The sequence below is a fragment of the Petaurus breviceps genome, unplaced genomic scaffold (genome assembly GCF_028583685.1).
Source record: "Petaurus breviceps papuanus isolate PSGF00001 unplaced genomic scaffold, PetGlider_PUasm1.0 186, whole genome shotgun sequence".
NCBI lineage: Eukaryota > Metazoa > Chordata > Mammalia > Diprotodontia > Petauridae > Petaurus > Petaurus breviceps.
The window spans coordinates 8664523-8736611 of NW_027185798.1; the positions used below are offsets into that span (position 1 = coordinate 8664523).

The window sequence follows — 72089 nt, forward strand, 5'->3', positions numbered from 1 at the left end:
GAAGCCCCCAAAGTCGGGGCCCTCCTAGAGCCTCCTTCCCATCCCAGCACAACCTGAGGGGGCAGCCAAGTTGGGGTTACCCGAGGACAGGCGCACTGGAGCTCACTCTCCTCCTAAAACTTCAAGGTCCACGGCCTCACCATCCTTCCGGGTCCCCAGGCTCACAGTTGTCAGGTCCCCCTTGACTTCTCACTCTCATTCGCCCCCAGATTGGGCTGATTTTTTCTCCCCCGCATCTATTGACTGGGTCTCCTCTATGTACAAACCCACCCCTTGAGCTCAGTCCTGGTCTTGGACTGGTGTCCTCTCCCCGATTCCCTCTCTTCTCCAATTCACCCACCGCTCAGCTGCCAGTAACTTTCCTAAATAGCATGTTTGATCCATCAAACCCTTATCCTTTCCCTCAAAAACCTTGAATGCCTCCCTCTTGTCTCTGGAATCAACCACAAATTCTGCTGTCATTGAAAGCTTGTCACAACCTGTCCCTTTCCTATCTTTCCAGCCTTCACTCAAATTACTCCTCTCCCCTCCATATAGGTATGCTGTGTCTTAAACATAGCACCCCATCTCCCACCGCCGGGCCTTTGCACTGTCTCCCGTGAGCAGAATGCTCTGTCTCAGAATCCCTGGATTCCTGCACATCCGACTCAAGGCCTGGAAGTTTCCTTGGCTCCCTAGCTGCTAGTGGCTCCCCCTTTCAGATTGCTATCCATCCTCTCTATTTATCTTGCTTTCAATGTATATTTTCTGTCTCCTATTAAAATAGAAGTTCTTCAAAGGTAGATATTATTTTCACTTTTTTGCTCCCTTAGCGCCAAGCACAGTGCCTTCTATAGAGCATTAATGAATGATTGTTGATTGAACAATTGACTTATTGTGGGTCGCAGCTCTCTGGAATCTCTGAATTGTCCTCGAGGGGTGGGAGGCAGGGTTGCTGGTCCTGTGGGCTCGTATCCCACAAAACTGAGGCTGAAAAAATGAGTGGGGCCAGATGAGTAGGCCAGCTTTGATAGGGGGGTGGGGGGTCCATGCCCAGAGCTCAGCAGAGATAAAAGTGGACAGCTGACCCCTATCCACCCAATCTTCTTGTTTCTCTGGAGCTGGCCCCCTCCAGCTGAGATAGAAAGGGGTGAGGGGAAGACAGGACAGGCCTCACCCTGGTATGGACTTTCCGGCCTCTTCTCCCTCTGTTCTCATTGTGTGGGCTGGGCTATCTTGTACAGACGACATCAATGCACTGAGCAGGTAATGGCTTTTCCGCATCCAAGCCTGCACAGGCTATGATATAAAGAGCCCTGGTTCTGGAGCCAGAGGTGCTGGGTTCCAATTCTGCCTCTGGTAACTTTGGATGAGTCACTTAACCTCCGAGGGCACGAGGGTCCTCATCTCTGTGAGGGCTCACCGGACTCATTCTCCCAATTCATTTTCTGACTAGCAGGATCCTCCCTCCCTCCTCAGAGGTCTAGGGGTAACCTTGAGGAGATGAGGTGATTGCTTCTCTAGTATTCTAGAATTAGTATTTAAATCATGAGCCCCCATCGGGTGTGTCCCCTCCCCAATGTAAACACCAGTCAACTTTCCCCAATATTTAAAATGAGGCCACTGTACTCTGAGGTCCCTCTCCATCTCCAGAGCTATATACTTGTCTGTTGAATGAGTTATTGAAATGCGGATGAGAACTGAGAGCCAGGGATGGGAAATAGAGCAGAAAGATAATAGCTGTGATAACTGACATTTAGATAGCAATTTAAGGTTTGCAAAACACTTTACACATATGTATTATCTCCATTGATTCTTACAACAGATGGGGGTGGGGGCAGGTTCTGTTATCATTCCCATTTTACAGATAAGAAAACTGAGGCTGAAAGCAGTTGTGTCTTGCCCAAAGTCACACAACTATTAAGTGTCTGAAGCAGCAACCTCAATTCTTTCTGACTCCAGACAGTAGGAGGAAAGTGAATGCTTGGGGAAGAGAGGAATCCCCAAGAAAAAATACCCTTCCTGGAGGGTGGGTGGGGTGGAAGCCCCCAGGCTTCGGTGGTTCAGAGCTCCTCGCCCTGGGCTGGGAGGGGCCCAGGCTGAAGGCTCCAACAGCCTGGGGTGAAGGGCTCAGCCCTGAGTCAGAGGGCCTGCTTCCAGAGGTCCAGGGGGCACAGGATTCTAGGCTTTACCCAAAAGCTCCTATGTGACCTTAAGTAGGTCACTTCCCTCTCTGGCATTTCAGTTTCCTCATGTGGAAAATGGCCGAAAGGCATGACCTCAGGTTCAGATTGCAACATGTTTTTGGCCACAGTGAATGAAGGAATTTGTTTTGTTGAGTATACATGTTTGTAACAGGGCTTTTATTTTTCTTTCTGTTTCAATGGGAGTGGAAGGGGGGAAGGAGAGAAAAAGGACTTTTGTTCATTGAAAAAAAAAAACTTAAAAAATAACAGGATCAGACTAGATGGTCTGATTTTTTTTTTATTTTTATTGTGAAATCTGTTTATTTCCATGGTATACGGAGCTTCCCTTGCTGATACAGGTCTGCAATGCTCTGCAACTTAAATTCTTAGAGAGATACTTGGGGATGAGGTGGGGAGGGGGTTAAGTGACTTGCCCAGGGTCACAAAGACAGGACGTGGCAGGAGCCTCTGGTCTTCCTAAGCCCAAGGTCAGCACTGTGTCCACCCTACCACACTGCCTCTCTGCTAGATGGATTTTAATGGTCTTCACAATTCTGTGATCCTATGATCTATAAAATGGGATTCATGGACCCCTGGCCACAATGAGGGGGAAAAGTGGTAGAAAGCCTGTCTAGAATCAGAAAGACTTGCCTCTTACCAGACTGAGAGACCCTAGGCTACTCTTAAATCTCAGTGCCCCAGGAAGTCAATTAACATCTGTTAAGAACCTACCTCACCCCAGGCTATGAGCTAAAGGCTGGGGGACAAAAAGAAAACAAAAGACAGTGCCTGCCCTCCAGGAGCTTTTAATCTACGGTAATGGGGTAGAAGACACAAACAATCACAACAAACAAGACCTATTCAGGATAAATCAACAAAGAAGGCTCTAAAATTAAGAGGGGTAGAGAAAGGGTGCCGGGAGAAGGTGAACTTTAGCGCAGGCTTAAAGGAAGCTGGGGAAGCCTGGAGGCCGAGGTGAGGAGTGAGAGCATTCCAGGCAGGAGAACAGACAGAGCCAGTTTGTAATCGGATGTGGAACAGCCAGGAAGTCAGTGTCACTGGTTCAAACAGTACGGGGTGAAAAGGAGGGTGCATAGTGTAAGGTAACTGGAGGAGAGTGTGTGCTAAGGGGCTTTGAACACCCAGTGGGGGGGCAGGGGGGGGAGGTTATGTTTGATCCTGAAGGGAAAGGGAACGACTGGAGTCTGTTGAGTTGATGGTTTGAGAGCTGAGTGGAGGGTGATGGGAGTAGGGAGAGGTTTGTGCCAAGACCAACCTTCTGACTATTTCAATAGCCCAGGAGTGAGGTGATGAGAGCTTGTATCAACGAAGTGACAGGGTCAGAGAGAAGGGGGTGTATGAGAAAAATTTCATGAAGGTAAAATTGACAGGCCTTGGCAACAGGCTGGGTCTGAGTGGTGAGGAAGACTGGAGGATGCCACCTAGGGTGGGAGCCTGGGAGTCTGAGAGAGCCATGGAACTCTCACCTGTAATAGGAAAGTTAGCAAGGCAGAGAGGGAGGCAAGGGGCCAATGAATCCAGGTTTGGAAATGCTGAGTTTCAAATGAGATATTCAGTAAGTCATTGGAGATGTAAGATTGGAGGACAGCAAAAAAGTTAGGGCTGTTGGGAATTATCAGCATAGAAGGGATCGTTGAATCCATGAGGGCTGATGGAATCAAGACAAATAGTAAAGAAGGAGAAGAGAAGAGGGTCCGAGACAGAATCCCAGGGGACACCTCTGGGCTCGACCTGTGTGAGAATTCAGTGCAGGAGACTGAGAAGGAGCAGTCCCAGGAGAGAGCAGTGTCCTAGAGAGAAGAGGAGGGGGACAGGCAAAGTCAAAGGCTGCAGACACATCAAGAAGCAAGAGGATTGGGAAAGGGCCTTCGGATTTGGGGATTAAGGGATTATTAAAATGTAACTCTGAACAGAGCCCTTTGGGTTGAATGATGTGATTAGGAAACCAGACCACTGAGAGTGAAGAGAGCAAGAGAAAAGAAAGCGGGAGCATCTGTTGTGACTTCTCAAGGAGGGTGGTCCCAAGAGAGGCGAGAGGTGAGACAATAGCTAGGAAGGATGGATGGACTGGCTGAGGGTTAGTTGAGGAGGAAGGAGCCAGTGTAGGCAGTAGTCAGAGAGTATTCAAAGATGAGAACAGAAGGTGGAGAGAGCCGAAGGGGGAAATCTATTGGCCGAGACAGGGTGGAAGGGGATCTTTTGTGCGTGTAACAGGGGCTGCCTAGCCAAGGGGAAGAGCTTCCTTGTCCTGTGATGCAATGGGGAAGGAAGAGATGGACACAGGGAGTATCCGATTGACCGGAGATGAGGAAGGGGGAGAAGAGAGAGCTCACTGAGGTGAATGGACTCAATTTTTCAGTGAAATAAGAAGCAAGGTTCCCAGCCTAGAGCGGGGACAAGGGGAGCCATGGGAAGTTTGGGAAGGGATGAAAAGTTTCAGAAGAGCTGGTGAGGCCAGTGAGTTAATCAGGGAGGTGTAAGGGGATTGCCTTGACATGGTGAGGGCCCAGTGGAGGTAATGCAACATTCATTTGTCATGGGTTCTGTTCACCCACCTTTGTTCATTAGCAGGTGGGTGAGGGTGAAGGCTGAATGTGGTGGGAATGATCCAAGGCTGAGACTTGGCAGGCCATGATCAGTTCAATTAAGGGGTAAGACAAAGGGAAGAGGGTGTAACCTAATATTTGTCTAGGTCGATTCAGAGCCAGGACCCACATTCATTACTGGAAGAAATGTCTTCATGGGGAGTTCCCTGCCCTGGTGAAATCTCTGATCTAAAATAAATGCCGGCCCCCCCATCCAGACCTGCTGAAAGGATCAATTCTTCTAACATCTGGGGATGCTCCGAAGCTAGGAAGGGCCCTTTGTGTGGAAGGGATCCTTCTGACTCCATCTCCACCAGACATCCGCCTGCCCATCCCCTGGCTCCCTCTCTCCCGCAGCCTCCTCTAATTCTTCCTGCTCTTTGGGGGCTCCCTCCCTTTCAGCACATTCATGCTTTGGATGCCTTTCTCTCCCCAGATGTTCTCTTGGCAGTCTTCCAAGTTGAAGGTCAAGTTATTTTTTTATTGCATTAAAGCCCTTCAGATTTCTCACCTGGGCCTGGTTCCTTAATGGGCTTCCAGAGACAGCCCTGCTTGGGCTTGGGGCAGAAAGACTGCCTGAGTGCAGGTCGGGGGACCGGAGGAGCTCGCCCAGGGACCATCGAGCTCCCAGTAAGCTTTCCGTCTCCTAACACACACACACACACACACACACACACACACACACACTCACATTTGCCATTTGTCTTTCCCAGTTGTTTATTATGTCTTGGACAATTCGCTCTCCCAAATCCTCACTCAGCCAAATTTGAACTCAGCTCACAAGGCAAACTCAGGGAGACAGGCAATCCCAGCCAAATTCCAATGATCCCCTCCATTCCCAGTACTTTCTTAGTGAGGAACCGAGTCCAAAGAAGCCATCAAGTTTGGTCTGGAAGGGTTGTTTTTGTTTTTGGAAATCAGCCCCCAGGGTCCCTTTCCCTCTGTTTCTGTCTCCTTGTCCCGCCCCACTCTGTTATTCTCTCCATCTTTTGGTCTCTCTTCCATCCATCTCTGCTTTTCTTTCTGACTCTTTCTCTGGCTTTCTTTCTTTTTGTCTTTCTTCCTCTTTCCTGTTCTTTCTCCCTTTTTCTCAGTTTTTGTTGTGCAGTAATTTTCAATAATGTCTCACTCTTTGTGATCCCATTTGGGGATTTCTTGGCAAAGATACGGGAGAGGTCTGCCATTTCCTTCTACTTTACAGATGGGGAAACTGAGGCAAACAGGGTGAAGTGACTTGCCCAGGGTCACACAGCCAATCAGTGTCTCCGGTCAGATTTGAACGCAGCTCTTCCTGACCCCAGGCCCAGTACTTCTTCCACTGAGCCACCCAGCTGCCTCTAAGGCAAAGAAGGGGAATGGGAGAAACCACACAGACTGAGCTGCTAGACTGGCCCTGGGACCCCATCTCCTCTATCATATTGCCTATGTAGGTTGGCATCAATCTCCCACTGGACTTAGCAAGGTGCAAACGAACGTGTCCTAGATCCAAAGTCAAAGGATCTGTCGGCCACTGACTTCCTGTATGACCTTGGGTAAGTCTCTTCACCCTATCTATCTCAGTTTCCTCATCTGTAAAATAAGGGCTCGTTGGCCTCTGGGGTCCCTTCCAGGTCCACACTAATGATCCTAGACCCCTCTAACAGGGTGAGGGGGTGTGAAATGGAAAGTCACCCCTCCCCTTTCCTCCTGGATGGCTGTGTGACCTTGAACACAGTGCCCCTGGCAGAAACCAGAAGTGGGTCAGGGGAGCTCCCAGGCCTGTTGGGTAGGAATGCCCGTGGGAGGGAGAACAGCTCAAGCCTCCAGTGAGTAACAGGCCTTGTGAGAGGCCAGCAGGAGGCCAGGGCTACAGCTCGGGGGATCTTACTCATGCTTTATGGAGTGTTGACAGCCTGACCAGGCCTGTGTAACTTCCCAAACAAAGTCTCTGCCCCTCAGACTTGGAGTTTAAACTCTAGAGACAGAGGCCAGCAGACAGTGCCCCTTGGGACTTCTCAAAGGAGAAGCTGAAAGGCTTTCTGAGGTCTTTGGAGAGAGTAACCCAGAGACCCAGGCCTGGAGAATACAGAGCTGGGGCAGGCCTGTTATCACAGATCCAGAAGGGGCCTCAGAGGCCAGCTAGCCCATTTTACGTGGGAAGAGACTGAGGCCTAGGAAAGTTAAGCATCTCACCTCAAGCCACACAGGTAATAAGCATCAGAGGCGGGATTTGAGCCCAGGTCCACTGACCGCACAGATTCAGCACTCTTTCCCTTATATATTGCTGTAATCCAACCCTTTCATTTTACAGCTGGGAAAACTGAGACCCAGAAGATTTAGTGACTTGCCCTAGTCAAATGAATAATAAGTATCAGAGACAGAATTTGAACCCAGGACAGTTGTGTCAGGTAGGAAAGGAGCCAGTCCCAGCTGACCCCCAGCCTGCCCTCCTGGAAGGTTTGTTTCTCTTAAGCCAGAACCCAGAACCAAAGGAAGATCCTCTCAGCAGCTGTTCCCCTCAGTGCTGGAGGCCTTCAGAACACCCGGATTCCCCAAGTGTCCTTATCTTGGGCCTGGGTGGACGCCCTTAGCTGGCCTAAAACAGAGGTTGAGGCTGAGCTGCCCAACAAAGATGCTTTTAGTGACTTGGGGGAAAAGCAAAGCACAGTCACCTCCTGAGCTCAGACTTGGGGGATTGGCAGAGAAGGGCCGAGCAGGGCCACATCACCCAGAGCAGCCCAACTGGCCTGCCGCTGCTCCTCCCTCCCAGCATTCCCTCTCCTGCATCAGTGACTGTCCATGGTCCCCCCTGACTGGAACGCCCTCGCACCTCCCTTTGCATCTTACATCCTCAGGCATCCTCAGAGCTCAGCTCAAAAGTAGCCTCTTCCAGACAACCCGGCCTTCGTGAGTCTGAGTCGGGGGAGCCTCACGAGCCCCACTTACTTTGAATGGAATTTTGTGTCTGTTCTGCACCAACTTACCTGAACACTCACTGCTTCCCTCAGAAGAATCCACGAGGGAGTCCACATTCCCTCCAATGAGCCCCCTCTCCCGCACTTTGCCCTTAATCATCTGTTCCCTGCACTATTCCAAATGGCCTTTTAAATGGCCTCCTTGCCTCCCATCTCTCCCCACTCCAATCCAGTCCCCAGACAACTCTCACACTGATCTTCCCAAAGCTAAGTCACCTCTTGATATTCCATAAACTCCAGGGCTCCCTACTACCTCCAAGATCAGATAAAACACTTGTCTGTGTGGCTGCCCTTGGATTCTTCCTGGACCTTTCTTCCCTTCCCAGTCTCCTTACACTCGATTCCCTTCCACCCAATCTGTGATCCAGCATCACTGACCTGTCGAATACCCAGGCCTTAGCACTGTGCCCAACACAAAGTCAGTAGGTTGTATGCTCAATCACTTGAGTCAGGTCTGATTCTTTATGACCCCACTTAGGGTTTGGTTCTTTTTTTGGCAAAGATGCTACAGTGGTTTGCCATTTCCTCCTCCAGCTCATTTTGCAGATGAGGAAACTGAGGCAAATAGGGCCAAGTGACTTGCCCAGGGTCACACAGCTAGTATGTGAGGCCAGATTTGACCTCAGCTTTTCCTGACTCCGGGTCCAGAGCTCTACAGATAAATTCACTGGGGCAGCCAATGACATCTACACCACAGAAACAGATGGTTTTGAGAGCTGTAAGAACGCTCATCCATGCACAATACACATGGCTCCACAGGCCAAGATGCCAAGGTGTGCACATCTGCATGCACAGACTTACAGGATAGAGCCCAGAGTGACACTGCCTTGCTTGACCTTGCACATTTGCTATAAGAAATCCGTTGTGCCCTTTTCTTCCCATCGGGATGAGGGATGGGAGGGAGGGAGAGTCGGTTTTGTTCACTTAAAGCAAAGAGAGAGGCCTGAGTGTCAAGGATATGGAATGTTGCGTTTGCTTTGAGATGATGTAGTTAGTTTTATGAAATTATTTTACCTCATTTCCAGAGACTTCTCATAAAGGAGGGAATGATCTGTGAATGTTTATAATATGAAAACGAAACACTTCGATCAAACTGAAAGTGACCAGAAAAGAAACCAAGGTACTGAGTGTTTAAGGGACTTTCCCACTTTCCCTTGCAGGCAGCGGTGCTGGGGGAGGTGGGGGGGGGGGAATCCTGGCCCTGTGTGAATTTTGTGATCTTGGGCATGTCTCTTGCATGGAAAGAACAGGGATTCTAGAGTGAGGACCTGGGTTCAAATCCTGCCTCTGCCGCTTACTACCGTAGTTGTTCAACCCTGGGAAAATCACTGCATCTCTCTGGGGGTCCATCTAGGAGATGAAGGGTTTGGCCTAGGAGGCAGAAGGGTCCTTTCCAGTTCTAAACTTGGCTCTTCCCTCTACCTTCCAACAGACCCCTCTGCTCCCCATCTCAGATCAGGGGGAATGGGCCTTCCCGGGGCCAGCTGAGTCGATCCCCCAGAGGCAAGAGCCCAGCTCTGAGCACACAACGTTCAGAAACCTGCTGCGTTCTCCTTGTGCTCCTGAACCCCAGGGGGCAGAGAGGAATGCAGGCCCCTCCCCTCCCCTCCGGGGCTCCCTGCTTCTGGCTTGGGCTAATGGCTGGGGAAGGTCTTGTCATTGGGCCAAAGACAGACAGACAGACAGACACCTAGACTTTCCTGAGTGGCCTACACTGGCTGGCAGGAACCGACTTCTCTGAAGAGGGTGGAGACAGGGTGTTTGAGGGGACAGGGGGTGGGGGAGCTCTCGAGGGAGCTCTTGCCAAGCCTTAGGAGGGAGCAGAGAGCCTTGGGGCAGCCTCTGGTTGTACAGAACACTGTGTGTTTGGGGGGAATTTTTTTGTAAAGCACCAGTCTAAATAATAGACTGAAACATTCCCCCACCTCACTGACCAGCCAGCGTCCTTGCCAAAGAACGCGCCTTGGCTGTGATTCCCACCCCCCTCATCCCAGAGAGCCTCTGAGTGGGCAGGGCAGGGCCATGCTCACTGGGCTTGAGGCTCGGCAGCCCCCTCCAGACCCAGGCTGTGTGGCTGACATGGGGAGCTTCCCGGCCCAGTCTACAGGGAGGAGAAAGGAAGCCAACACCTGGAGTATCCACCAAGTGTGGCTGCCTGGGCAGTGGCTGCGGCAGTGACACTGGGGAAGGTTCTGGGTGTGGGGAGGAGGACAGAGCCCTGCTCTCGTGGGGCTGGCAGACCCCTGGCCTCAGGACCCCCGGCCAACCCTCAGGGCCCCCGGGCTCTGCAGAGCGGCACCATCTTCTTTCAGATAACTCCCCACCGCACACCTGAAACAGCCAGGTGGGCACGCCCTACATGGTGCCATCGTTCAGTCATTTCAGATATGTCTGACTCTCCATGACCTTGTCCGGGGCCTCCTTGGCAGAGATACTGGAGAGCTTTGCCTTTTTCTTCTCCAACTCATTTTATATATGAGGGAACTGAGGCAACCAGGGTAAAGTGACTTGCCCAGAGTCACACAGCTAGTAAGTGTCTGAGGCCAGGTTTGAACTCATGAAAATCAGTCTTCCTGATTCCAAGCCCAGGGCTCCGTGCATTATGGTTCCATCTATCTGCCCCTATTCCTTCCATAGAGATTCCATCTCCAACCTCCAGACCTTTGTAGAGATGGTCCCCCCATGCCTGGAATGCACTCACTCTTTACCATGCCTGGTAGAATTCGTAACTTCCTTCAATGCACAGCTCAGGTCCCACCAATTCCACGAGGTCTTTCCTCTCCTGAGACATGACCTCACTTTGTATTACTTGATGTATAGTTTATATAGGCATATTTATCTATACCTTTTATCACTTAGTAGAAGACAAGACTCTTAAGGATTCTTCTGTTCATTCCTGCCTTTGTATCACCAAGATGAATCACCGGAAAGATTTAAACTTAGGTCTTTCCTGACTTAGAATCACAATGCTAGTGCCATGTCTGGCCTCCATAGAACCTTAACATTTGGAGAGTTGGAGTGAAATTGAGACACAGATTTACTGTGACCTCAAGGAACTCCTAGTCTGTTGGGGGCCCCATAACCCCTGCTCTAAGGGAGCTCCTGGCATAAGGGGGGACCCAGGGCCCCTATTCTCAGGGAGCCCCTAGTATGATGGGGGAGTCAGAACCCCTGCCCTCATGGAGCCCCTGGCATAAGGGGGGACTCACAGCCCCTGTCTTCATGGAGCCCTTGGTATGATGGAGGACCCACAGCCCCTGCCCTCAGGGAGTTCTCTTTGGATGAAAAGTCGAACTGACAGTCCTGAAAAAAGCAGGAACATTGCGAGCTTCCAGAATCACATAAACAAGGGGAAACAAGCCCAATGCAAACAGATCTGCTGGAGAAGTGTTCAGGGGACTAAAAGGAAAGGAGAGGCCTGACTGGGTGGGGCTGGTCCAGGACGGCTCTTTGGGGAAGAAGCAGTGGAGCCAGGCTCTGAGGGAGGGCAGGGAAGGACTGGCAGCAAGCAAGGGGGTGCTAATCCAAATTAGAGAATCATGCATAGAGACGGAAAGCTGGAAAAGCCCTCAGAGGCCATTGACTCCAACCCCCTAATTTTACAGAGGAGGAACCTAAGGGCCAGGGAAATGGCAGGATTTGCCCAGTTACACAGGTATTGATAATCAGGGGTAGGATTTGAACCCAGATCCCCTGACTCCAAACCAATGCTCTTTCCTTAAGCTACGCTGTTATGAAAGAGCCTAGAGGATGGTCAGGGGTCAAGGGGAGGTGAGAATAGGGTCCCACGGAAGTCTGAACCAGAGCTCTGGACCAGGAGTCCAGAGGATAGAGCCCCAAGGAAGTCGAGGTGAGCAGAGATGGGGAGGGGGGCAGGACAAAGGTCCAGGCTGGGGCTCACAGCCCCTCAGGGAATCCTATTTAATCCCTGGAGTCTACATCCCTGCATCTCAGCACAGCCCTCTGCCCCCTTCCTTCCTCAACAGCTTTGAACTGCACTGTCCAGGGGCTTGCTTCCTCTTCCTTATGGCCCTGTCTGTTTGCTGCTCTCTCCCACCTTGTTCCCATCAGTGTCTCTGCAAAAAGACCTGGGTTCTAATCCTACCTCTCCACAACTGCATAATGGGCACCTCCTTCCCCAACCCTAACTGGCAATGTGAGGAGAGTGAATTCTTCCTGCCCTGCCCCAATGTGCTGCCAGGAGACTAAATCTAGGCTTCTTCTTCCAAGGCATCAGGCATTAGAGACACCTTGTTGACCCCCAAATATAGTGACTGGAAGATGTGGGTAAGGGAAGGGAGCAAAGGAAACTGTCCTTGTCTACTTTGCGTGGAAGTTGCCTCCTGGGGCTGGACAGGACAAGTCTGGCCTCCCTCCCCAGGACAGCCCCTCAGATTCCTAGACATAACTCTTCTCTCTCCAGGCCAAACACTGAAAAACTGAGACCCAGAGCAGTTAAGTGATTTACCCAGGGTTACACAAGGGAGGGACCTTCATTCCATTCTGACTGCTTCTGCTCTAACACCTTCAATGACTACCCAGTGTTTACAGGATGTAACCTGAATTTGTCAGTTTAGCATTCAAAGCCTTTTATAATCTAGTTCCAAACTACCTTTTCAAACTTTGCTACCATGGTGGTTTTGCTGATTTGCTGACATCGTCCCTTTTCTTAGGGTGCCTCCCTTCTCCTCCGCAGCCCATCCTCCCAGCCCTCATCCAAGGCCTACCTCAAATGCCCCTTCTTGGGCAGGCCTCCCTGCTCTGTCTTCCTCAAGCCTCCACTCTGCTCCCAGTCCTCTGTTGTGGCCCATAGTATCAGCTGATCTTTCCATAAGACTTCAAAAATTACGATGTGTTTTACAACCTTAGTCTTCTTTGAGCCCTTACAACAACCAAATGAGAAGATGTTTATAAAATGCATTCATGCCTTCGTTCTTTCATTCCCTCATATGTAAGGTATGGTGGGGATTGTCCATCCCCAACTTCCACCTGCGGAAATGAAGATGCAAATGAATGAAAGAAAAAAGCATTTATTAAGTATCTCTTGTATACCAGGCATAGGGGCATAGGTAGATCAATCAATAGACTGATCCATAGATCAATACCTATTGATGATTTATCAGCCCATCGATCTATCTGCCAGGCACTGTTTCATTTGATCCTCCCCACAACCCTGGGAGATATGTGCCTTTATTTTTCAGTTGAGGAAACTGAGGCAGAGAGAGTTTAAGTGACTTGACCAAGGTTACACAATTAGCCAGTGTCCCAGGAAAGATTTACACTTAGGTCTCTTCTAACTTAGGATTATAGTGCCAAGACTGGACTGGACCTTCACACCACACCCCGTTTTATAGGTAAGGAAAATAAGCATCCACGGGAGAGCACTTGGCTCAAGGCCACACATAAAATGAGAGATTTTGAGCTGCAGAGGTCTTATTTCTGGTCCTCTGACCTCTGAGGTCTTGTGCAGCTCAGCATCTATGAGTCCATGGTCCTATGAGGGCAGATCCAATGAGTCACCGATAGGGTTTGGAAGCCAAGGAATTTAGCACGAGTTTAGACTGTACCAGTGTCCAAGATTCACTCGGGAGGTGATGGGGGGCCCTGGACTAGGGGTCCTGGTCAAATCAAAGCTGGAGTTCCATATTCAGTCCTGGGTGTCGACAGTTTGGGAAAGAAGTGGGGAGCCCCCAAAGGAGGGAGAGCAGGATTGGTGAAGGGCCTCAAGGTCATACCATGCCTGGAGAGAACTGGAGATGTTTTGTCTGCAGAAGACTCCAGGGGAGCATGATGACTGTCTCCAAGTATTTGCAGGGCTGTCCCCCAGAGGAAGGATTGGAGATGATCTGCTTGGACTCAAAAGGCAGAGAGAAAAGTAAGGCTAAAGTCATGGAAGCGAATTTAGGCTTGATCTGGGGGGAAGCTTCCCAACAATTCCTGAAAAGAGAAGGGGCTGCCTGGGGAGACAGGGACAAGTCCCTTCACCCTGTTTGCCTCAGTTTCCTCATATGACAAATGAGCCGGAGGAGGAAAATGGCAAACACTCCTGTATCTTTGCCAAGAAAACCCCAAATTTGGGGTCACGGAGAGTCGGACACAATTGAAAAAACGGACTGACCAACAACAGCCACAATGAAGGGCCAGAGTCTATGACTCCTCAGAACCCAGGCGCTTGGACACATAGGGTCAGTAGAGACTGGACCAGGGGTGGAGAGCCTGTGGCATCGAGGCCACATGGGCCCTCTAGGTCCTCGGGTGTGGCCTTTTGACTGAGCCCAGGTTTTACAGAACAAACACGAAGGTGATTTGTTCTGGGAAGTTTGGATTCGTGTGGCCTCGAGGCCACAGGTTCTCCACCCCTGCACTAGACCAAAGAGAAACGTCCTAAGACACAGTGCCGTTAGGTTAGTTTGAAATGAATGAATAAACAAATAACATTCATTGCACACTCACGGACTGTGCTAAGCCTGAGCCAGCAGTGATACAAATACAAATTGAAGACAGTGTCTGCCCTCTAGGAGCTTACATTCTAATAGAACAAGACTACACTTATAGGTGAGAGGTGGCTGGGCAAGAACGTTTTGTGGGAGAGATCTGGGACAAGATCAGTAGGATTTTCCATTTGGAAATAGCCAAACCATGCCCAAGCTGAAACTGGCTCTGCCTTAATCAGGTCTCAACTGTAAAGGCTGTGTCTTTGAGGAAGGACATCAGGAAGCCGGAGGAGGGCACCCTCCAGCCAGTACGGCTGGCCAACAGGGGAGGAGGGGTTGAAGGAACTGGAGAATAGATTCAGAAGGAACATGGTGGGTTTTGTTTTTAACCATCTTAATACTATTTACCATTTTTACTAGTTCACATCTTTATCAAACTTTGCTGGGTTTTACTACACCTTAGGAGGTTTTGACTATTTCCCATCAAACAGCTCTCTAACTATTTGAAGGGCTGTCCTGTGGAAAGGGGCTTCAGTTTGCCCCAGGGGGCAGAGCTGCCAGCACGTGATAGAGACACGTTCAGTTTCAAGGAAAACGAGCTCACAATTAGAGGTTTCCCTGACTGGCAGTCCTAAGCAAAGGTTATTAATACTAATGATGGCTAACATTTATACAGAGTTGTGAAGTCTACAAAGGGCTTTACATACTTTATCCTCCTGAGCACCCTGGGAGGGAGGGGCTGTTTTATCCCCATTTTACAAATGAGGAAACTGAGCATAAAAGACGATTTCTGTTCATGTGTGGGTTGGATGAGATGGCCTCAGAGGCCTCTTCCAACTTGGAGATGCGATGATTCTGGGAAGAGGAGGAATCCAGGGCCAGCGGAGGCCTCTGGGCCAGAGGAACCTGGAAAGCAGCAGAGACTGAGAGGCCTGAGGAGGTGGCGTCTGGATACATCACCCAAGATCCAAGCTTGGAAGGGTGAAGGGGGCTGGAGTGGGAGCCGGAGCAGCCCGGGGTTCAGATGGGGCCAGGGAACCAAAGTCGTCATGACCTGAGGGTGCAGGCTTTTGCTCACTGGGGCTCCTGTGCAACTGGGCAGGGACTGAAAAGGGGCAACCTGAGGGCACCCCTCATTGAGGCAAATGGGGTCCATCTGCTTCCTTCTGCTGTCCCCAAAGTCACCCTTTCTAGACGGATCTTCCCTCTCAATGATACCCTTGATCATAGGCTCGAAGGGAGCTCTCATGGACCTCAGTCATTTAAGTCCTCATTTAACAGAAAAGGAAACTGAGGCCCCCAAAAACTAAATGACCAAGAGGTCAAATCAGGGCTTGTGTCCAGGTCCCAGTACTCTCTTCTAGGTGTGCCATTTTAGCCTGGAGTGGGGTTTTTCTTTGGGGGGAGGGGTGGAAGAAGCAAGGGAGAGAAAGAACTTGATTAGTGGGAGGAGGGATATTTAATTAACTTGCACTTAGAATCATAGGTTCATGGAATCTTAGACCTGCAAGGGACCCTATTAGAGTCAGTTTTCAAAGCAAGAAGGACTGGTTTTAAGGTCCCTCTATGACACTTTCTGGCTGTGTGACCCTGAAAAGTAACTTAATTCAGTGCTCCATTCAACTCTCCTAGAGAGGAAGGAGAAGGAAAGATGGACACCTGCCTTGGTAGAGGGAGTTTCCCTACTTGGGAGTTCCCTGTGCAGATGAAATCATAGTTCCAGCCCTCTTCCCTAGGGGACCTCAGAGATAGGCTGAAAGTATCAGCTTGGACCATAGAGCATAGACATCATGAGAGCTGGAGAGGACCTCAGAGGCCAGCTAGCCCAAGCCCCTCATTTTACAGATGGGGAAACTGAGGCCTAAAGAGATTATGTCACTTGCTTAAGGTCATGCTAGTTGTACACAACAAAAACAGTTTAATCCAGCTCCCCTAACTTCAGATCCAGGGGTCTTTCCATTATACTGATAGCTTCATGAACCTTGGCTGTGAATTCAGAGGACCAGGGTTCAAATCCCCACACTGGCTGACTTTGGGTCAGCCCCTTAACCTCCCTGAGCCTCTGTGTCCTCATCTGTAAAACAAGGGAGTCAAGTTTACTGGGCTCTGTGCTCCCTTCCAGCTCAGACGTGATCCTCTGACTTCTCCAAACCCCAATTTTCTCATCTGTAAAATGGGTAGAGCGAGACCTCTACTGTCTACCTTGTCTGACTACATTCCACTCTGGTGTAAGCTCCTTGCTGGGTAGAGACTATTTTTTCCCCTGAATCTTCATTGCCCCAGATGCTGGGAACAATATTTTAAAATACTTGTTAATGGATCGGTTGGTCCGGCTTCACCGGAGTATTTGTGTAGTTTGGGGCACTGCATTTTTTAGGGAAGACTGGGGAACACCCAGAGAGGAGTGACTGGGATGTGTGGGGGGGTCCTCAGGCTCATCCCCTGTGGGATGGATTGAAGGAATGAGGCTGATTAGCCTGGGGGAGAGGAGAGACATGATGGTTTGCGCATAAGCATTTGAAGGGTTGTCACGAGGAAGGGCAGACAGTAAGGCGGGTGAAAGATTTTGGCTCAATGTAAGGAAAAATATCTAATAATTGGAGCCATCCAAGGCAATCCTGCCTGCTTCCCAAGAAGCCAGAGGCTGGGTGAATGTTTCTGTAGGGGTGATCCCTGCTCAGGGGGACTGGACCTGACAGCCTCGGGAACACCTGCCAGCTCTGGGCTTCCTTTGTCATTGTGACAAATTACTGGTCATTGTGAAGCGTCGGTTTTGACAGATGCTAACACGTCATGGGCCCTCATTTAACAGGATGGAAAACTGAGGCCAGCGATGGAAAGGGTCTGGTCAGAGGTCACACTGGGTCCTCAGCTTCCTTCAGAGCACAGCCCGATGTCACCACCTGCCTATTAGCTCACCCCCTTGAAATGACTTTAGTATGATTTCACATGTAAGGCATGTACAGCCCTTGGGTTCTCCACTCCCCACTTCCCAGGAAAGAATGAGTTCCTGGAGGGTAGAAACTATTGGATTTTTATTTTTGTGTCTTTAATCCAATCAACAAGCCTTTATTAAGACTTTGCCTTCAAGGAGGGTATGCATATATACATGTATGTATGTGTATGTCCAGAAGTACTTGAGGAGAAGCATATGCACACGTATATATGTCTATATACATAGATATACATATATGTGTGTATTGCAAGGAGTTATACATGTATACACAGACACATCTAGAGCTCTATATAAACACTAGTGTCTATATACATGTATCCAGGGTGTGTCCATATACATGCATGCATGGATGTAGATATTGCATATGTCCAAAACCCAGAGTAATCTGGGCAGCAGAGGGAGTGGGGGGGGTCCTAGTAGCTGGCACAGGGTGAGGGGGGACTGCAGGGAGTAAGAAACAATCTCATGCAGAAAGTGCTTGAGATGAGTTTTGAAGGAAACCAGGGATTCTTGGAGAAGTAGGAAGGAGAGAAAGCCTTCCCGGCGTGAGGGGCAGCTGGGCCAAAAGCCTAGTGATGGGAGATGGAGTCTCCTGTGTGAGGAACGCCCGGGGAACCCTTGGGCTGGATCACTGAGGCAGGAGGAATGCATCAGAAGCCTGCAGAGACGGGCAAAGGAGTTTTCAGTGACAAACAAGGGGTTTGCATTTGACCCTAGAGAGAACAGGGAGCCACGGCGTTAGAGGGGACGCACTTTGGCAGGAGAGAAGGAGACAACCTGAGGGCTGCTGCCGATGGCTCGCACACCGCAGGCTCTCCATCAATGATCGTCGGACTGACCGGAAGCAGAGTCACGTGACTGGCGAGTGGCGCAGACCAGACTTTCTCCGCTTCATCGGGCATGTGTTGTCTCGGTTGCATCTTCCTAGGTAAGGATCCAGCTGGACCAGAAGCTCCCTGAGGGCAGGCAGGGGCAGTCTTTTTTGCCCAGACCTGCACTAGAACCTGAAGAGGAGATTCTGGACAAACATTTCATCTTAGTCCATGTGTCCGGCTCGAGGAGGGAGCTGTCCCTTACCCTACCCACTCCCATCATGCCCTGGCACATGCTTGGTCCCAGGGTCATGGAGCCGTAGACTAGGGGGCTGAGGGGGCCCTTCAAGGTCATTTTACAGATAGAGACTGAGACCTTGTAGCTGATGTTCTTCAGTCGTGTCTGACCCTTTGAGACCCCGTGGACCACACTGTCCATGGAGTTTTCTTGGGAGAGACACTAAAGTGGTCTGCCACTTCCTTCTCTAGCTCATTTGTCAGATGAAGAAATTGAGGCAAGCAGGGTTAAATGACTTGCCCAAGGTCACATAGCTAGGAAGTGCTTGAGGTCAAATTTGAACTCAGGTCTACTTGACTCTATCCACCGACTCACCCAGCTGCCTCCAACCTAGAGGAGTTTAACAGCTTGCTCACAGTCCCACAGCCAACAGGTGTCTGAAAGAGTATTTGAACCCAAGTCTTCCTGATTCTAGGACCACACTCTACTACACTGCCTTTGAGGAGATGGGAAGTGACTTACCCAAGGTCTCTTAACAGGTCACTAACGGCTAAACAAAGTAGAAAGGACCATACAAGAACCAGGGCTTCCTTACTCCAAGCTCTTTACTCCTTGGATCCAGCCCAAGGACTCACAGCCTGACCCAAATCCCCTCCCACCCCCCACTACCACCGCAGTCAGCCCCTTCCCCAGCAGTCTGCAGGCCCCACTCCAGAGAAGGTAAGGAGCCCCTGGGGGCAGAGAGTGAGGGAATGGAGGAGATAGATTTCTGCACATCTGCAATTAATCACGAATGGCCTGTATATATTGTCTTTGGCCCAGCTCTCTGGAGTTTTTAGGTATGTATGACCCCAGACATGAGACTGACAGCGGACAGGGCAGCGGCCTCAGACTGGGAGGTCCCGAGAGTGGGAATGGGGTCTCCTTGTTCCCCTGTCAGACCTTTCACCCCAGTCCCTGCCCCCACTTTGGGCTGAGAGGCTGAGGAGTAGCTGGGGGCAGTGCTCTGTGAACTGCCTCCTCTACCGCACCCCCCCCCCATCCTCTCAGTCAGTCTGTCACGCATCTCATGTTGCCACAGGCCTCTCTGTGTTCCAGCCCATCAAGGGGCCCGTGCTGACAGATTGTATGTTTCCTGTAGGCCTGTCTGCCCTCGCTAAGAGGCTTTCTGGCAAGCACTCAGGGAGTCACCTCATCCCCAGCTCATTTTCAGAAACAATCTCGGCCCCTCCTGGTAATGGGGCTCCCACAGCAGCCTGCCTGCAGTCCCAGATGCTGAGCCAGGAAGGAGGCTAGGAAAAGGGGTCCCTTCACTTCCTGGTGCATACTGGGAGAATATCTACTGCATCTTGGGGCCAGGGGAAGCTGAACTCCAGATTTCTGACCCTAGGTTTTGAATGCTGGGCTCTGAGTTCTATGTCTGAACTGAGTTTAAAGATCTATGATTTAGGGTCCATGCTCTGGGTTAAGCAATTAATAAACATGCATTTATTAAACACCCACTATATACCACATGCTGCACTACTCTCTAAGGCTACAAAACCAAAAATTAAACAATCCTGCCCTTAAGGGGCTTACACTCTCCCAGAGAGAATACAAGTACATAAAAAGGGGTGTATAAAAGTGAACCCAGAGGAGGCACTTAGCAGGGAGAGGGAGCATAAGGAAAGGTTTCATGTAGAATGGAGATTCTTAACCTGGGGCCTATGAACTTGAAACTCTAATATATTGATCACCCTATTTCAGGAGACTTGGCTTCCTTTGTCATCTTATATTTGTTTGTTTGTTTATTTTTTCATTCATTCATTAATGCATTTAAAAACATGATCCTGAGAAAGAGTCCATAGGCTTCATTAGACTGACCAAGGAGCCTGGGACACAAAAGGAAGTTCAGAACCCCCGACATAGAAGGGGGCGCTCAAGCTGAATTCTGAAACAAACAAGGCATTTTAAGGGGCCAGAGTCTGAGGAGGGGGAGGCATTAGGAAGAACCAGTGCAAAGATATGGCGATGGGAGCTTGAATGATATGTATGAGGAACTTTGGAGAGACCAGGCTTGCTAGACTGTGACACATAATAAGGTCAGTAAGATGGGCTGGGCCAAGATGTGAACAGAGAAATTTCTATGGACCCATGCTGGAACCTTAATGTTCTGGGGCTCCACGATCTGAATTTAGAGACTTTGATTTAAATCAGGGGATCAATGACAGAGAGATAGAGAGACAGATAGATATAGATATAGATGGCCTGTTCAATTTATTTTTCTAAAATAAGGTTATTAAATATTTTATTTTCTCTTCTGTTAATCTGGGCAATTTATATTTTTGTAAACATTCATCCATTTTATTTAGAACGCCACATTTATTGGCATACAGTTGGGCAAAATTGTCCCTAATTATTGCTTTAATTTCCTCTTCGTTAGTGGTGAATTCATCTTTTTCATTTTTGATACGGTAATTTGGTTTTCTCTTTCTTTTTTCAAATCAAATTAACCAAAGGTTTATCTATTTTATTGGTTATTTCATAAAACCAGTTCTTAGTTTTATTTATTAGTTCAATAGTTTTGCTTTCAATTTTATTAATATCTCCTTTAATATTCAGAATTTTTAATTTAGCATTTAATTGGGGACTTTTGATTTGTGCTTTTTCTAAGTTTTTTTTTAATTACACACCTAGTTCATTGATCTGCTTTTTTCTATTTTATTCATGTAAGCATTTAGAGATATAAAATTTCCCCTGTTTTGGCAGCATCCTATACATTTTGGTATGTTGCCTCCTTATTGTCATTCTCTTTGATGAAATTATTGATTGTTTCTATAATTTGTTGTTTGACCCACTCATTCTTTAGAATTAGTTTATTTAGTTTCCAATTAATTTTAATCATCTTTCTATGACACTTCATTTCATGTAATTTTTATTTCATCATGATCTGAAAAGATTGCATTTAATATTTCTGCCTTTTCTGCATTTGATTGTAAGGTTTTTATGCTCTAATACACAGTCAATTTTTGTGTATGTGAGAAAAAGGTATATTCCTTTCTATTCCCATTCAATTTTCTCCAGAGATCATATATAACTTTTCTAAAATCTTATTCTCTTCCTTAACTTCTTTCTTGCTTATTTTGTGGTTAGATTTATCTAGTTCTGAGAAGGAGAGGTTGAGGTCCCCCAATAGCATAATTTTGTTGTATGTTTCTTCCTGTAACTCACTTAACTTCTCTAAGAATTTGAATTCTATAGCACTTGGTCATATATGTTTAGTATTGATATTACTTCATTGTCTATGGTGCCTTTTAGCAAGACGTAGTTTCCTTCCTTGTCTCTTTTAATTAGATCTATTTTTGTTTTCGCTTTGTCTGAGATCAGAATTGCTACCCGTGCTTTCTTTCTTTTTTTTTTCTTCAGCTGAAGTGTAATATATTCTGCTCAAGCCCTTTACCTTTACTCTATGTGTCTCTCCATTTCAAACACATTTCTTGTAAACAACTTATTGTAGGATTCTGGTTCTTAATCCACTTTGCTATTCCCTTTCATTTGATGGGAGATTTCATCCCATTCACATTCACAGTTATGATTCCTGTGTATTTCCCTCCATCCTACTTTTCTCTCTCCTTTCACACTGTCCCTCCTCACCCGTGTTTTACTTCTGACCACCACCTTCACCAACTGCCCTCCCTTCTATCAGCCCCTCCCTTTTTCCTTTTCTTTCCCCTTTCCCCTCCTACTTCCCTAAAAGGTAAGATAGATTTCTCTACCCAACTGAGTGTGTATGTTATTCCCTCTTTGAGCCAAATCCAATGACAGTAAAGTTCAAACAATGCTCACCCCTCTACTGTAATAGATCTTTTAAGCCTCTTAATGTAGTGTAATTTACACCATTCTGCCTCCTCCTGTTCCTCTTCTCCCAGTACAATCCTTTAGTTCACCTCTTAAGCCTTTTTTCCCCATCATTACATCAAAGTTTCTAAGTATAATTCTAATTGCCCTAATGAAGGTACAGTTCTTAAGAGTTATAAGTATCATCCTCCCATGGAGAGATTTAAACAGTTTAACCTTATACCATGGCTTGTTTGTTTTTTTTTTCTTTCCTGTTTACCTTTTTATGCTTCTCTTGAATCTTGTATTTGAAGATCAAATTTTCTGTCCAGTTCTGGTTTTTTCAGTAGAAAAGTTTGAAAGTCCCCTATATCATTTAATATCCATCTTTTCCCCTGACGGATTATGCTAAGGTTGCTGGGTAGTTGATTCTTGGTTGAAATCCCAACTCTTCTCCCTTCCAAAATACCACACTCCAAGTCCTCTCATACTTTAATATAGAAGATGCTAAATCTTCTGTAATCCTGACTGTGGCTCCTTCATTTTTGAATTGTTTCTTTCTGACTGCTTGCACTATTTTCTCCTTGGCCTGATAGTTCTGGAATGTGGTTACAATATAAGAGTTTTCATTTTGCTCTTTCAGGAGATGATCAGTGGATTCTTTCAATGACTATTTTGCCCTTTGGTTCTAGGATATCAGGTCAGTTTTACTTGACAATTTCTTGAAAGATGCTGTCCAGGCTCTTTTTTTCCCCCTTTGATAATGACTTTCAGGTAGTCCAATAATTCTTAAATTATCTCTCCTGGATCTATTTTCCAAGTCAGTTGTTTTTCCAATGACATATTTTATATTTTCTTCTATTTTTAAAATTCTTTTGATTTTCTTTGACTGATTCTTGATGTCTCATAGAGTCATTAGCTTACACTTCCCCAATTCTAATTTTTAAGGAATTATTTTCTTCAGTCAGCTTTTGTACCTCCTTTTCCATTTGGTCAATTCTACTTTTAAAGGAGTTGCTTCCTTCCATGGATTTTTTCTCTCCCTTTGGCCAATTCTATTTTTTAAGGAGTTGTTTTCTTCAGTCAATTTTTGTGTTTTGTTTTCCAAGCTATTGACTCTTTTTTTTTATAACCCTCTTGCATAGCTCTCATTTCTTTCCCCGATTTTTATACCACCAGATACTTTTTGAGCTCTTCCAAGAGGACTTTTTGGGCTTGTAACCAATTCATCTTTCCTCTTGAGGAATTTTGACATTTTGTCCTCTTCTTGGTTTATGTTTTGATCTTCCCTGTTGCCCTTGTAGCTTTCTATGGTCAGGGGTCTTTTTTGCTGTTCTTTGCTCATTTTTAAAAGTTGAGCTCTGATCCTGAGGTACAGGAGACATGTCCCAGGTTTTTTGCATTAGGGGCTAGGGGCCTGGTCACTAGCTTTCTGTGCTAGGGTGTCCCAGCCTAGTTGTGCCTATTGTGCCTTGGGTTCCTAGGCTGGCAGCTTGCCTGCTGTGCTGGGACTGGAGGCCTCACAGTTCTATACCACTGACCTACTGAGCCAGGACCTCAGGACCTTGGTTGCTGATCTGTGCTGTGGCTAAGAGTACCTTGCTGGTTTGCCCAGACATCACTTGTGCTGGGCTGTGCCCATCTTTTACCCACATGAGACAGACTTTTCCTCAAGTCCTTCTAAGTTGTCTTGGGCTGGAAAATTGTTTCACTACTTCTTTTTGTGAATTCTACTGCTCTAGAATTCTTTTAGAGCCTTGAATTAACATTGTTTCTGAGGGAGACTGGGGAGAGCTCAGGTAGCTGCCTGGCTTCTCTCTGCCATCTTGTCTCTACTCCCTAGAACTATACATTGAAGGATTTTGAATAGAGGAAAGATACAGTAGTTTTAACTTGATACGCTTCTGGGATGTTACTAAGTTTGGTTAGGGGCTCGTTGTGTCTTCCCATGGAAGTTGTGAACTTCCATAATAGATCTAGAGACGAAAGGACCCAAGAGGTTAGTGAGGACAACATTTTCATTTTTCCAGTGAGGATATTGATACCTAGAGAAGTTAAATGACTTGCTCATACTTTTTGAGGATCACACAGCTAATAAGTGTCTAAGGAGAGATTTGAACCCAGACCTCTGTGATTCCAGATTCCTTTCTTTATCCACTATTCCCCATGCCTCCACCTCGAAGGCCCATTGGCGATCTCTTCGAGAGCACTGGAGGACTGGAGGACCGCTCACTTACGTCTCTTTGAGGAGGAAGACAGGCCCAAACCATACCTAGCACTGAAGACAGATGAGTTGATTGGCTTTCTCCATGTGGGTCAGAATCATCCTAGAGTCGGTGGGTGGAAAGTGAGAGCCTTTCAGCTTTTCCCCTTTTCAGAAAGGACCTGCCTGAGGAATGGACTTTAACCCCCATGGAACACTGTCCTCCAGGGACTGGCTGACCTCTCCATCTTCCACTTCAGCAGCAGAGAATGAAGCAATTTGGAACAGTGGCCAAATAATCTGAGTTACTAGACCCTGAGTTCTTGTCTATTCTAAACAATCAGACCCAATCCCTGGTTGTTTGAGATATCACCAAAAATCCCTTTGCTCTAGGTTCTGAGTCCAGGGATGCCAATCCTATAATCCGGAGCTCCCGTTACAGGATTCAGGCTCTGACCTGCAGGCCCTAAGTGCTAGACTTTTCACCCCCTACCCCCAAGGGATGGCTGTCCTACTTTGGATCAGCCTCCATAGAGGTCAGATAGGGCAAAGGCAGGGAGGAAATGGGTCTGTCCAAAACCCAGGATGCCGCCAAGAATGGGTGGCCAGTCCCTCCCTTCCCCTTGTAACACCACCATAACTGAGTCACAGGCTTCACAATACCATCAAATTTCACTGGACACGGCCAATGGGAAAATCTGTTTTGTGCTCATCTATGCATGTTTGTTACATGGGTTTTATTTGTCTTTTTAATGGGGAATGGAAGGGAAGTAGGGAAAAAGAAATTAGATTTTTGTTCATTAAAAAAGAAACAAAATAAAATTTAAAAAAGAATGTAAGCTGTTTAAATTTGAAAAGGATGTAAGAAAGAAAGCCAGACTCTGGCATTTAACACTTTTCCCAACCTGGCCCCTTCCCATCTCTCCAGTCTTCTTCCACATCACAGCCCCTTACATCCCCTATCATCTTCCCCAACTTGGAATGCTCTCCATCCTACCATTGCCTTCTACAATCCCTGGCTTAGAATCAATTGCCACCTTCTTCTGGCTGCCATTCCTGGAAACTGCCTCACTAAAGCCACGTTCCATCAACTTTGTAGGAATCTTTTATCTAGAGATAATGTCTACCCCATTAAAATAGAAGCTCCTTGAGGACAGAGAAAAAAGGGTTTTCCCCCTTTACTTTGTCTCCCCTGACCTTAGCCAAGTGCCTAGTACATAATCATCACATAAATGATTAAGGTGAGACAGAAAACTAATAACTGATATTTTTATCCATTATTCCATATGATTAATTATTATTATATTAAGTTAGAGTTGTATTCTAAAGACTGGAAAGTGCTTTGTAATACATAACTTCAGTCAAAGCTCATTGCAACCCTCAGAATTGGGACTATTATTTTCTCACTTTACAAACATTATTAGTATTACTATTATTTCCATTTTGTAGATGAGGAAAATTAGAGGTTAATTGATTTTGACTCAAGTCAACAAACATTTACTAAGTACCAAGTATATCTGCAGCCCTCTATTAGACTCAGTTTTTGTCTATGGAAAAAATAATTCTTGTCTTCAAGAGGCTTACTTTCAGGGAGTTCGAAGGGGAACACCCTAAGTAAAGAAGGAAATATATATAATAAGTGATAAGTAAATTATAGACAAAGTAATTTCAAGAGGGAGTGAGGACTAATGAGCATGTCCAGGGAGAGGTGGCACCTGAACTAGGCTTTGAACAAAGGAAGTCCAAGATGATGAAGGAGGGAGTGCATTCCAGGTCTGGGGTCAGGGGAGACTCACAGCTGTGGAAGGCTGGATGTTATGCAGAAAGACTTGCCCATTGTCCACCAGCTAGGAAGCACCAAGGGCAGGCTCTGAACCCAGGTCATCCTGACACCATGGGTTACCCTCCATTCACTGTGACTCGAAGCCCTACCAGAGACACAAGTTCAGATGAAGGGGGAGGTGTCAGGGAGGGAGAGAGGGGGCAGGGTCAATGCCCACTGAGCTTAGGGAGACACAGGAAAGCAGATAGCTGGTTGTACAATGTTGCATGCATCTGCATGGCTTCCATTCAACCTTTAGCCAACGGATCTCACCCCGCCCACTCTGGCTTTTCCAAAAGGCTGGTTTGCCAAAAGCAGACACTGAACAGGCTGTCTCAGTGAGCACCGGCTGCCAAGCAGACCCAGGCATTGCCAGGTGGAGCAGTGAGGGCAGAGGGACCTGGCACTGCAGTTGAACATACTTCAAAAGAAACAGGAGGCAGAGGCAGGCCCCACAAAACCCAGGCACGCGCCCCTAGCCAGATAAGGGGCCATTCTATCTAGAGACCAGACCCATCTTCTTGTGGCTTCAGCCATGGAATGTGCCTCTTCTTCCTCCGACCTCCAAACCTGTGAGGATCTGACCAGACTCACCCTTTCAGGGACCAGGCCCCACCTCCAGCACTTTCAATTTCACAATTGGGCCTTAGGCTGGTCTTGTTCACCCTGTAAATACACTTTTCCCTCTGACCCCAAATACACACACACACACACCCTGTTCAGACACTTCTCAGATGCCCAACCCCATTTTCCCCAAAATGGAAAGGATTTAATCAGAGCCACAAACCCCCAGCAGTGCAGGCCTTTGGAGTGGTCACCCTGGGGCTGCCACAGGGAAACAAGTGTGAGAAGGGGAAGAGGGAGAAACAGAGGCCAGAGGAACTAGAAGCTTCCTTCCTGAAGGTCTCCACCACCGCGGCAGTTACTGAGGTCTGATTTGCCCTTCCTTTACCCCTATGTCATTAGCAGCCATTATGAAAGCCAGCGTAAGAGTCAACTGTCTTGCAGGTGACTTGTTTGATGATAGAATCATAGGCTCAGAATCTGGCCTTCAAGTTCAGACTTTACTGAAACAAGAAGTCCCTCCTAGACAAGTGGTCATCAACCCTTTACTTGAAGACCTCCATTGAAAGGTTAACTACTACCACCTAAGACAGCCCATTGGGCAGCTAAGTGATGCAGCAGATACAGCGCCCAACCTAGAGTCACAAAGACCTGAGTTCAAGTCTGGCCTCAGATTCTTACTGGCTGTGTGACCCTGGGCAAGTCACTTCATCCCATTTGTCTCAGTTTCTTCATCTGTAAAATGAGCTGGAGAAGGAAATGGTAAATCCCTCCAGTAATCTTTGCTGAGAAAACCCCACATGAAGTCACACAGAATCCGACAGGACTAAAAATGACTGAACAACAGCAAGGCAGTCCATTACACTTTGGGGTAAGGTCTAATCATGAGGAAGCTTCTCCTTACATCAAGTCCCAACCTCATTTCATAGTTCTGCCTTCTGGGGCCCAGCAGGACAAGCCTACATGTCTGCACAACAGTCCTTCAAGTACTTGGAGACAGCCACCACAACTCCCCTTCTCCACTTTTCTCCAGGCTAAACAACCCCCAGTCCTTTAACTGGTTCCCAGAAAGCATGACCCAAAGGTCCTTGCTCATCCTACTTTCCCTCCTTGGGATGCTCTCCAGCTTCCTAAAACTGGGCACCCAGAACTGAGACTAATACTCCAGCTGTCGACTGACCAGGACAGTGGACAGCAGGAAGGTCACCTCCTTGTTCATGGACTCTTTGCCTCCCTTAATGCAGTCTGAGGTTGCTTTAGCTTTACAAGGTGCCATATAACCCTGTTGACCCATATGGAATTTGCAGGCCACCAAATCTCCAAATCTGTTTTCCCCCTGCCCCGGAAAACTGCTATATAGTCCTCCTTCCCCCACTGGATGCTGGTGAAGCACACTTTTTACAACCTGTGCAAGAATTTATCTTTTTTTCTGTACCAGTTATTGTAGCATTGTAAGGAAATTTCCTTTGCTGATGAGGATCACAGCCATCCTTGAAGCAATTTAGAGAATCACCTGTGGTACTGAAAAGTTAAGTGACTTGTCCAAGGTCACTTGGCCAGTGAGTACTATAGGCAAGAGTTAATCAAAGATCTTCCTGACTCCAAAGCAAGCCCTTTAGTCCCAGCTCCATGTTGCCCCCCTACATTTATCTTGGCTATCTTAGTATCTCCCTCTCTCTCTTGGGAATCATTCCATATCTGCCATTTTTGTTCTGTCCTTTCCAGTTGTAATATTTCTCTCCATGGCAGAGAAAGTAATAGCAAGGAATAAAGATCTCCATCTTCCCTCTGTGGTCCATGAACATCAACCCATCTCCCTGAAAGTTCCACCCTTTGGCCCTTTCCCTCCCCCACCATTACTCACTCTCTTTGTTGGTGTTTTTATGCATTCAAATTCCCACTCTGTTAGCTGCCCTTGTTTCCAGCTTCTAGATATATCTTTTTTTTGTCAATCAGTTAGTATTTATTAAGGGTCTGTTATGTGCTAACCAACTGCTAATTTGTACTAGTGATTTCATTGGCATAGGGAGTTCCTGTGGAACAGCTCTCTATACTACTAGAGGTTAGCAACCTCTCCGAAACTTAGTTTTACAGAGATGTGTTTGTTACCAAGAAGTTAAGTGACATGTACAGGGGTCACCTAGCCTACTGTGTGTGTGTGTGTGTTTTTAAAAAGTCAAATCTACTATCAGAGCCATTGTCCAAGGGTGTGGGACACTGCACCCATTCTCTCTCCACTAATGGGCCTTTCTCTTATCTGGACCCACCCTGGATTCAGTACTTTCAGGTCTACTGGATTTCATGTTGTCCATAAGCATGTGTACATTCCATGTGTAAATGTTGAGTGGAATCATATTCACAAAATTTTTTGTATATTGTTTGTGTTTTGACCTGAGGGTGGGATCCCTACCTGTTGTTGTAATCAGGCCAGGGTTGGGTGAAGCAAACACATTTTCAGGCTCCTTTTCTAGCCCCTTCCTCACAGCTGAGTTGTTTTAATTTGCATTTCTCTAATAAATAGTGATTTAGAGCATTTTATATGACTATAGATAACCTTGATTTCTTCTTCTGAAATCTGCCTATTCATATCCTTTGACCACTTATCAACTGGGAAATGGCTCTTATTTTCATAAATTTGGCTCAGTTCCCTATATATTTGAGAGAGGAAGCCTTTATCAGAGAAACTTGCTCTAAATTTTTTTCAGTTTCCTGTTTTCCTTCTAATTTTGGCTGCAGTAGTTTTGTTTGTGCAAAAGCTTTTTAATTGCATGTGATCAAAATGATACATTTTACTTATTATCCTCTCTATCTTTTGTTTGGTCATAAACTCTTCTGTTATCTATAGATACAACAAGTTTTTCCCCATGCTCCTCTAATTTACTTATACTATCATCTTTTATGTCTAAATCATTTATCCACCTTGACCTTATCTTGGTATAGAGCAGGAGATGTTAATCTATGCCTAGTTTCTGCCAAGCTGCTTTCCAAAATTTCCAGTAATTTTTTTTCAAATGGTAAATTCTACTCCAAAAGCTTGGATCTTTGGACTAATCAAATTCTAGATTACTATGGTCATTTATACTATGTATTGTGTACCTATTTTTTTTCCACTTATCCACCACTCAATTTCTTATTTTGATAATTATTGTTTTGTAATATAGTTTGAAATCTGGCACTGCTAGGTTGGCTTCCTTTGCTTTTTTTTCATTGATTCCCTCATTATTCTTGACCTTTTGTTCTTCCAGATGAATTTTTAGATTATTTTTTCTAGCTGTGCAAAATAATCCTCTGGTAGTTTGACTGGTATGGCATTGAATAAGTAAATTAACCTAGATAGAATTGTGATTTTTATTATACTGGTTCTGTCTACCCATGAGCAATTAATATTTCTCCAGTTGTTTAGATCTGTCTTTATTTGTGTGAAAAGTGTTTTGTAATTATGTTCCCTAGGTTTGTCTTGGCAGGTAGATCCACAAATATTTTATATTGATTGCAGTTATTTTAAATGGAATCTCTCTTTTTATCTCTTCCAGCTGGGTCTTGTTGGTAGCATATGGAAATGTTGATAATTTGTGGGAGTTTATTTAATATCCTGCAACTTTGCTAACATTGTTAATTGTTTCAACTGCTTTTTTTTGTTGATTCTCTAGGGTCCTCTAAGTATACTATCATATCATCTGTAAAGAGTAATAGTTTTGTTTTATCCCTGACTGTTTTTATGCCATTAATTTCTTTTTCTTGTCTTATTGCTATAGCTAGCATTTCTAGTACAATATCTGATAACAGTGGTGGATGACGAATATCCTTGCTTCATCCCTGATTTTATTTGGAAAGTTTGAAGTTTATTCCCATTATAGATCATGCTTGCTCTTAGTATTAGATAGATACTACTCATCATTTTAAGAAAGATTCCATCTTCCCTATGCTTTCTAATGTTTTTAATAGGAATGAATGTTGTATTTTGTCAAAGACTTTTTCTGCATCTGTTGATATAATCATATGATTTTTGTGGTTTTGTTATTGATATAATCAATTATGCCGATAGTTTTCCTAATATTGAACCATCTGTGCATTCCTAATATAAATCTCCCTTGGTCATAGTGTATGATCTTTGTAATATATTACTGTAATTTCCCTGCTAATATTTTATTTAAATTTTGTGCATCAATATTTGTTAAGGAAATTGGTCTATAGTTTTCTTTCTCTGTTTTTGTTCTCCTTGGCTTAAGTATCAAAGTCATATGTGTGTCATAAAAGGAATTTGGTAGGACTCCTTTACCTATTTTTTCAAGTGATTTATGGAGTATTGGGATTCATCATTCCTTAAATGTTTCATAGAATTCACTTGTAAATCCATCTAATCTTGGGGAATTTTTCTCCGGGAGTTCATTTATGACTTGTTTCATGTCTTTTTAAACCATTTATTTCACCAAGTTCATTGATGAATCACCAAGTTCATTCCCAATTTTCTTGGTCATTGAAACAGTTTGGGAGTTCTTGGCCATGTGATTACCAAGATGGAGGACTAGACATTTTCTCTGCTCTTTATGACCTCTCAAACCTCTCCAAAATAGGAATTATGAATAAGACATAAAGCAATTTCAGTTGTCTCCATGCTCTAGGACACTAAAAACACTAACAAGACTAGTTGATTAACTAACAAAGGAGAAGGCTAATCTCTAATCTCTAACATCCTCCTTCAGCCCCCTCTCCCTTACTACCCATAGCAGGGTTGCACAAGCTGATCCACAGGCTTGTGACAGAACTCATCTTTATCATTCTGTCTCCCCAATACCACGGACAACCAAAAAGCTCGGTCTGGAACAAGAATGCAGCACTGCTCTATATTGAAACAGAGTTCCTTCAGAGAACTGAAGAATGGAAGAAATTCGGGCAGGACACATGTGTGTGGCTGTGTGGCACTCCACTAATCCTAAGGGAAAGAGCCCAGCATCCCTCTGGTTTCAGTTCTATTCTCCCGAAAGTCACTTGGGGCAGAGACCAAGGCCAGTGATATGTGAATTGCCCAGAGTGGGAGGAGGCTGAGGCAGCTTTGAGGTGCAGCACCGAGGGACACCACTATCAGAGGAGAAGGAGCCAGAAAGTGAACAATAGTGAAATATAAAAAGACTGAAGATCTCAAGAGGAAGAAAATTCAGTTGAAGCTCTTGAGCACAAGCAGATAAACCAGCCTAAAAGAAAATAATAACAAAAGAGGATATGGCTTCCAGATCAGCTCACAGAGTCCAAACATCTATGAATAAATTTTACAAGACAAAGGAAAATTAATCAATACCTGATGAGGCAGAAGATATGAAAAATTCCCAAGAAAGCATGGAACCACAACTGGATGTTCCTGGGTGACTTAAAAGAGAAATTCAAATGGTAAAAGCAGAATTTCTGACCTGAACATCAGAAATAATTGGCAGAATAAAAAAACTTGATCTACCATGGCACATTTCACCAAAGGAACAAAGAGTGAATAATTGATTGGGAAATACACAGAATCAAAGACAGTTAGGAAGAAGAGCATGATGTCCTAACAAGCGAAGCAGAATGTGTCTTGACACCTTAAGCATTATGGGTCTCCCAAAAGAGCACAATAAGTAAAAAAAAAAAAAAATGAATGCCGTAATTCAAAAATCAATGCAAGGAAACCGCCAAGAGCTTCCAAACACAAAGGGACAATTAAAAGAAGGCACAGATCACCTCTGGGTGGGTGGGAGTAGCTGTGATGCAAACTCTGAGACACAGAGTCTTTAAATATAGCAATCCCTATGACAATACATTCTGCAAGTGACCAGAAGAAAGACTTTCAAATATAAAAGAAAGAATATTCATATAAGACTCTTCTGTACCCACAGGAAACTGCAAGAGGGAGTGGAATGACATCTCCCAAAAAGCAAAGAGCTCAAGATGCAACCCAAGTTTCATGAAAAAAGATAAATGTTCAATAAGAAGGAATGTTTGTGTGAAGAAAATTAGACTTGAACAAATGATTTGTTTTGCAAACACAGCAAACAACAGATATATAAGAAAGCTCAATGCATATACAACTAAGAACAATATCAACAAAATAGCAACAGAGAGACAAGAGATTCCTTTTTAAAAGTACGCAAAGAAACAAGGGTGAGCAAAGAAGTCAAATAGCACTTATGGTGGAGAAAAAGGCCTGAAATATCATGTGACTAAACCCCACAACACCCTAACTACAGGTGAATGGATGTTTGTTGTTGTTCAATTGTTCAATCACTTCCAACTTTTCTTAACCCCATGGAACATAGCATGCCAATACTGTCCATGAGGTTTTCTTGGCAAAGATACTGAAGTGGTTTGCTGTGTCTTTCTTCAGTGAATTAAGGCAAACAGAGGTTAAGTGACTTGCCCAAGGTCATACAGCTAGTGTCTGAGGTCAAATTTGAACTCAGGACTTGTAGACTCTAAACCCAGTGCCCTATCCACTGAGCCACCTAGCTGCCTCAAATCAATGTTTAGATGGGACTAAACTACGGAACTGGAAGGTGCCTAAAAGGAAGAAGATGGAGAAGAATATGGCATTGGAATTATTTCATTCTGTTTCTTCAGAATTTCATTCTTGAGAACTTCCAATATGTTTGGGCCAAGTCCTTTCTCCCCCACCATAGGATCGTACATATTCTTTCTCTAAACCCTTTACTGTGTCATTTCTCCAACTCTTGGGGACGTGTCCAGCTTACCTTTACCCCCAATCTATTATGAAATAGTCCCAAGGTTCCCATCATTACTTCCACCCTATCCTAGCAAGGCCTCCTTAGCAACTGGTTCTTTCTTGCTGGTGAGTGTCAGATCCAGAACGTCACCTCCTTGCAGGTTTCTCCACATTTCAAAGAATTAAATTACCGTTAAAGCAAGCTATGAAATTATTCACTGTCTTGCTTTTAGGAGAAAAAAGATCTCCAGCATCTGCCTGGATAATCAAGGTTCCCTGTGTCATCTGTTTCCCAAACTCCTCATTTATTTCCTCTGTCTGTCTCGGTGGTCTGGGTTATGTGCCAATGACAACATAGCTTCTGCTTCTGTCTCCACTGATCTTCCCCTCCAGCTCTTGGTTTCTCCAAAATCAGTATATCTTCTTAACATACATCACTACTCTGCTCCTCTCGAAAAAGGCATAGCTTTACTTTGAGAGCCATATTCTGGTCATGAGGCTCACCCCCGCCAAGTTCCTGATACATGTGGCGCGAATTTTGCTGCTTTACATCTAGGCAAGCATTTGCAACCTTTTTTTTTTTTAATCACGGACACCTTTGGCAGACTGGTAAAGGCAAAAACCTTGCTCAGAAAGAAATTAATAAATTACAAAAGAAACCAATTCTATCCAAGTCCAGTTGTCAAATTATTTTTTTAAGTTCTCAAGCCCTCAGAGTAAGAACCTCTAGTTACTGAGACCAGTTCTCCTTGATAATTGCTTGTCTTTCTGGTAGGACTGCTACGCCTGTTTGCTTTGTGTTTTGCAGGGTGAGGATTATTTCACGTCACAGTCTTGGGGAAGCCCTATTAATCCCAGCTATTCAGGAATTCTTTTCCAGCACATCCATTTGTGTGGTCGTTGTATTTCTCTCCCTGATGGTCAATACTTCCTGATGGGTAAGAGCAGATTCTCCCCGATGTGTGTGCCCAAAGAAGATGGGATTCCCCCTTGACAATTTATGTTCCTCCAAGGATCAGAGGGAGAGCTCAGAGATCTGCTTGAAGTGGTTGTGATGGAGGAGGGGGTGATGAGATTGGCTGGAAATTCTGCTGGTAAGGATCTGATAATGTGCTTTTGAGACTCCTTGTTCTGACATTGAGCACTATATCTGGGGAAATCAGCCTTCCATTACCCATCAGCCCTAAACTCCCAAGAGCTCTTTGTTCTCAGTCCTTTGATGACACTGGACCCTGACCTCCCATCCTGTCTTCCTTGGACCATCCCCAGTGGAGTGTTGCACTCCCTTCTCTGCAGGGGACACAGCCCTCTGGACCCTGGGAGGCCGGGTGTGTGCTTGTTGGCATCTCTTTCTATGTCTGGAGTCTTGGAGCCTCAGAATGCTTTCTCTAGAGCAAGTGTTTAACTAAGCCCCTTCTTGTCCAACCCTTTCCTGAGTTTCCTTGCTGTTCTATTGCTCTCTCCCTGCCCAACCAAGAAAGCTACCCAACTGATCTTGACTTAACTGCCACACTCCCCAGCTCATGAAGTACCAGGGGCTGCCTATTAACTCTAGAATAAAACTTGGACCCCTCTGTTTGTCATTTAAAGTCCTGCATAATATAGCTCTGGTCTATATCTCTCTAGAATAACTATGCATTTCACTCGCCTGATACCACACACTGCCTTAACACACACACACACACACACACACACACACACACACACAAATTCTACATACCAGCCAACGTAGCCAACTCACTATTTCCCACTGCTCCTCAGCTCATCTCTTGGAATCCCAGGCTTCCTTCAAACCTCAGCTCAAGAACCATGTCTTTTAGGAGGCCCATCATGATGCCCCTAGTTATTGGTCTCTCACAAAATAAACTTGGGGCAGCTGGATGGCACAGTGGATAGAGCCTCGGACTTGAAGGAACATACCTTGGCATTTGCTTCAGCCATCTTCATGGCTGTTGGAACAAATTGTTCTTATCCACCCATTCTCCTGGGGGAAATCTTCACATGCTCTGATGGGCCACCTCCAACCTGGCTGAGGCTAGGGCTACCCTTTTCCAAGATGGTTGTACTGGGGTGTGGCTTCTGGCACTTGGTACAGCTTCTTGGAGCCGCAGGTGAGAGTTGGGTGGACACCAAAGGTAGATGATCATCCCTGGAAAGGACTTGGCAGCCTTCACACCAGAAGTGCTAAGGAAAAGGCAATTCTATCAGTGTCAGAGAATAATACAGAAGTGGAGAGGGGGGAAGTGACTTTCCCAGGGTCACCCAGGTCATTTACTGCAGAGCTGGGATTGGAACCCAGAGCAATTCAGGCACAACATCTTCCATAAAGCTGACCCTCATCTTCCCATCAGAACCACTTGGTTTTGTTTCCTTCTTTGTCCCCATCATCATTCATTTTATCTGTGTCTATAGGGAAGAAAAATTCTCGGACCTGAGTAAGTCACCCAAAGACAATGTCGTGCAGTGGTCGGGGAGCAAGCCATGGAGTCCTTCCTCTGAAAGATGCCAGCTACCAACGAACCTCTCGGTGCCCTGGGAAGCACGCTGGACCATCATCTACAAAGAGGTGCCCGTTCTACATTGGTAGAGGGAATTCCCTCACAAAAGTGTTCCCTATGACAATAAAAGCATAGGTCTGTCCCACCTCTTCCTAGCCTTTTGGCAGAACAGAAGTTACTCAAAGTCAGGATCTATCCCATTTTCTGTTTTCAAATTCCCTTCTCCTAGCTTAGTGTCTTGTGCAGAGACTGAACAAATGAGCCAAAGATCTTGGAGTCTTTCCACCACACCACCAAGCCATACATTGGGAAACATTTATTAAACACCTACTATATGCCAGACACTATGCTAAGCACCAGAGATACAAAAAGAGAGGCATGACTTAGTTCCTGACTTCAAGGAGCTTACGCTGTAATGGGGGCAATGTAAGCAAACAAATATATGCAAAGCAAGCTATATCGAGAATCCATAGGAGGCGATTCTTGTTTAGGTGCTTTCAGTCATGTCCAGCTCTTCCCTTTTGGGGTTTTCTCAGCAAAGATACAGGAGTGGTTTGCCATTTGCTTCTCCAGCTCATCTGACAGATGAGGAAACTGAAGTAAACAGGGTGAAGTGACTTGCCCAGAGTCACACAGCTAGTGTCTGAGGTCAGATTTGAACCTAGGACTTCCCGACTGTAAGCCCAGTGCCCTATGTACTATGGCGCCACCTAGCGGCCCACAGGGGATAATGAACAGAGGTCTTTTCCCACTGCTGAAGCCCTAACTCAGAGCCCCCATCCCATCCCCATCTGCTGTAAGGCAGCAGATATATCCTTGGAGGACTGGTCACAGTGGGCAATAAGCATCAGGATTCCAGGACTTCTGAGTTCCATTCACTTGTTCTGGGAGCTGGACCCTGTTTCCTACAGATAAGACCAATGGGTAAATGAATGTGGAAAGGTGTCCCTGCTTGATATGATGGTGAGGCTGGGCTAAGAGTGGCTCTGGAATCTTGACTCTTACTTTGTGGCAGGAACCTAATGGGAGAGGGAGGAATGGCAGAAACCCAGGGCCGGGGATGAAGCTCATTTCAGCAAATGGGGGGTTCAGTTCTCAAGATGGAGATTTAGCATTTGCTCTGGTGCAGAGAGAGACCAGGGCCCAGGACTAGGTGCCAGGCTTGGAAAGCCATCCCTGGGTTTGGACCGGCCGAGGCACAGCTCTGCTCTAGACCTCTGGCTTTCTGGAAAGAGGAGCAGGCTGTGGTCTGGCCTGGGGTTCCCTCACTGAGCCCCTTTGTGCCTGAGTGGCATTCAATGCCTGGCCCAGCATCCCAGTAAACACCACCTTGGCTGTGCTGGGCAGGGGGAGGAGGAGCTGGGGGCTGGGTGGAGGCCGGCTAATATCTTCCATGTTACTTCATCTTTACTCCCATTGAACACTTGTTTATTTCAGTGGGAACGCCTGGCCCCCAGACAGGGAAACTTCGGCCAAGCAATGGGGAGCCATGCCGAGGAGTGGGACCCAGCCACTTTCAAGAGGGAGGGGACCCCCTGGGGCCAGCCATGGGCCTCACTCTTCCCCTGGACCCCACCAACGCTCTGCTGAAGACGGGTGTGGCCAGGATGGCCGAGCCATCACTGAACGTGTACATGGTTGTGTGTGTGTGTGTGTGTGTGTGTGTGTGTGTGTGTGTTGGGATGGAGGGTGGGGGACCCAGAAGCTGCAGGTTTTTTAAATCCAGGGATTCATTTTTTAATGTAGCATATGGCAGAGTGCCACACTGGGACTTGGGGGCCCTGGGTTTTAGTCCTGGCTCTCTGGAGGGAGGAAGACTTAGTAGTATAGTGAGTGGTGCATTTATCATTAGGAGGTCTGGGCTGGAATCTGGCCCACCATTTGGGATCACAAATTAAGAGCTTGTGAGGGTCAGGGAGATCATGGGCTTCAACCCCTGCCTTCAGCAAGTAAGGAGACAGAGGCACAAAGAGGCTGAGACTCAGATGGGTTAAGGGGTAAACCCAGAGCCAGCATTCCCTTCCTTTGTGATCTGCAGTAGCCTTAATCATAAAATGAAATGATTGGATTATGTCACCTCTCGGGGCCTTGTCAGTCCAGATTTATAATCTGATACCCTCCAAAATAAACAAGAAACATTACTGAGGTGGACAGTGGATAGAACGCCAGGCCTGATGTCAGAAAGACTCATCTTCTTGAGTTAGAATCCAGCCTCAGACACTTCCTAGCTGTGTGACCCTGGGCAAGCCACTTCACCCTGTCTGCCTCAGTTTCCCCATCTGTCAAATGAGCTGGAGAGGGACATGACAAACCTTCCAGTATCTCTGCCAAGAAAATCCCAAATGGGGCATGAAGAGTCAGACATGACTGAAAAACAATTAACAATAACTGTGCACTGGAAAGAGGCTGGCATTGAAGATTTGAGTTAAAACCCCAGTTCTAATGTTAGCAGTATGACTTTGGGCAAGTCGCTGAGCTAAGCCACGATTTCATTGTGAGTAGAAGAGGGTCTATTCAGGACAAAATCCCTTAGAACTGGAAGCAGACACTTTGGCTCTGAGAAGAAAGACCTAACACCTGCTACATCTGTAAAATGGGAAGAATCATACTTTAGAGGCAACTGGTGACTCTGTGGACAGAGCACTGGGCTTGGAGTCAGGAAGACCTGAGTTCAAATCCAGCCACAGAGAGTTTCCTGCTCTGAGACCTGGACAAATCATTTAACCTCTGTTTGCCTCACTCTCCTCATCTGTAAAATGGGGCTAATAATGCATCTGCCTCCCAGGATTTTTGTGAGGTTTTGTAAAGCACTTAACACAGTGCCTGGCACATAGTAGGGGCTTTCCCTTCCCCCTTGCTCCTCTTCCCCAATCAAGAAAGGAAAGAATATTGGTCTAGGATCCAAGGACCCGGGTTCATAGTGCAAGGAGAACATCATCATCACAAATGGTGAAGTGTGAACTCCCCCAGAACAGTTCATGGTACCCAGTGGGTGCTTAATAAGTGCTTATGGGCTGACAGGAATCATGCCCTCCATTCCCTGATAGCAGAACTCAGAAAGACCTCATTGCCTGCCCCAGAGCCAGGCTGTGACCAGCCCTGAGAGCTGTTTCTCCCCTTCTACCTCCCAGAAACCCCTCACATGTCAACATCGACACTGGCTTCAGTAGGAAGGTGTGGGGTGTGGATGCATCTGCCCCATAGGCCCTTGGGAGAAATCAGAGCCTGAGCACTTAGGCCCTCAGTCCCCTGTGGGACAGGAGGAGTGCCTGGAGAACCCGGGGAGAAGAGTGTTCCTGACTGCCAGAGGAATTGTTCAGCTCTTGACCCAGTGGCTGACCCTCCTCTATCTCTCTGAGGCTGTGGGATGGACCCAAGAGGCGGCAGCAGCCGGGACTCACTCAAGGCCTGACATCCAGGGGTGCTGGGCTCTCACAATGTCTTTCTGTGCCCTGCCCTCAACTTCCCTATCTGTAAAATGGGAGGAATGGGGGTGGGGGGACAGGCGGGGAGTGGAATAAATCTTACCCAAGTCTCTGCGGCCTGGGAGGTAGGGAGGAGGAATGAGGTCATATTTGTCCAGGAGTTGGAAACAAGTGCTCAGTTAACATAAGGATTCATTGTCTTCGGGTCTGTGTCCTCAGGGCCCCCACCCTCCCCCTCTCCTGCACCTCCCCTCCCCTCCCCACGCCGGGCCCCACCCCTCACTGCAGTGTCCAGCAGTCCCCATGTGGTCCTGCCATGGCACCTCCATGGTGTGGTTCTAGGACCCTCCCTTCCCCCATCAGAGGCACCTCTCCACCTGCTCCAGGGATGAAATATCCAGCCTTCCTTTGGCCTGAGGGTCTGTCAAGGTGCCATTGGAGCAGAGCAGAGCAGGCTGCTGAAGCTGGAAGACAAAATTCCTGACTTCATGCTTTGGCCAAGGGATGGTCCCCTGCCCTGACATCCTCTGCCCTGGGAGAGAGGAAGGAAGGGAAAGAGGACAGGGCTAGGGAAGGGGGTCGGGGACACAGCTGAATGGAAGAGCAGACCAGGGGACCACACACACTCACACACACACTCATATAGACACACACATACACTCATATAGACACACACATGCACTCTCACACACACACTCACACACACACTCATATAGACACACACATACACTCATATAGACACACACACATGCACTCTCACGCACACACTCACACATACACTCATATAGACAATGCACTCTCACACACACATGCACTCTCACTCACACACTCATATACAATCATAGACACACACTCACACATACACACACACTCACACATACACTTATATAGACACACACATGCACTGTCACTCACACACACACTCACACATACACTCATGTAGACACACACATATGCACTCTCACTCACACACATGCACTCTCACACACTCACACACATACTCACATAGACACACGTGCTCACACACACATTCACTCTCACACACAGATACTCACACACATTCTAACACACTCACACACATTCTAGCACACTGTCACTCACTCACACATAGACTCATGTAGACACACACACATGCACTCTCACTCACACACATGCACTCTCACACACACTCACATAGACACACATGCTCACACACACATTCACTCTCACACACACAGACATACTCACACACATTCTAGCACACTCACAGTCACACACACACTCATAGGGCAGGTGGGGATGGTGCAGAACAGTAGAGTGCAAAGAGTGCTGGGTTTAGAGTCAGGTGACCAGTCTTGGACACTGCTCTGTCTTCATCTCACTTTGTGACCTTAGTTAAATCACACACACATACACACCCCGGGCCTCAGTTTCCTAATCTGTTGAATGTCAGGTCTGGACTAGATGGTCTCTTTGGCTCTAGCCTTGTGATTCTAGGAGCAGTGAAGCTGAGGAAAGTGGCCATCCCCAGGCCAGGTTCCCTAAGGCTGGACCAGAGAACAGCCTTCCCGCTGATCTCTTAGGCCACCATCTTGGGACCACATTTTCAATGACTTTCTCCAACAGGCTCAGTGCCCTACCTTATGGACATGAACAAAGGTGCCAGGCCCCACTCCCTGCTCAATTTGCTGAAGACTGTGACCACATTGGCCTCACCCTTCCGGAGGCCTGTCCTCACCTCTGCTAAGCTGGAGGTCACTCGGGTTCTAGCACTGGGTGGGGTGCTAGGGAGTCTTCTCAGTCCAACAGAGCAGAGAGGTAAGAGGTTTAAAAATGAGCCTTCTGTGCTTCCACAGAAAGGAATTGGAAATGCCCTTGCTTTGGGGGCTGGAGATTGGGGCTCATTGTCACAAACGGGGGGGAAGGCAATGATGGATGTGAGCTAAGTGCCTGGGATGGGGCTCAGTATTAGGAACTGAAGGCTCAGGAAGGAGGAATGGGGCTCAGGGTGGGGATGAGGAATCAGAATTGGGGGTGGGGGCCTCAATTTGGGGAATAGTATCTCAGTGTTGGGGATGGGACTCAGTATTAGGAAGGGGGCTCAGTTGTGGGGTCTCAGTGTTGAGGATGGGACTCAGTATTAGGGAGGGGACTCAGTGTTGGGAATGGGACTGGGTATTAGGGAGGGGGCTCAGTGTTGGGAATGGGACTGGGTATTAGGGAAAGGGGGCTCAGTGTCAAGGATGAGGACACAGGGCCTGGAATAGAAGCTTGGTATCAGGGAGAAGGCTTAGTATCTGTGATGGTAGCTCAGTATTGTGAATGGGGGCTCAGTGCCAGAGTGAATGGAGATGGGCTACATCCTGCCTGGCCCTTGGCCACGCCAGAACTGTGCCGGACACACTGTCCCCTCCTGCTCTCTGCATCCAGTCCTAGCTCTCCTTCCTGCACAGAGGAGGGAGAGAGGGTCTCCCTGGTGAGGAAGGGGCCACAGGCAGGGGAAGCTTTGTACTGATCCCTGGGAAAAGGCTTGGGCTGCTTTCAGAAACACTCAGCTGGAGAAGCCCAAACAAAGGGGAAGTATTTAAACTATGGGGTGATGTGGTGTTGTAATGGTCTGTCTGCCACTGGCAGGGACATGTGTGCTCAGTCCCTCCCGGGGTCTCCTTGGGCCATGAGGGGGGGGCAGGCACCAACCCATGAGGGACCCTGCTACATGGCTGCTTCCCCTCCCCAGTTCAGATCTCGCCAGCATCAAATGTCAGAGCCGTGAGACAATTTACAGGTCATGCAGTTCAGTCCGTACATTTTACAGATGAGGAAACTGAGGCTCTGTGAGGGGCTCACACAGAGAGTTAAAGCCCGAGCTGGTTGGTGACAGCAGAAAGAGCACTAAGTTAGGAGTCAAAGGAACTGTGTTCCGATATTGCCTCTGATGTGTGACCTTGGACAGATGAATTCACTGCTCTGATCTGCTTTCTCTTCTGTAAAATGAGGACCTCTGGGGTCCCTTCCAGCTTGAATTCTATAATCCTGAGCTCAGCCTCCATCTGGGTCAATCTGTCCTCTCTCCCTTTGTCCTTGTGGGCTCGTGGTGTGTGTGGAAGATCTGTCCTCAAACCCAACCTCATCTCCTAGAAGAGTGCATCACAACTGAGAAGGGAAATGATGTGGGCAGCACTGGATTCCTGAGCCCCTTCCTCGATCTCCAAGTCACTCTCTCCACTGGCTTTCCACTGGACAAGTGACCTTGTAAAGTCAGATCCCCCTCTGGCCCTGCATCTGACTCTCCAGACATTGGCACCATGCTACCTCAACCACTATCTCACCCAAGACCTTCCCTCCTCACCCTGGAACATCCTCATACCCTTCTCCCATCAGCGAATTCCTCTTATTTGGGGGGGGGCCCTCCATTTGAGGGAAGGTCACAGCCAGCCAACCTTCTCTTCCTCTCAGCCATGCTTTGATTCTTAGGGCCCCTTCACCACCAAGCCCTTTTGGAAATCAAGATGGTTCCCATTGCTCCCATCTTCCACTATCTTTGCTGATCTCTCCAGTCTGTCTAGGGCTACAGCTACCAATTCTTTCCATATCTGCTGATTTGAATTAATACAGAACAATGAGTTACCTTTTTATTATTCCACATTTGTCTTGGGTATCAGTTCCTTAGCAGTCATTTTCCTTTGGTCCTTTCTAACCCAAAGATCATCCCATTTCCCAGGAGAGGAACCAGAAGCCAAATGAAAGTTTAGTAGTTCTGCCTCCTCTTCTTAGTCCCCTTTCATCATCTCACCCAACCTGACCAGGTCTCTTGTACCTTACTTGATCCTCCTCTCTTCCCCAAACAAGTTTTTTTTAGGTTGGTATTATAACATTTATTTAAAATAATGCTATGGATTAATAGAAACAGCAAAGAACCAAAGAATTAAAATGCAAGCGATGGAAAATTCCAGTTATAATCTGAATATGTCTATTGTATTCATTTAGTAGTTAACTAAATGTCCAAGAAGGACAGCACTCTCAATATAGTTTTAATGGGAAAAAAAAACCACCATATTTTTATTGTATCCAACTTTCCTTCCTAGCCTGAATTGGTTGTCATCGTATCCTGGGCCATCGGCCGTCATCTTTTTTTTTGTCCTGCCACTGGACTCCAACGACTCTGGAGGAGAGAATGAAGATGATGACCCTGCCCAGCTCTCCTCACTTAAATCCAATTCACGTACAAGTCAAGACATCACCCCATGAAGTCAATGGTCCTCTTCAAGAATGAACCATCGACAGCAATGACAACAATGACAAAGTTGAATATTGCTTCGCGCTTGACAATACACCCTGAATCGACATCCACAGCCAAGAAACCTGAAAAGACTCTTATGAAATAATGCAGAGTTGAGAAAAACAAGAAAAAATACTAGCTACAACTATGTGTGACCCAGGATTCTCTGGGCATACTCCACCACAGAAATGCCATTGAAGGACTTTTTGAGCATGCCCAGGGAAGCCCGGGTTACACACACAAGAGAAAAGTGAAAAAATAAAAATAGCCCTGAGCAGGCACATCTTGGAAGGAGGAGCTAAAAACTTAGGAACTTTGATGCAGCGAAATGAATGGTTTTTAAATGTAAATTGTCCCTTAGCAAGTTTAACTGGTTGTATTGATGATTGATGTGAATACTTTCCAAAATTTTGATTTTTAAAAGAAAAGAAAAATGAAATTAAATACTGATTTTCCCTGTTGGTTCCTCCACTTTTTGAAGGATAATATTACCAATGAGTAAGGTTAATAAGTAATTCGTGGTCCTGCTTTTGGCAGAGAAAGAGTTTCCAGCAGGTGTCTGGATAAATGGCATCCCCCATCACTACTCTATCATTTCTGTTCAGGCTTATTATTTGCTTTCCAAAACCCTCTTCTATTTCCTTTTCCTTCCCGGGTGGTCAATATTATTCTGCTGAGAATATTACTTCTGCTGTTGCTTCACTGTTCTCCCCCTGAATGTTCTCCACCGCTTCCATATTCAGCTTCCGTGTGAGCTACACTTCATTATATCTTCTTAAATACAATGTTCTTCCCCACCACTACCCCTTTTCCCTCCCCTATTTCTCTTGAATAAGACATGTCTTTCCAAAGCCACATTCCAGTCATGGAATTCCAGTCACCCAAATTACTGAAACCAATGAAATTACATTTGTTGTTATTGTTCATTTGTTTCAGTCATAATCAATTTTGTGACCCCATTTGGGGTTTTCTTGGCAGAGATACCGGAGTGGTTGGCCATTTCCTTTTCCAGCTCATTTTACAGATGAGGAAATTGAGGCAAACAGGGTGAAGTGACTTGCCCAGGGTCACACAGCTAGGAAGTGTCTGAGGCTGGCTTTGAACTTGGGAAGATGAGTCTTCCTGACTCCAGTTGGCACTCTCTCCATTGCCTCATCTATTATTCTCTATAGCTTTATTCTGTATTTACATATATAAGTACTCATTATCTTCCCAGGTAGAATGTAAGCTCTTTGAGAGAAGAGATTGTTTCCATCTTTGTCTTTGTTTCCTAACCCAGTGTCTGGCACACAATAGGCACTTAATATTAATGCTAATTGATTTTTCCATAGGCAATAGGGAGCCATTGAAGATTCTTGAGCTGAGAAGTGGGAGGACAAGATCTAAGCATAAGGAAGATTAGTCATTCATTAGTCCTTCATTTTCCATGGTTGATGAGAGATTCCATCCAAGTTCCAAAACACAACTTCCTAATGACAATAACTGACATTTCTACAGCACTTTGTTTTGAAATTTTGACACTTTTTCGACACTTGCCTGTCAAACATGACATATTCAAACACTTTAATGTTTGCAAAGCTCGAATCATCTCATTTGAGACTCTCAACAGCCCTAGTAGGTGTTCCTATCCCTGTTTTTACAATAACATTCAATAGCATTCACATAACACTTTAAGGTTTGCCAACTGTGTTATATCTGGTATCTCATTTCTCACAACAATCCAGTGAGGTCAGTGTAATGATTATCTCTCTATCCAAGAGAGGATATGTGATTTACCCATGATCACATTGCTAGTGAGTGTCAGAGAGATTTGACCCGGGTCATCCTGACTCTAAGGCCAACCCTGGCCGCCAAGCAATGCTGCCTCTCTCCTGAGTCTATTAAACATAAACTTTTGTCATGAGAAACACAAGAGACTGATTTCTGGTGATCACAGCCATTCTGCTCAGTGAAAGGGCCACTTACTGGGGTAGATAGGCACTCTGTCAGGAAAGAGTGAATTAGAGAGCACCAAGCATCGAGAGATCTACAAACATCCAAGGTCCCTGCTCTTCCACATTGAAAGGAATTGAAAGGATGGTATTATTTTAAAAGTGGGAGAAAAAAATTGGGTCAGGTAGGGAGGCAATCTCAAATTTACACCTCTCCTTAGACATCATGCTTTATCATCAGTAAATGGGTTTGTGATGCATGTGGTACCTGGGAGTATCTGAAAGTGTCAGGGATGGTTCATTGATTAGAACAGAAAAGACCAACACTCCCTAGCAGCCTGAACCAGACTAAAATGCCATTAGGAAATACTTAAGAAAATAAATTAAAAATACAATAAAATGTAGATAACATATTTTAAAACTAAGTCAATAAGTGCCCTTATATATGCATTAGTGACCCTCATTTCTATTTGTGTTTGGCATCGCTGGATTAGAACAAGGGCCTAAAAAAGGCTAGCCAACTTCTCACAGGAGAAAAAGTTGTCCCATAGACCAGCCCCTTAAGACTGACCAGGGACTAGCGCCTAACTCTAGCTATAGACTGATTCCTAACTCCCACCACAAAGTGAGCTCTAACCCCAATCATGAACTAACCCAAAGCCATAGGGGAAAGCTGCCTCTCAGTCCTTCCCAGACTCACCAGTGGATCCCAAGGCTATATGACACAGTCAGAACATTGGCTGCTCCTAGGGATCTTCTCAGCAGCTGGTTCTGGGGAGGCTGGCGTTCACTGGGCTGCAGAAGTGACGTGGTGGCTGAGTCTGTTGAGGCAGAGTCATAAATCTGGGGAGGTTCCTACACTCACCGAGGACTTAGGATTCCATCACTTTAAGTTTTTTAGTCCAGCCGCGCTGGCACCCTCGCTAAGTCTCTCCATCTTGTTTCCATGCCTTGGCCCTGAGGTTGCTCCTCATCTGGCTTCCTCTGAGACAAGTTCAAGCACCACTTTGTGCTGGAGCCCTTTCCCATCCCTCCAGCTGCTGGTGCCTTCTTCCCTAAGAATGCCCTTTATCTTCCCTGTATATATCTTGTCTGGATCCATTTTTGTCCGTGTTGCCTCCTCCATTCGAGTATAAGTAAACTCCTGGAGGGCAGGGAATGGTCTTGCTTTTTCTTCATATATGCAGTGCTTAGTAGCATACCTGGCACCCAAGGAGTACTTAATAAATGCTTATCGATTAACTGATTGATTGCCTCATGTCTGCAAGCTGGTGCCACCCCCTAAGATTTCCTTCTAAAGATTTCAGAGCCCCAGGGTGGGTGGAGGTGTCAGCCCATGTGTCCGTGTTTGGTGAAACAGAAATCCTTGGAAGAGATCAATTGGCCTTGCCAGTCTATGAGTTATGGCAACATATTGGGACCTTGACCAAGCCTCCTCAGATGACAAGAGAAACCAATCTAAGATGGATTCTAGCCATAGACTTCTGCCAAGAAGCATAGGCTTAAGATGTGTTAGTCTGAGATTTCCTTCTCATTATCAGGGAAAGGAGAATGAATTCATGACAGTAGTAGTTGAAACTAATGATAGAATCCAAGGCTCCTGGAAACACGTTGTAGCATCCCCCCTTCCCCACCAGAATGGAAGCTCTCTGGGGCCAATGAATCTTTCATTTTTGTCTTTGAATCACTTGCACTTTCACCCAGCATAGTACTACTTCTGGCTTTGCATTAGCCATTCCCTATGTCCCCCATACACTCTCCAGTGAGCTTTTGTACCTCTTTTTCCATTTGGCTAATTCCATTTAAAGCATTATTTTCTTAGTATTTTTGATGCTTCTTTTACCAAGGTATTAATTGTATTTTCATACTTTTCTTCCTTTGCTTTCATTTCTTTACCTAATTTTTCTTCTATCACTTTGATTTGATTTTGAAAATCAGTTTTTAGCTCTTCCAAGAATTCTTGTTGGACTTGTGTCCAATCCCCAATTTTAAGGCTTTATTTATGGCTGTTTTGACTTGATTATCTTCTTCTGAGTTTATGTCTTGATCTTCCTTATCACCATAGTAACTTTTTATGGTCAGGTTCTTTCATTGTTGTTGTGTACTCATTTACCCCCCTCTACTTCTCAATTTGGAACTTTATGTTAATGTTAGACTCTTTTCTCAACATGGTAGGGGGAGGGGGAAGAGCTACTCTATCTCAAACCTCAGACTTTCTACACTGCTATTTTCAGAGCTAGTTCTGGGTAGTTGGAAGTTTTTAGTGTTTCTGGAGAGAGATGTGTTTACTCTCTTTTGGTCTACACTCTGGTTCTTACCCAGGAAGGACCCCTGATCCCTTGGGACTGCAATCATTCCTTCTCCTCAGGGCTCCTCTTCCCTTGGGATTAGAAAAGATACTGTTCCTCAGGGTCCGTGATCCCTTTCGGCTTTAATTAATACTTACTGCCCTTTAGGGTTTCCACTACCTTTTGACCAAAAGTGCTCTAGGCAATGGAGATGCCAAACAACATCTGCTCCTGTGTCCAGTGCTAACACAAAGATTCCCTGTAATCTCTTTTTGACCAGTTGCCAGGTCCCCTTACCATCTCTGGCTTGAGAGCTTCTCTACTCCAACATCTTGGCTCCACTCCCAGAAGTCCATCTCACTCCTCACCTCCTTCTCTTAAAACCTCTGGTTTCCTTCAATAGTCAACTCAAGTCCTGTGTCCTGCTCAATCCCTTTCCTGGTCTCCCAAGCTATGTGTGAGTCCTTGGGCTCACTCTACCCACCCCATCCCAACCCAACCAGCTTAGCTTAAGTCTCTTTTGTATATTCTTGTACAAGTGCATATTAGATCCCCCAAGAGAATATAAGCTCCTTGAGAGCAGAGTTTTTTTGTGTTTTCCATAACTAGCACAACTCACTAATGTTGGCTAGAACTTACATAGCACTCTAAGATTCTTCAAAAAGCGTTATGTACATTATCTTATTTGATCCTCCACAACAACCTTATGGGTTGGAGCTATTATTATACCTTTTTTTACAGACGAGAAAACTGATGCTGAAGGAGGTTAAGTAACTTTCCCAGGGTCACACAGCTAGTAAGTGTCTGAGGCAGGTTTGAACTTAGGTCTTCCTGATTCCAGGTCCAGAACTCTACACACTGTGCTACCTAAGAGCCTAAGACTGTAAGTGCCAGATGAGTCATCACCTGTATCAACAGCTGGAGTTTCCATACCAGGAGCTCTCTACACTGATGCCTGGCACATGCTTAACACATCCATAATTATGGATGGATTGATTGGTCTGCGTCCCTTATGTTGAGGCTTGGAGGACAAAGAATGAAAGGAAAAGCAGGTTGGTTTCTCCTGTCAGTGCACCAGGATGGGGGGGGTAAGAGAAGGGTCTATGTAGATGGGAGCCAGGGATCCTAGGGGTCACCAAGGTTCCTGACAGGACAAGCTTTGCCTGAGTGACTCACTAGCTTGTTGTGTCTGGCAGGATTCAAAGAAACCAAAGTCTTCTGGATTCAGTTAGACACTGAGCAAGACCCAAGGCTCTCAAAAGAACCATGCAGACAGATGGGGCCCAAGTCTGTTCCAAGATGACTGTTACCTCTATCCAACTTGTTATCCGAGCAGCAAACTGTGTGTGTGTGTGTGCGCGTGTGTGTGCGTGTGCAGGTGCGTGTTTGCGTGCACTCAAACATGTACAGTGACTCCAAGGATGTGTGTTAATCCTAATATCCCAAATGTGTGTGAGAATACCTCTGTGTGCTCATCCTTGTTAGTGTGAATTCAAGTCTGGATGTGTGAGTCTGAGTAAACCTCCCAGTTTATGGTACCCACAGAGCCTGGGAACAAGGCTCAAAGTTGGGCTCAAGGAGAAAGGGAGGAAAAAGACAGAGAAAAAAGAGACTTTTTGGAGAGCCAAGAAGGACAGGTTCCAATCTGACAGAGAAGGCAGAGGACTTGAACATGGAGCCAATGCAAAACACATTCATGGGGAAACAGCTGGAGGGAAGGGAACACAGGGTCTTCTGCACACTTAATCATGAAAAGGTGACGTCTTGCCCGCTGGAGGCACCTGGAACCTTGGCTGAGAGTCACTCCTTCCTCTAACTAGCTATGCGACCTGGAACCCTGGGTGGCCCAGACTCTTCCTCTGGTAAAATGAGAGAAGCAGATTAATTCCCCTCACACACACACACACACACACACACACACACACACAGTTCTAGAATCATAAGGGTATCAATACCTGCCATTCCTACTAGAAAGGGTGTGGCAACTTCTTCCCTTGTGGCTCCACTCACCATCCCTGTAACTCTCTAAACCAAAAGACCTCTCCTGGGTCACCACTGTCCAATGAGTATTGTCTCTCCCCTACTTGGAAGTAAACTCCTTGAGGCCAGGACTGTCTCTGCTTTTGTGTTTGCATCCCAAGTACTTACCCCAGAGCTTAGTACCGAGCAAAACACTCAGAAAAATCTATAATCTCCAGGAGTCCCCAGTAGGGATGTAGTGTGCAGTCCATCCATGTCTACATGACTCTAGTCCACGTTGTTCCACTGGGGGTCTGCCCAACCTGCTGGAGATCTTCCTGGCTTTCTTTGGGCATCACAAGGGCACCAATAGAATACCCAGGCTCTCCACCTGCATCCCTTACGCTCACCATCTGACCAGCCCACCAGCTCTTCTTCTCGTAGAATCCCTTGATAATGACATTCTGTTACATGTGCAATAAATGCTTGTTCATTCATTCATTTCCAGCCTTTTGCAACCATAGTTTCGGTGCTGATAACTCCCCAGATCTCTGTCTCCAGCCCCAAGCTCCCTGCCAAGTTCTAAACCAGCATTTGTAACTTTCCACTGAGCATACCTACCTGGTGAATACTCTGGTATCTCCAACTTTTTCTTGGGAGGAAGGAGGGGAGAGGGGTAGCTGATTTCACCTCTTTAGGGATCTTTCAGTGAGGAACTTTCTTCACCAAATCAAGTCAACCAATCAATCAATAAACATTTATTCAGCATCTACTACGTGCCAGTGCAAAGCACTGGAGATACAAAAGACAACCTCTGGCCTCCAGGAACTTACAGTCTAATGAAGGAGACAACATACAAATACATACAAACAAGATAGACACAGGTTAAATGGGAAATAATTCCCATAGGGAAGGCGCAGGAACTGAAAGGAGTTAGGGAGGGTTCCATGTAGGAGGTGGGATTTTAGTTGGTACTCTCTCTGAAATTTAGTCTTGGCAAATTGCCTCAGGTTAAGTAACTCCCCCAGAGTCACATTGCCACAAAGACAACACGATACACCTCCTGGGTCAAGGGCACCCCGCTCAGAGGACCCCCAAGACCTCTAGACCCCAAGATTTTGCTCCAAACTCTACTCCACGCTTCCTCCAGTTTACCGTGGCCAGAGCTGACCTCACCATCCCCAGATCTGTTTCTCCTCCGCTCCTCAGTTCTCTCTCAGTCCCTCAGATTGGAAGCCCTCGAATCTTCTTTGATGAGGAGGATTTATCTCTCATCTCCCCTACCCCGCTCTAGTCCTGCCAACTTTCTCTCCTTCACTGTCTTTTAACTATCCCTTCCTCGTAAATTTTCTTGACGCTGCCTTGAACGTCAGCCCAGAACAAGGGGATAGGTGATAAGATCAAGGATTTAGACTGGAAGGAACGTCGCGGGTCATGAGTCCAACCGCCTGATTCTACAGACGAGGAAACTGAGATCTGGAAAGGTTAAGTGACTTGTCTGAAGTCATAGACTGCAGGAGGAACGCAGGTGGAGTTAAGTAACAGATTCTTCCTGAGTCCTCCCATCCACAGCAGGGGTGCTACAGGAGAGCATGCTGATATACCCCAAATCAGCTGCATTGCAGTGCCAAACAGAGAGGGTTTGCAAGGAGAGCAGGGGATGGAGTTTGGCAGAATGGACTGTCTCCAGTGGCTGCTTTGGGCATTAAACCCAGTATTAATGTTGGTTTTTAATCTTCAGAGACAGTGAACCCAAACCCCAAAGCTTTCTCAGAGACTTTATATATCACATCAACTTCGACTAAATAATAATTATTAGTAGTAGTATTCTAATACCCTGGTCCCATCATCCTGCCTATCCTATTTTGGTCCCAGTCTTGTTCACAGGGATCCCAAAGGCCCAGACCCCACCCTTTCTTCCTTCCTCTCTCCCCCTCCCCAGTCCTGCCTTCTTCCTCTCCTAACACCTCCTCCTCCTCCTCCTCAGTTCCCCACCTCGTCCCAACCAGGCCAGGCATGGGCTGACAAAACAACCCACCCTTCCCAGGGCGAGCCTTCCCGGCCACACCGTCTCTGTGATGTGGTCACGTTTGAAAAATTTTAATCAAATATTCTCTTCATGTTCCTTTTCTTTCCCTTGCTGGATTCCTAGAAGACAGGAATTTATAGTGTAACCGCTCCAGCCTGGACGAATGCTGAGCCAAGGTCAACACCGCAGGACTGAGGGCCCCTGCCAAAGGGGAGAAGAGTGATTAGTTTCGAAGTTGGCTGCACAGAAAATAAAAATATATTAAGTAAAATTCTCCCCCCCAAAGTCCCCAAACTGGGTAGTTTATACAAAGTCCCATAGACCATGTCAGTCTCATTCTCTTTCTGTGGCTTGCTGCCCAATTTTCTCTCTGAGCAATGGGAACTGGGTCTAATTTGGACAAAGAGGCAGATGAGGATGGAGGTCAGGTTTGGGGGTGAGGGAAGGGCAGCATGATGGGAGGGGCTCTTAAAGATACCCTGAAGAGGCTGGAGCCTGGATGAGGTCAGACAAAGGGTTCAAGATGGGCAGTCTGTTATGCCCAGAAGATAACAGCTAAGTACCTTTGATACTGTCCCGCCACCAGGCTAGCTATCTGCCAAACCCAAGCCCTCTGGTTCTATTTATCTCATCCTCAATTCTGCTGAACCCCCACAGAGCCCCCTCCCCTCAACCCAATCTCCCTACTCCACAGGGCTCCTTTCTGCTTGTCCTCACTGCCCAGAACCAAACTGTGTTAAAGATGGATAGCATCCAGTTGTCCTTCCTTGGTCTTGACTGCTCTCCTGTGTAGTCTCTCCTCTTTCTACCCATGGCCCCTTCACTACAACTCACCCTCAGTCCTTGGATCCCACGTCCTTGCTTTCTATGCTTACTCCCTTTCCCCCACCACCTCCATGATGCCTCAAAGAATTTTCCTGGGTTTGAGTTTTGTAACCAATAAATAACACCCTGAGATTTATGGGGTGACTAAGGGCCAGGGGACAGGGTGGGGGAGCAGGCAGAGAGAGGGCTGCTCTTCTCTGGCCCAGCCCTTGGCCATTGGCCCCCTGGCCTTTGTCTGTGAAGCTCCAAGGTAACAGGAACAGCTCCCTGTAACTGGTGGAGATAGAGACCCCCCCGCTGACTTGATCTTCCTCACTCAGATGACAACTGTTGGGGTCTTTAATCCCTGGAGAACCCTAATAGACTAAAGAACCAGGCTTGCTGGGGGATTACAGCCTGGAACTTCAGAACCTTTATTAACCTTCGGACTTGGAGCTACTGCAATCCCACTTACCTGATTGATTGGACCCGAAGGTCCAAAAAAATGCAATGAGAGGGGGTTGGTGGTCTTCCAGGGAGAGGACAATAGCAACTGAGAAAGGCACACTTTGCTTTGGGGTCCTGCTCCTTATCTCCAGGAATAAGGTCCTCCTAGCATCTACATCTCAGCCCACAATGTCTTGGTCCTGTCAGCACGTCTAATCCTCACTCAGCACCAAGAAGACTGCCCTCAGTTTCCCTTCCCAGTCCCCTTGAACCCTCACCCTTCCTTCAGCTCCAAAGGCCAGGATGATGCAGACTTCTGAGAAAACATGGTCTTTTTGTCCCCTCCCTTCCACGTGTCTGTCCCAGTCACAAGAGAGCCACAACTGTTCTTCCATCTTCTTTGACCCTAACTTGGTTTTTGGAGCTATGGGAAGATAGAGAGGCTCTGAGTGCATTCCTTGAGAAGCCCCCAATGTCTGGCTGGGGAAGCTGGAGGGAGGCATGTATTGGGAAATTCATATGATGAACAACAGAAGATATCAATATCAATTAATTTTTTTAAAAACCTCCAGTCTGATGGGAAGACACACGGAATCTTGTGGTGGGGTGGGGAAGATATAGCCCCTGTCCTCAGGGAGCCCCTGGTCTGATGAGGGAGGCAAAGCCCTATCATTGGGGAGCCCTGGTCTGATGGGGAGGCAGAGCCCTATCATTGGGGAGCCCTGGTCTGATGGGGAGGCAGAGCCCTATCATTGGGATAGGGCTATCTATCTGCCTCCTCGTCTGGTGGCAGAAACAGCTTGTATTAATGTTGGGGAGCAGGAGGAGCTCAGGTCAAGCAGGGGGCAGGATGGGTTCTGAAGGGCCTTGATTGCCAGGCAGAGGAATTGAAATTTTAGGGGATGAGGCTTAGGGAGCCCCTCTTCTTAGACAAAGCTACAAAATGATGAAACCGGGGATGAGAAGGCACCAGAGGAAACATGGAGACCCATCCTTCTTAGCTCAGAACAGGTGCTGGGAGACCAGACTGACCATGGGAAGGGCTTCAAATGCCCACCTTTGGAATGGGGGGAAATCTTCATTTCAAATCAACATGGGTTAAGCACTTCCTATGGTATTGTGTTAAATAAAAAAAGGGAACAGTTCCTGCCTCCAAAGAACTTACATTCTCCTGACGAAGAGGTGGACACAATGTGTAGCCAGACCAACTAATGGAAAATATACGCACACCCTGCCTGTGTCCCTGATGCCTCATGGCCTTGGAGCCCTCATCCCTCCAGTCATGGCATCCCTCTCAGGCTCAGTATTGGAGAAGGGTAGAACAGAGTCCAGACAGCCCCACACAGGGGCCCCGTGACAGAGGATGGGGAGATGTCCAGCTACCATCTATTCAAAAGTAGCTTTTCTGTGCTGATGCCCAACCCCCAAGGGCCTGCCCAGGGCCCTAGGGGTGACTCATGTGCCCAGTCTCCGAAGGCTGGCACAGGAACCCGCCAGTGGGGGGAGGGGTGTGCAGCCCCCACCCTTCCCTTGGCAGGGAACGTGTGCTCTGAAATGCCCTCCTTATCTTGCAAGCTGGCCTGGCTCTCTCTCCTGGTATTCATGGGCTGCTGGAAGCCCAAGAGCTATTCTTTGTGGGCCACTCCAGACATGAAGTCAGGGCTGAAGAGGATGTGATGACGGGATTATGGTGGTGAAGGGAGGAAGGGTCAGGAAGAAGGCAAAGGGCCCCAGGCTGGCCGTAGCAAAGCCAGACTGGCCAAATGGCCCTCGGTGGGCTGGGCGGGAGGGAAATGGCTGAAGGAGGGTTGTGGACAAAACAGCCTCTGGGGGAGTGGACACTATTCCTCTGGCCAGCAAAGGTCCTAGAAAGAGTCAAAATCTGGGCTGTCAGAGCAACTTCCCCAGGAGAAAACAGGGCATTTGTGTGTGTTTCACGGTCCCCTTTGCCCTATTGCCCCTTTCTCTGGGCAAATCAGAGCCCAATCCCTATCCTTTGAAGATTGGTAGTTTTTACCCATGAAGAAATGTCACAGAGTTTAGCCAGAACACTGAATTTACATTCTGAGAACCTGGTTTACATCCCACTTCTGCCTTTGTAGGACCCTGAGTAAGTCCCTTTTCCTACATGAACATCTGTTTTCTCTCCTAAAAAACTAGGAAGTCCAGACTCTCTTAGGGACTAACTCCAGACTCATGGGGAGAGGGAGAGAGACTTTGGAAGCTGCAGACATGGGGAATTGGGCTGCAGGCTTCTCCTGATTTCCAATTTAGTTCTCTTGTCTTCAGGGAATTTCCCCTTGGACAAGATTGGGACTTTGTCTCCCTCCAGTCTCAAGAGTTTATTGACTCTCGTGCATTTTCTCATGTATCCTAATGTATAGGACATCTCCAATTTCTGTTTGCTATATTCTTGGGTAAATAGGTTTACTTGCTAAAAATAAAATAAGATAAAATGAAATGAAATGAGACAGTTGGGCTACATGACCCAGCTCTAAGTCTATGATCCCTTCCAACAAGAATGTCCAGCAGGAACACAAGAAGGAAAACAGCAAAATGATGGAAGAGAAAATAGTGGGACTGGGGAAAAACCTCTTCAGCAGTCAATAAAACAAATGAGGGCGTGCCTATACTGGTGTCTCAGCATGTTTGGGGTGGGGGCATTATGTGTCTCCATGTGCATATGTCTGCATGTATCCTTGTGTGTCTCTGTGGCTCTGTCTCCTTAATGGGGTTTTTAGGGTTTACATATGTTTTCACTTTCCTGTCTCTCTTTGCAAAATCACCAAAAGTCAGAGCTGGAACCAAGATTCCCAACTCCTGAGGCCCCACCACTAATTTGCTATTTAACCTTGGGCAAGTCACCTTCTGTTTAGACCTCAGCTCTCTCTTCTGTTGGATGAGACGAATTGTTGACTGGTTGTTGTCCTTCATTCTCGTTCTCGAAGAATGACCATAATGACGTCATTATGTTGGGGTCAAGGTACAGTGTGTCCTGTTGTGGTTGATCAGACCAGAATGAGCTGGGGAGGCTCAACCACAGGTTGGGCACAAATAGTCCATATATTGAACTGCAGGATCATCTCTAAGGGCAGAGGATGGGGGTGTGAGTGTGTGGGGGGGCTTTGTAGGGCAATCCAACTATGACACTCATGCTGAGAAAGGAGTAAGCCCATCCCTCCTCTTTCTGACTTCTGCTGGCCCCTTGCTTTCTCTTGGAATCCATTTCTCTCCCTACTTTCCATGGGAGTGTCAGTAGAATACTGTCAGAGGTAGTGGTCTCTGGACTACCATAGGGAAAATGCAGCTCCTTGATCACCTCTATGGATGTCAGCACCTGGGACAGAGCCCTAGCGACCCCCCCCCCCCCACCTTAATTTCAGTTCTGCTGAGGGTGATCTCACAGTGCAGGGCTTGACCTGGTCTTGGTTGCCTGACTGATTATTTAGGTTGTGATTAATAGTTTCTAATTTGAATTTCTTTTCTAATGCTTCATCCTGGCATGGAGGTGACCTCTGGACACTCACGACTATGCCAATGGAGCCCAAGTTCTCAAGTCCCACAAGAACGGAAAATCTTCAAGTGTGGCTGGTGACGGCTTGTCTGTCTATTTTCTGAGGACCAGCCTGGCTTGGGATGGAAGGGTTAGTCACCAAGTTGGCTGCGGGATGGAGAATTTTTGACCACAGAGACTATCAAAGGCCAAGTTGGCTGCGGGATGGCGAATTTTTGACCACAGAGACTATCAAAGGCTTGTGACACTGGACAAGTCACTTCTTCTCCATGGGCCTCAGTTTCCTCATCTGTAAAATGAAGGGCTTGGACTAGATGCCCAGCTCTAGAGCTATGATCCTTCTATACAGTGTTACAGAGTAACACCCTGCAACCAACAAAGTTATAGGCATCCTTGAAATATTGGAGTCTGTGTTATTAGCTCACATTTCTATGACACCTTCTTGTTGTTGTTCAGTCATGTCTGACTCTCTTTGACTTCATTTTAAGGTTTTCTTAGCAAAGATACTGGAGCAGTTTGCCATTTCCTTCTCCACCTCATTTTAGAATGAGAAAACTGAGGCAAACAGGGTGGTGACTTGCCCAGGGTCACACAGCTAGGAAGTATCTGAGGCCAGATTTTAACTCATGAAGATGAGTCTGTCTGACTCCAGGCCTGGCACTCTGTCCACTGCACCACCTAACTGCCTTATAGGATCTTAACAATTTACAAATTATTTTCCTTAAATGAGGTGGGCTATGCATGTGCTTTTATCTATGTGCTATGGATGAGGAAACTGAGACTGAGAGGAGGCAAGTGACTTGTCCAGGGTCACACACCAGTAAATGTCAAAGATGAGATCACAGATTTTGTGCTGGAAGGGACCTCAAAAGTCATGCCCTTCATTTCACAGATAAGGAAACTGAGGCACAGAAAGGTCAAGTGACTTGCCTGAGATCATACAGCTAGGAAGCATCTGAGGCCAGATTTGCTGAATCAGAGACCTACTTTCTCTCCATTCCATCCTACTGTCTTCTCGAGTCTGTCCCTTCCAAGTTAAAGACTAAGTTCTTGAGTTTTGAGAAGGTAGCTACTGGTGGTTATATGAGTGTAGGGACATGTAGAGACCCAAGAAGCTCTATGGATTCTATCACCAGACAGGGATGAACCTTATCCTCTCTGCTGCCCCTTCCCCCTAACTTCCAATGATGGGGGTGGGGAAATAAAGCAGTGTGACATCACTGTACCCACCACATACTCCCATACCCCATATCCTAGCCCTACATGCCACCTTTCCCAACCTCCTTCAAAAATTCAATCACTTTAGACCCCCAAACAAAATCCCCAGGGCAGATAATCCATGCCAGAATGATTGAGAATGACCTATATTCTCCTGGGCTACAGAAGCCATTTCCCCCCTGGATTTGAACCTAAAGCACGGTTAGTTCTACTGAATGTCCCTCACACCAAACTATTTTTTTTAACAGAACTGATTGATTGGTTGGTTGGTTGGTTGGTTGGTCACTCATAGAGCACAGCACCATCTTTGATGCAGGTGCCTCATGCTGGGTGAGCCTTTCCAGTGTCTCCCACGTCATACAATCTATTCCAAAGTTCTTCAGAGAGCTGAGCAGAATAAAGACTACTTGAAGGCAAGTATCCTTTTATTTTGTTTGTATGTCTCTAGCATATAGTAAGCGCTTAATAAATGCTTGTGGAATTAAATGAATGAATGAGGGTGAGCCAGAATTTGACTACTCTACCATCATTGGGGGTGTCTGGGAAGCCTCCACCTCTGGGAATCTTCAGAACTCTGAGGCATCTGTCTGTGTGTGTAAAGGTCCCTTCTAGCCAGAAGCATTGGTCCTACAGGACTAGTGACTCATACTTGTACCTTAGAGCCAAGAGGGCCCTTAGATAGCATATGACCCAGACTCCAATTTTACAAGCCCCGAATGCACAGAAGATCTTGGGATATTTTGCTCCTTAGCCAAATCATTTTGTATTTTCCAGTTCAAGTCCTCTGGCACCCTTCTCCGTGAGTTCTTTCTTGATTGTCCCCAGACCTCCCATGGTTAATGGTCTTTCCTCCTAAAACTTACTCATCTGTATCTTGTCATTATTCCTCTGAACATCTCAAGCAGAATACAAGCTTCTAGAGGGCAGGAAATGCTTTCGTCTTTGGATTTGGTATCCCCAGAACAGACCTAGCACAGTTTTTGGTAAACCAGAAATGTGATTTCATCCTAAGCAGAGGGAAATTCTACTGAGGATACTCTATCAAAGCAGATGGACACATAATCTTCAACTTATTGTCATAGGACACTACCTAGGACACTGAGACGGGCTCAGAGTCACACAGCCAGTGTGTGCCAGAGGTGGGAAATGAACCCAGATCTCTTTACCTCCTAGATAATTTCTCCTACTATGTACCTGGTACATAGGTGCACTATAAATGCTTATTCAATGTTGAGTTGAATTGAATTGACAAACACTCCTAGAGGCACAATTATGCCTATTTATGTGGGCAGGTAGGGGGCGCCATATTTCACAGAGAGCTGGGCCTGAAGTCAGGAAGACTCATCTTCATGAGTTCAGATCTCGCCTCAGACACTTAGTAACTGTGACCCTACACAAGTCACTTAACCCCATTTGCCTCAATTTTCTTATCTGGAAAATGAGCTGGAGAAGGAAATGGAAAACCACTCCAGTATCTGCCAAGAAAACCCCAAATGGGGTCACGAAGAGTCAGGCAGAACTAAAACAATTGAACAACAATAAACTCATATATGAGGAAACTGAGGCCAGGTGACTTCACCCCGGTCACATAACTGCTGTCAGAGGCATTTTTCCATCACTCTGTGTTTAGGAATCTACATTTTTGGGATCCTAAGATTCTTTGATTTGGCCCCAAGCCATTTCATTCTTAACCTAAGGCAAGATGCAGCACTCGGGAAACTGCCTTTGCTATTATTGATCCATAACAGATGTGCTTTTGGGGTGGGAGGGGGGGTCTGTGGTGGCGGAGAGGATGGCCTGAAGGAGGTCCACATCAGCCGAGTTCAGTCAACAGCCTTGGCCATGCCCTTTCAATTTATTTCTGAACTCTGCAGTGGAAAGCTGAGCTAAGGGCACCAAAAGCCTTGGATCCAGGAGGTGGCCCTGATCTTCCCAGAAAAGATGAGGAGCCAGCCCAAAAATCCCCATCTGGTAACTCTGTGCTTGAACACACATCATAAAAGTAACAGAACAGGTGTTAAAAGAAACTGTCCTACAGAGGCCTCGGCGGAATGAGGAGACATAAACAGTCTGGAGGCTTGGGGAACATGGCGAGATTCAATGAAAAAAAAATGTTTTGGATTAAATAAGTGTGTCAGGGGGTGTTTGGGCTAAATGATCTCCAGGGTCCATTACAGCTCTGATGGTCCTAAATAGGTCCCCACGGAGCACTTTGGACAGCTAGGCGGCGCCATAGTGGATAGAACCTGGTCTGGAGTCGTGAAGACTCATCTTTGTGAGTTCAAATCCTGCCTCAGACACTTACTAGCTGTGTGACCCTGGGCAAGTCATTTAACCTTATTTGCCTCAGTTTCCTCATCTGTGAAATGATCTGGAGATGGAAATGGCAAACCACTCCAGTATCTCTGCCAAGAAAATGAAGAGTCAGACAACTGAAAAACAGCTGAACAATATTGAGTACCTACTGTGTATGATTGCCAGTGTTTATGTGGCCCTTTAATGTTTGCCGTCCAATCTATATCTACTGTTTCACTGGATCCATCCCCCTATCTCACCAATGGGTTTGAAGCCCATCACTTACCCTCAGCAGATAGGCTTAACCAGGCTGAAGGTAACTGATGGGCCTCAAAGCCACTGGTGATATGGGGGATGTCTACCACAAGCATGTGAAGACATTTCCCAGTGGAATGGGAGATGAGAGCACTTTGTTCCAAAGTCCATTAAGGTGGCTGAAGTAGGCATTGTAGAGTGTTTAGAGCTTGGTCAGACATCAAAAATGCCAAGGCCATCCACTGCATCCTGGGCCATCACCCCATCACCAGGCATCTTGACTTTTGTCCTGCATTCATTGCCTTTGGAAGAGAGAGTGGCTCTGCCTCGCTTAAATCCAAGACGTCACCCCATGATGTCACTGGCCCTCTTCAAAAACGAAGGACAAACAGTTAGGTATATTCTACACACATATAATAAATGTATTCTATAGCATACACTTATTTAGCATATTCTATAAGTATAATTATAGACTACACTTCTAGAATATACTTAATTACATATAATAATATAACATATAATATGACTATACCTTATATATTTAATTGTGCATATAATCCATTACAGTATATATTAAGACTTTTCTGTATTAGTATATTGTGTGTAATATACTTACAGAATATATTAGAACATAGTATATAGAAATACATGCAATATACAGAACAAATTACATATATGTTATATACTATATGTCATATAAAAGAGACAGAGAGAGAGAGATCTCATTTAGCCATTTGGAATGCACATCCTCCTCACATCTGTCTCTTAGAACCTCTAGTTTCTTTTAAGGCCCAACTCAAGCACCACTTCCCTCACTCCCCAGTCATTAGTCACTCCCTGAGAAATTTGCTTTGTCTATATTCTATATAGACATACATAGATGTAGATATAATCTCCGCCACTAGATTGGAAGCTCCTTGAGGACAGGTACTGTTTCCTTTTCATCCTTGCATCCCCAATGTCTAGCACCATGCCAGGCATGAAGTCTGCTCTTGCTAAATACTTGTTGACTGATTGTTCTGTTTTCCAATACCAAATAGATCAAGCATAATCCTTTTTCCATATAACAACCTGCCAAATATTTCAAGAAAACGATCACGTCCTCCTTTCTCCAGGCTAAACATCCCCTTCAGCTGGACTTCATGGCCAGTGGTTTCCTCTCTCCTCACTATTCTGGGGATGTCGGAGCACTGGGAGAATAGGGGAGCTGTCATTCAGGATGCAGCTGTAGCTGACCTGGTTCTGCAGCCTTATCACTGCCCAGTCCTTTCAGAATATAATGAGCCTTATAACCTCCTGCCGCGTGCAGGACAGGCTACTCCATGAGACTCTTGCCCAGGGACAAACTTGACACATGGGAAAAGCCACCCAAGTGACCACAGCCGTGGTACTGCTCTACCCCAGAGGGCTTGCACTAGAGTCTCTTGCTCTCCCTGTCAACACTGTCAGTTCTGCAGCATTTATAAAAGAGAGAGAGAGAGAGAGAGAGAGAGAGAGAGAGAGAGAGAGAGAGAGGCTTAGAATTCCAGGCTGTGCTTTGATTCATGTGGCTGAGATCATGTTAGTTTTGGTTTGTTGCTGTTTTGCTTTGATCGCTTTTGCTTCAGGCAGACATTTCACACCATTGACTCATTCTGAGCTGCCAACCACTAAGACCCTCAGGCTTGGTTGGGTTTGGTTTTCCCATCACATCTTTTTCCCATCCTGTACATGTGCAGGTGGTTTTTTTTAACCCAAGGATAAGACGCAGTACTTTCATTTGATCTGGGATCTTACAGATACAGACATTTCCTTCAATGCCAAAGACTGCAACCATACACCCCTTTTCATCCTGATCAACTCTTGTCTAAGTCCTCCATGCAGCTAGGTGGCACAGTGCATAGAGTGTTGCATCTGGAGTCAGGAAGACCTGAGTTCAAATCCTGCCTCAGACACCTATTAGCTGTATGACTCTTCAAGTCACTTCCACGTCACTTCCAAGTCACTGCCTCAGTTTCCTTGACTGTAAAATAGAAATAATAATAGAGCCTACATCTCAGAGATGTTGTAGCTTCAAGTGAAAAAAATCTGTAAAGTGTTTAGCACAGTGTCTGGTACATAGTGGGCATTTAATAAATGCTTGTTCCTTCCCCCCTCCTTCCAATAAATCCACCACAGAGGATCCACTCAACATGCCAGAATCCTGTCTCTTGACCTTGAGTGACTACCAATGAGGAGCATACAGACAGTATTTATATTAAGTATACTTAGTTTATTTGTATTAAATATAATCTTGCTAGAGTCCTCTGAACATTATTCCAGAGATTGACTTTACTTATGAAGTTCAAGGACCAGCCAAGGTGAGTGAGTCTGCAGAAGCTCAGTCCAAAGTTGCCTCAAGGATGATGAATTTTTTGGCCCTGGCAACTCTCAAGAACCATCCACCAAGTCTAGAAAGGTAGTGATTTGCAGGGATAGAAGTGCCTACACCGATTAAATCATGAAATACTACAGACAATTCAGCTGAATATTCCAATTTGTTCCAGATCTTTCTTCATCCCAATCCTCTCATCCAACAAATTATGTTCCCTATCCCGCTCAGCCTCTAAACATTTGCAGTTTGGAGAAGCACACCGCAGTGGGATAATATCTGTAAAACTTGTTGTAAAGAACCATGGAAATGTTAGCTGCTATGGTATTATTATGCCTTCATCCATATCTTTGAGTAAAAAAAAAAAGATGTAAGGTCAAGGACAGATCCCTATGGCATTCAACTAACACCTTCCCTTTAGACTGAAGTTGACTCTTTTTTTTGGCTTTTTTTTTGGGGGGGGGGAGGCAGTTGGAGTTAAATGACTTGCCCAGGGTCACATAGCTAGTTTTTGTGTTAAGTGTCTGAGGCCAGATTTGAATTCAGGTCCTCCTGACTCCAGGGCCGGTGTTCTATTCACTGAACCACCTAGAAACCCTATGATGTTGACTCTTTAATCCACACTCTTTGGGTCCATTCATGGAAAACTTCCAAAGGCTCCTAACTCTATGACTATCCAGTCTGCAGGTGCCTCGGACCACTTATAGCTTGGTCAGACCTCAAAGACACCGAAGTCATCCCCCGCTCCCTGGGCCATCTCCAGTTGTCTTGACTTTTGTCTTGCTGCTGGACTTCATTGACTCTGGGAGAGAGAGACTGATGACTGTGCAATTCTACCTCACTTAAGTCATAAGTCAAGGCATCCCTCATCATGATGCCATTGGTAGTTCTTTGAAAAATGAAGGAGGAACACAATTCCTCATGTTGACCACAAGGACATTATTGGGAGACTTTGTCAAGTGACTAGTGGAAATCCAGGCAATCCTTCACCACCATGATCTATCCAATAACCAGCAAACATTTAGCAAGCACCTACTATGCATCAGGCACTATGGCTCAATGCTAAGTCTACAGAATCCAAAACTTGCATCCTATTAAGGGTAAATGACTTACTTTACATGATCCCCCAGTTAGCAAAAGACTGGACACTATTTGGACATGGAAGAAGTTAGTTCAAATCCTGGCTTTGCCGCTTATTAGTCTTATGACCTTGGACAAGTAAACTCTCTAGGTCTTACTCAGTTCCTCAACTATAAAATTAGGGAATTCAACTTCACAGTCTCCAAGCTCTTTTCCAGCTCGAAACGTACAATCCCATGACTCCAAGATTACCCTTCTATGCATGACACCATGAGGTTTCCCTTTGGGGATCAGAAATGCCTTTAAATGAATTAACATTTTATCCATCATATTAAAAATTTGTTGGCGCCATTTTTTTCTCAGTGTTTGCTTGCTGACTCTACTGATCTACTTTTTTGTTTTGTTTTTTGGAGGGCAATTGAGGTTAAGTGACTTGCCCAAAGTCATACAGCTAAGTAAGTGTGTCAAGTGTCTGGGGTCGGATTTGAACTCAGGTCTTCCTGACTCCAGGGCCGGTTCTCTATTCACTGCACCATCTAGCTGCCCCATCTATGGATCTATTTAATGAGATGGACGCCTAGCAATCATTCCATGACCCACCACTGCCCCAGGGGTCTGGAATACCCAAGTTTGGAACTACTGGACTAAAGTTGCCCCAAAGTCCCCACTGTCTCTTGTTTCACATTTCCATGGCAGTTAGGAGCTCAGAGCTTAGGTGGAAAGACACATCCAACTCAGATGAAAAACAACCTTATACTACATTACATACACAGCAGTATTTGATTGAATGCCTAATGACATAAGGGCTGTAGGCGTTTGGGGGAGGAAGCGATCAGTGTGGGCTGGGGTGGTTAGAGATGAAGGAAGAGTGGTAGAAAATAGACATTTGGGTGTCATCAAAGGAGCTGATATGGTGCCTGGGGAGGGCTCCAGGTGCAAAGTTCACTGCTGTTGCCTTGGCGCCAAGTTCCATCACATGGATTAAATTAATGCTGGCAGCAGGACTGGGGCCCCAGGGGCCATGATGAATGGCCTCACATCCAGTTGTGGACAGATGTCAGGAGGGGGCCCAGGTCAGACAAGCTCCTTTACTGTACTGGGGAGGATGAGGCTTCATTCTTGACCGGGGAATATGCCAGCAGCTCAGGCAACCCTGGGGATGTCAGGAAGGGGCTGGGCCTGAAGGAGAAGAGGAAAGGCCTCCATACATCAGGGCTCCATGAGCCAGAGAAGGTCCAGAGGAGGACAGCTAGAATAATGACTATCCCATCAATCCTTTATGGGTCTGGGGCTCTTAAGTCTTTCCAAACCCTCTTTCCATCTTTCCCATAGTTGCTTCTTGGATCCTCCCATTAGTATTGGGAGGGACTAAAAATGGGAATATTAACCCTACTTTATTAAGCAGAAAACTAAAGCCCAGAGCGATAGTCATTGTCATTACATCAAGAGCTGAAAAAGAATTTCCGTTCCATCTAGTCCACTCCAGTCCTTCAGCAGATAGAGAAATGGGCCCCAGAGCAGGGGAGTCACGGTCAGAGATCCTAGAACCAGCCTCCTTACTCTGCAAAAGAAGCTGACGTACAGGAAAGGGAGCAAACAGCTGAGCTGAGACTCCCTCCCAGGTCTCCAGACTCCCAATCCAGGGCTCATTCCCCAGATATTATGTTGGGAACTGATCCAAAATCACATACGTCAGGCTCTGTACCACCTAGAACCATGAAATCATCCATGGTTTGATGAAAAGGGAACTTGGGGGCAACTAGGTGGTACAGTGGATAGAATGCAAGGCCTTGAGTCAGAAAGACCTGAGTTCAAATCCCATCTCAGACACTTACAAGTTTGTGTGACCCTAGGCAAGTCACTTAACCCTGTTTGCCTCAGTTTCCTCATCTGCAAAATGAGCTGGAGAAGGAAATGGAAAACCAGTCTGGTCTCTTTGACAAGAAAACCCCAAATGGGATCAAAGAGAGTCAGACACAACTGAACAAAAAAAGGAACTTAGAACATGTTTAGTCCAAACCTACTCACTTTACAGATGAGGAAATCGAGGTTATTCGGTGACTTTCTCAAAGTCACATATGAATTAAGAGCAAGAAGGAGGATTTGAACCCAGGCCTTCTGATGCCAGATCCAGCAGCACATCCCATTGCCTTAATGGTTTCAGGTGCTGCTTAACAGAGGGAGGTGCAAGGCATTGGTTCCTTAGCTCCCAAGACTTTGTAAGCTTTGAAGGGCTGCAGTTTGTTATTATTACTTAGGTTAGCCCTATGCAGTGTTGCATAGTGGATGGAGGACCAGTCTCGAGATTAAAAAACAAACAAACCTAGGTTTGAGTCCTGATGAATACTAGCTGTGTGACCCTGGGTAAGTCACTTAACCATTTAGTGCTTCAGGGATCACACTAAGAGTATAAGCCTGAGAGTCGACGACCTGCATTAGTAGAAGGTCCAAGTATCTGGAAGGTGCCAGCTGGCATGGGGAGAGGCACTTTGCTCACCCAGGTTCCCCTCTAGCTCTGAATCCCAAGTCATTTCTATCCTTGTGCCTTGTCTTTATGAGTATTATTCGCCTTCTCTCTCTTCTCCCTCGGCCTCTCCAACATCCAGGTCCTAAGAGAACTCACTAGTCTTTTGTCAGGAGCCAGGAAAGGAAGGAATTATCAGGAGAAAAAAGGTAGTGCCTGGGACTCAGCCTTGGAAAAATGCTTTCCTCTTCACCAGGAATGATGGAAAACACAGGTCTGAGTGGCTCTGGAAAGCCATCGGAAGTCTCGGAAGAGGCCTGGTTGGGTCATGAGTCTAAGAAGGGAGCCAAGGGCTGGCTGGCCCCCTAAAAGAGGCAAAGGGCAGCCCATGCCTTCTACACTTTCTGCCCAGCTCTGCTGAGACCCATCAGAGCCCCCGGAAATAGCTTTGCAGACAGGAGGGGCTTAGAGGAGAGCAATTAAACTGATTAGGGAAGAGGTAGGCTTGATTTATGAGGCTCTCATTCCGGGAAATTTGGCAAAGTAGCAATGACAGCCAGACCCTCCAATAAGACAGAGAAACTATTTGAACAATGTATAGGCCACTGAGCAGGAGTCAATGTTCTAGCCTGAGATCAGGTTAGGGAAATATAGTGGGAAAAGAGGGAAGAAACCAGGCCAATTATGGACTCTGAGGTTTGGCCAGGGCTGAGACTTGGGATTATAGAGTGGGGTCCCTTCTTGGGAAACCACAGAGAAACAGAGAGGGGTTCAAAGAGAGGGTGTTTCCTTGGGCAGAGTCAGGATACATTAGAGGCCTTCCTTCTTCATTCTGACCCCACCCATCTTTTCCAGCCTTATCTCCTAACTACTCCCCTTCATGAGTTCCATGCTCCAGCCAGACTGGCCTCACTGGCTCTGGCATACTCCATGTGCATTCCTCCCTACCTTCACCTGCACCACCTCCCTTATCTGGAATGACCCTCCACCCACCTCTCAGTCAATCTAAATCTTATTCAGCTTTCAAGACTCTACCTCCTTTAGGAAGCCTCTCTTGGCTACTCCAGCCCACTGGTCCCTCTCTACCCTGAACCTCTGTGGCCCTCCCTATCTGTACCATGCCTTTAGCACTTTCCGAATCACACACTGTAAGGCCACATAGTCATTTAACTTTTCCTGTATCCACTTTTCTCTCCAAACAATGAGGATTCTGCCCTCTCCTCTTGTCTCGACCATTGAAACAAGGGGGATTTCACAGGAAGGTCACAGCAAAGGATATGCTGGTTTCATAAAATTTTTGAGTTGGATTGGGCTTGAGAGACAACCTTGTCACACCCTGTACTATAAATGGTTGTCCAATCTCTGCTTGGGCTCCCTTAGGAATGGTTCCTACTACTGCTTAAGGCAGCCCAGCGCACTTTCGTGTAGCCCAAATTGTTAGAAACTTTTTCCTGACATCAATCCTAAATTTTCCTCTATGAAATTCTCACCCATGGCTCTGTTTCAACTCTTGCAGCCATGCAGAACAAATCTAATCTCTCCTTTCTATGACAGACCTTCAGATATTTGAAATCAGCTGCCATATATGACCTAAGTTTTCTCTTCTCCAGTCTAAACCAGCCCGGGTCCCTCAAGCAATCTTCACAGGACACGATCTCCAGGTTCTTCACTCACCTCATTGCACTCCTGTGGATGCTCTCCAGCTAGCTGGTAACCTAAACCTTATTCCATCCTCGATGTTTCCTCTTGTCACTCTTGTGCTTTTGCAGGACAAAGAGCCAAAGATCTGGCCCACAGCACTCCTTCCTCAATCTTACCATGGTGCCCATGGCAGCCATCTGAAAGGCTTTGTTATTTGTCATTCATTGTGCATTCTCATTCATCCTTTAGGATGACAGGAGACAATGCTAATGAGAGATCCAGTCCTGACAGTCACCACTCGTCACTATCAGTCATTATCATAGCCCCCACTGCTGCCATCATGAAAAGCAGTAACCATCAATATTGTCACTGATCGCCTCAATCCTCACCATCCATCCCCATCCTCTCCAGTGCCTTCGTCCCCAGCGTCACCAACCTCCCCATAATCAGTGCAACAACCCCATCCCCACCTACCATCACCACCAACACCAACATCCCCATGCCCAGCCTCCACGTCACTGCTGTCACTGCTGCCATGACTGGCTTGACCTCCATTGCTTCTCACGATCACCGTCACTCTCAGTCATTCCTGTCACCATCATGATTGACAGGGACTGTCTTTATCATCATCAACCTCCCCATCCCAACCAACATCATTGCCATCACTATCACCACCTACTTACTAGTCATTATTTCAGTGACCATCCCAACCCCTATAAGACTGACTGTAACTATCAATCATTGCTTCCATCACTATCCAAAATCCTTGATTCAGTCTGTAGTTGCTCCCAAACTCTCCTGACCATTGTCCACAGGCAATTCCAAGGGCATGACCAAGGTCACTGTCACTTTACAGCACATGGCACATACATTCAATGACGCCATGCAGAGTAAAATGGGACGTGATATATGTCCATACTACATGTTCAGTGCATGGAAACACATTGTATGGGAGCACGGTGGTCCAAGAAGAAACACGCCCCACACGTGCACCAGGAGACACATGTCTGTGTATGAGGACACTCACATATGTGCAGCGTGTGAGGAGACAAGACAGAGGGTGCAGTGGACGCACAGTGCATGGCACCCACTCCCTCTTCTTGCCTTCGTCTCAAAGGAATGTACTCTCTAGATGGAGACCATGTCATCGAAGAAACATTTCATATTTTCATTAGTGCTCATTCTGGGAATGAAAAATGCATTGCAGAATCTCATAAATAAGGAGGCCGTGTTCCCCATTTACATACTTCTGTGGCTGTTGGAGCAAGGGTGGTTGTCTCCCTGCCAACCATGTCCTCAGCCTCCCATTGCCTGTACCTTGGAACTGGGCTGGCCAGAGCCTGGGCCACTTGGAACCTTCCACCCAAGAAGCACGCCAATGTCCTGATAGTCTGGGTATTCTTAGGTCACCCCCTCCCCTTTCCTCCACCCTCTCAGTATCCAAGGCTTGTCCTGGAGCTGCATAGTCCTCTCCCCCCAGGTTATTCTGAGGCTAGGCGTTATCCATGGGAGTGGAGGGGAGGCCCAAGAAGGGAGAAGCAGCTGTAAAACTAGAGGTGGTTAACTTGACCCTATAACAGATCCATGGATCCCAATTGAGGAGTTGGGGGCAACAAGAGAAGAGCTCAGGTATGGGAGAGACCTGTATTCAAATCTTGCCCCAGACACTTAGTACTTATGCAACCCTAGGCAAGTTACTTCTTCTCTCAAACTCACATTCCTCATCTATAAAATGAGAGATCGGTCTTGACCTCTGAAGGCCCTCCTTGCTCTAAATCAATGATCCCTTTCTGAAGGGAAGGGAATAGCAGAGATGCAAGCCTCTAGACACTCAGTCCCTGGAGCCTAGCCACCCAAGGACAGGTGGTCAGCTGATGGAAGGGAAAACCAGATGTTTCTTCTCTGGCCGAAGTTAGAAAGTGTCAACAGCATGGAGTGGATAGTTCTGGGCTTGGAATCAGGAAGACCTGACCCACCCAGCCCACCCCTCTTAGAAACATTGGCCATGGAACCCTGGGCAAGTCACAAGTCTGGGTCTCATTTTTCTCACAATAACCTGAAGGAGCTTGGATCTTTACGGTTCTTCTCAGCTCTAGGCCTATGAGCCTCAGATCAAATCAGGGTCCAAAGACCCAACTCTGGCCCCACACATCTCTGTGATTTAGGCATGAGTCCCTTTCCTTTTCTGGTCTCACTTTCTTCTCTATAAAATAAGGACATTGACTCAATACTTCAGAAAGTTTGGGGATAGCAAGAGTCTGGGGTCCATACTTTCTAGCGGCCAAATATGCCTTCTCCACCATATAAGTTTTCCTCCATTTTTCCAACCATCTCTGCCCACTGGAGAGAAGAGATGAAGGACATCAAACCCTAAGACCAAACTCCAAGAAGGCAACTTGGACACCGGCCCCACCCAACCCTCCAGGGTGGCAGCCTCCTCAGCTCATTAAATGTGGAACCTTTGGAAGAACTGAGGGTGGCCTTGTCTGTCCCTGGTTCAGAACCAAGCCCTCAGAGGGAAAGCATTTATTAAGCATCAGTGAAATAAAGACAAAAGTGAAGCTGCTTGTGTATGCATATGTACATGTGCAAACACATGTGTGTATATACATATAGTCACACATGTATATATACACATACATTGCGTGTTTGTACATATGTGAGCATATGCATGCCTCCTTGTCTATACATGCACATGTGTGTCTATGCATACACACAGGTACAGATACACATATAGATACAGACATTGATACCGTAACCAAATAGGATCTCAGGACCATGGTTCTAGAGTTGGAGGGCACCTCAGAGGCCATCTAGTCTCACCCCCACCTCATTTTACAGATGAAGAAACTGAAACCCAAGAAAGAGACTTTCCCCAAAAGTTTCTATTTGATCCTGGAGGTAATAGGGAGTCATTGCCATTTACTGAGTAGGTGAGCAGACAAGATCAGAACTACCCTTTAAGGAAATCCCTTTGGCAGCCACATGGAGGATGGATCTCCAGTGGGAAGAAATGTAGGTGGGAGGATCAGTAAGGAAGACATTGCCATGGCTCAGAAGAGGTGAGGAGGGTCTGACCTTGGATGGTACCTGAATCAGGGAGGGGAGAGAAGGGAACAAGAGATATTGTGGGAACAGCCCTGGGGGGCAAAGTTCACTCCAAATTTGTCTGGGGTTGGAGTTGTGCCCAGGAAGGGCATCTGTGTCCTGGGGCACACCTGCTGTGAAGATCTGGGGGAGCTCACAGCCCCTGGGCGGGCACCTGCATGTTTGAATTTAGATTTTTGCTTCTGTCTGGGATTAGGATCTGCAGATGATCAGGTTTCTCAAGTTTAAGTGAAGGGCCTAGAAGTGAGACATCAGCAGGGGAAGCGTGCCCAGGAGTGACCTGGGCCGGGCTGGGCGGGCCAAGTTTCCTTGATTCTTTGGGATTTATGGAGTGCTAGGCAGCGTTCCGTACAAACATCAACTCTGCCACCTGTCACAGCATCTGAAGACCTACCATTAAAGCGCCATTGCTCTGGGGCCTCGAGGCATTTTAGTCTCTGAAGAATAGAGAGGGGAAGACCTGATGTGTGTGTTGGGGAGCAGATTTGGAGGGAAGATATGAGAAGGGCTGCCACCTGGAAGAGGGATTGGCCTCAGTGGGCAGAACTGGGAGCGACAGGTGTGAGTGACAGGGAGAGGAATTCTAGCTTCATTATTAGGAATAACGCACCAACAATATAAGCAATGCAAAAACGTGAACAAGCAACCTTATGAGGTAGTGAGTTCCCTGTCAATGGGGGTATGTAAACAGAGACTGGATACTTCTGCCAGGTAGTGTTCTCCAGGAGACACCTGTATCGCATTAGGTGACCTTGGAGGCTCCCTCCAATTCAGAGTCTATGCTTCTGAGACCATCCCAGTATAGAGCACAAGACCTAGTAGGTATTGAATAAATGTCTAATAGTATGCTCATAAAAGACAGGGATATTTTTAATCTTCCACCTTGCATCCCCTGAGCCTAGAACTGTTTTGTTCATAATAGGTGCTTAATAAATGCTCGTTGAATTAGATCAAAAAAGCCCTGGGAGAAAGAAGACGTAAACCTGCAAGCCTTTAGAAAAACCCCAGTGTATGGGAGTTTATCAGGGGCTTCCCAGAGATAATAAGAATAGTCACCATTTGCACGGCACTTTAAGACTTAAAAAACATTACATGCATTCTAACACTTGATCTTCATGATAACTCTGAGAGATGACTGATATCATAATGCCCATTTTATAGAGGAGGAAACTAAGAAAGACAGAGGTTAAGTGGCTTGCTCATGGACACATAGCTAGTAAATGTCTGAAGCAGGTGGGATTCAAACTCGGGTCTCCCTGGCCCAAGC

General features: G+C 46.4%; 1 long non-coding RNA gene across 1 annotated transcript; it reads left to right on the forward strand.

Moving 5' to 3' along the window:
- Window positions 1–17158: 17158 nt before the first annotated feature.
- On the forward strand, window positions 17159–36088 carry LOC138162076 (uncharacterized). Its single transcript, XR_011168530.1, has 3 exons — window positions 17159–17254; window positions 17833–18043; window positions 35671–36088. It is a non-coding gene; the product is annotated as an uncharacterized lncRNA (long non-coding RNA).
- Window positions 36089–72089: the final 36001 nt, after the last annotated feature.